Here is a 72,089-nt window from a genome sequence, read left to right on the forward strand (position 1 = left end):
GCTGTTTTTGCTTTTCAATTGCCCAAGAAATAGCAAAATAGTTTTATTTGAATAAGTGCTAAACAGAAGAGAAACCACATTTTTTTGATAAAAAATAATATATAAATATCGAGAAGATGCCAATTACATTCACCCTCTGCACCAAGAAGATATCAAAAGAAGATACACACAGCCAAAAGCAAAAAAAAAATTAAGACCCCGTCGCAGTGATGAAACACTCACAACAACACTCCAACCACAACCAAAGACAACACCTGGACAACAGAATAGGTTCTCCAACACAACGCCTTCAAGAAGAAAACAATTCTCAAGCACGCCGACACGACCCCGCCTCGAAGGAGCAAATGTTGGTGGCGCTGCACCAACAGTTTCTGTAACATTATCTCTGTTTCATAAACTTTCTGCAATTTTATATTTATTGCAAAAAAAATCAGCAAATGTTTCTACAATATCATCTCCGATGAAAAAAATTGTCTGCGCAATCTCTGTTGTAATTTTTTATGTAACAAGATCTCCGTTGCAAAGGTTTATTAAACACGACTTCTGTTGTAGAAATAGAGGATGATGCTCGATCACTAGATAGAGACAGACTTGACGAAAAGATCCGTCGGTCAACGCGTAGGACACACCCTGCAAAAAAGACACAAAGTTTGCAAATTTAGTTAAGAAAAACAACACACTGAGAAAATAGTAACGCGTAGGACACACCCCGCAAAAAAGATACAAAGTTTGCAAATTAAGAAAAACAGCACACTGAAAAAATAGTAAGAAATCGCAAGGATTGTGCAGGCACACAAAAAATGAAAAATGAAAACAAATTCGCCCACCGTGGGGCTCGAACCCACGACCACAAGGTTAAGAGCCTTGCGCTCTACCAACTGAGCTAGACGGGCTGATGCAAGGTATTATTCGAAGGGCTTTAAATGTTCAAGGATAATTAACAGCAAGGAAAGTTTCTCCGCGAGAACACTGACAAGCTCAGTATAGGTAAGGACGACAAGAGTGCTTGGAGAAACTGAAAGCATCTTTAGAAGATGATGGCCAATATCAGACAATTCTCATAGTTGGCATAGCCTACACCTTTCTCATAGTTGGCCAAGAGGGAGCTTGGAGGTAGCTCATACCATACGTTTGTCCTCCGTAGTTGTAGACTTGTCCCGGGAGCTGAACCATATCGTACGTCCTCTCTGAGTAGTGCAGGAGCAGGATGATGACAACACCATCGTGGCGACCCACGTACTCGGCCGACGGCCAATTACCATCACACACAAAATCTTTCACATTGTGGAGGAGGTGCCCAAAGGCGCAACGTCCTGGATTGAACTTGCGCATCTTCCATTGTCTATATTGTGTCGAGAAAAGAACGTATGGCGAGTAGAGTAGAGTAGATCTTATGATCCTTGAACAGCTTGAACACCCGGCCGTGTCCAAGGCAAGGAATGTGCCCTCAATTATAGAGGGAGGGAGGGAGGGGAACGCACCGTGTTGTAGCGGGGTTGCAAACGTTTGTATACTTCGTCCTCTCTTTCATTATAGAGGAGGAGGAGGCCGTTGCAGTGGTCAGTTACTTGGGCCCAACCATGGCAAAACAGAGGGCGCTCAAATTCGTGCTCGTCGGCTCTCCTTAAGCGGGAGGCCGGCGGAGCGAGGGAGGAGTGAGGATTTGCAACACCCGAGCTCCACTACTTGAACCACTTCTCGGCGAGAAAACATCCGGGAAGACATGTGACGTGAAGAAGCGTGGTAGGAGGCCATGGCCGTCAATGATTGCGCACCAAGCGTGGCAGTCGGCCCGAAACCGGGCGACGGCGTGGGGCGGAAGGCGGACGAGGAGTACATCGCAGGGGAGGCACAGGCAGTGACCGCGTCTCCATCAGGACGGTAACTTTCTTCGCCGCCAAGCTATCTCGACAAACTGGCAGGCAATAGCTTAGAGCAGAAAAATTGGCGAGAGGGGCTCGGGTTCCCAGCCGCCCCCTAATCGGGTTTTTCAAAATCAAACTCGGCCTAAATTCGGTCAAAAACGACATAAATTTTAAGAAAATTCAGCGTTTTCATTGATATTTGTACAAAACTTAAACAAAAACATAATTTAAAAATAAATTGAAACACTACTACGCCGCCGTCGTCGCCACTGCCTTCTACATGCAGAGAAGCTTGTAGAAGTTGGTGTAGTCACCTACGTCGCTGCCGTCGTCATCGTCGTCCTGCACTCTGCCGCCGTCCTTGCTGCACCCCTGCCATTTGCCGCCGCTCCGTCGCCGGGGTAGCGTTCGGCCATTGGTGGAGAGAGGGAGAGGAGGCGCCGGTGACGAAAGGGGCGAAAAGAGGAGAAGGTGTCGACAGCAAGAGGTGTGTGGTCACCGGCGAGGGGAAGGACGGCTTATATTGTTGGAATTATGCCCTAGAGACAATAATAAATATAGTTATTATTATAATTCCTGTATCAAGATAATCGTTTATTATACATGCTATAATTGTATTGAATGAAGACTCATTTACATGTGTGGATACATAGACAAAACACCATCCCTAGCAAGCCTCTAGTTGGCTAGCCAGTTGATCAAAGATAGTCAGTGTCTTCTGATTATGAATAAGGTGTTGTTGCTTGATAACTGGATCACGTCATTAGGAGAATCACGTGATGGACTAGACCCAAACTAATAGATGTAGCATGTTGATCGTGTCATTTTGTTGCTACTGTTTTCTGCGTGTCAAGTATTTATTCCTATGACCATGAGATCATATAACTCACTGACGCCGGAGGAATGCTTTGTGTGTATCAAACGTCGCAACGTAACTGGGTGACTATAAAGATGCTCTACAGGTATCTCCGAAGGTGTTAGTTGAGTTAGTATGAATCAAGACTGCGATTTGTCACTCCGTGTGACGGAGAGGTATCTCGGGGCCCGCTCGGTAATACAACATCACACACAAGCCTTCCAATCAATGTAACTTAGTGTAAGTTGCCGGATCTTGTATTACGGAACGAGTAAAGAGACTTGCCAATAAACGAGATTGAAATAGGTATACGGATACTGACGATCGAATCTCGGGCAAGTAACATACCGAAGGACGAAGGGAATGACATACGGGATTATATGAATCCTTGGCACTGAGGTTCAAACGATAAGATCTTCGTAGAATATGTATGATCCAATATGGGCATCCAGGTCCCGCTGTTGGATATTGACCGAGAAGTCTCTCGGGCATGTCTGCATAGTTCTCGAACCCGCAGGGTCTGCACACTTAAGGTTCGACGTTGTTTTATGCGTATTTGAGTTATATGGTTGGTTACCGAATGTTGTTCGGAGTCCCGGATGAGATCACGGACGTCACGAGGGTTTCCGGAATGGTCCGGAAACGAAGATTGATATATAGGATGACCTCATTTGATTACCGGAAGGTTTTCGGAGTTACCGGGAATGTACCGGGGATGACGAATGGGTTCCGGAAGTTCACCGGGGGGGGGGGGGGGGCAACCCACCCCGGGGAAGCCCATAGGCCATGAGGGTGGCGCACCAGCCCTTAGTGGGCTGGTGGACAGCCCAAAAGGGCTCTATGCGCCATACAAAGGAAAATCAAAGAGAAAGAAAAAAAAGGAGGTGGGAAGGAAGGGAAGGACTCCCACCCACCAAACCAAGTCCAACTCGGTTTGGGGGGGGAGCCTTCCCCCCTTGGGGCTCCTTGAGCCCCAACGCAAGGTCCCCTCCCTCCCACCTATATATACGGAGGTATTGGGGCTGATTTGAGACGACTTTTCCACGGCAGCCCGACCACATACCTCCACGGTTTTTCCTCTAGATCGCGTTTCTGCGGAGCTCGGGCGGAGCCCTGCTGAGACAAGGTCATCACCAACCTCCGGAGCGCCGTCACGCTGCCGGAGAACTCTTCTACCTCTCCGTCTCTCTTGCTGGATCAAGAAGGCTGAGATCATCGTCGAGCTGTACGTGTGCTGAACGCGGAGGTGCCGTCCGTTCGGTACTAGATCGTGGGACTGATCGCGGGATTGTTCGCGGGGCGGATCGAGGGACGTGAGGACGTTCCACTACATCAACCACGTTCACTAACGCTTCTGCTGTACGATCTACAAGGGTACGTAGATCACTCATCCCCTCTCGTAGATGGACATCACCATGATAGGTCTTCGTGCGCGTAGGAAAATTTTGTTTCCCATGCGACGTTCCCCAGCAGTGGCATCATGAGCTAGGTTCATGCGTAGATGTCTTCTCGAGTAGAACACAAAAGTTTTTGTGGGCGGTGATGTGCGTTTTGCTTCCCTCCTTAGTCTTTTCTTGATTCCGCGGTATTGTTGGATTGAAGCGGCTTGGACCGACATTACTCGTACGCTTACGGGAGACTGGTTTCATCGCTACGAGTAACTACGTTGCTCAAAGATGACTGGCAAGTGTCAGTTTCTCCAACTTTAGTTGAATCGGATTTGACCGAGGAGGTCCTTGGATGAGGTTAAATAGCAACTCATATATCTCCGTTGTGGTGTTTGCGTAAGTAAGATGCGATCCTACTAGATACCCTTGGTCACCACGTAAAACATGCAACAACAAAATTAGAGGACGTCTAACTTGTTTTTGCAGGGTATGCTTGTGATGTGATATGGCCAACGATGTGATGTGATATATTGGATGTATGAGATGATCATGTTGTAATAGAAATATCGACTTGCACGTCGATGGTACGGCAACCGGCAGGAGCCATAGGGTTGTCTTTATACTAACGTGTGTGCTTGCAGATGCATTTACTATTTTGCTAGGATGTAGCTTTAGTAGTAATAGCACGAGTAGCACGACAACCCCGATGGCAACACGTTGATGGAGATCATGGTGTGGCGCCGGTGACAAGAAGATCGTGCCGGTGCTTTGGTGATGGAGATCAAGAAGCACGTGATGATGGCCATATCATGTCACTTATGAATTGCATGTGATGTTAATCCTTTTATGCACCTTATTTTGCTTAGAACGACGGTAGCATTATGAGGTGATCTCTCACTAAAATTTCAAGACGAAATTGTGTTCTCCCCGACTGTGCACCGTTGCTACAGTTCGTCGTTTTGAGACACCACGTGATGATCGGGTGTGATAGACTCAACGTTCACATACAACGGGTGCAAAACAGTTGCGCACGCGGAACACTCGGGTTAAGCTTGACGAGCCTAGCATGTGCAGACATGGCCTCGGAACACATGAGACCGAAAGGTCGATCATGAATCATATAGATGATATGATTAGCATAGGGATGCTTACCACTGAAACTATACTCAACTCACGTGATGATCGGACTTGAGCTAGTGTAAGTGGATCATGAACCACTCAAATGACTAGAGAGATGTACTTTTTGAATGGGAGTTTAGCGAATAATTTGATTAAGTTAAACTCTAATTATCTTGAACATAGTCTAAGTCCACTTTGAATATATTTGTGTTGTAGATCATGGCTCACGCGACAGTCATCCTGAATTTTAATACGTTCCTAGAGAAAGCTAAGTTGAAAGATGATGGAAGCAACTTTATAGACTGGGCTCGTAATCTTAAGCTAATCTTACAAGCTGGGAAGAAGGATTATGTCCTTAATGCTGCGCTAGGAGATGAACCACCCGCTACGGCTGATCAGGATGTTAAGAACGCTTGGTTAGCACGTAAGGAGGACTACTCAATAGTTCAATGTGCAGTCTTGTATGGCTTAGAACCGGGACTTCAACGTCGCTTTGAGCGTCATGGAGCATTTGAGATGTTCCAGGAGTTGAAGTTTATCTTTCAGAAGAACGCCCGGATCGAGAGGTATGAGACCTCCGATAAATTCTATGCTTGCAAGATGGAGGAAAACTCATCTGTCAGTGAACATGTGCTCAAAATGTCTGGGTACTCAAACCGTCTAGCTGAGCTAGGGATTGAACTCCCGCAAGAAGCTATCACTGACAGAATCCTTCAATCACTGCCGCCAAGCTATAAAGGCTTTGTGTTGAACTACAACATGCAAGGGATGAACAAGTCTCCCGGCGAGATGTTTGCGATGCTGAGAGTCGCAGAGTCTGAACTCCGTAAAGAGCATCAAGTGTTGATGGTGAATAAGACCACTAGTTTCAAGAAAAACGGCAAAGACAAGAAGGGCAATTCGAAGAAGAGCGGCAAGCCTGTTGCCAATCCGACGAAGAAACCCAAAGCTGGACCTAAGCCTGAAACGGAGTGTTACTATTGCAAGGGTATGGGTCACTGGAAGCGCAATTGCCCCAAGTATCTGGCAGATAAGAAGGCGGCCAAAGAAAAATCAGGTATATTTGATATACATGTTATTGATGTGTACTTAACCGGCTCTCGTAGTAGTGCCTAGGTATTCGATACCGGTTTTGTTGCTCACATTTGCAACTCGAAACAGGAACTGCGGAATAGACGAAGGCTGGCGAAAGATGAAGTGACGATGCGCGTAGGAAATGGTTCCAAGGTTGATGCAATCGCCGTCGGCACAGTGTCACTTCAATTACCATCAGGATTAGTGATGAACTTAAATCATTGTTATTTAGTGCCTGCGTTGAGCATGAACATTATATCTGGATCTTGTTTATTGCGAGACGGTTACTCTTTTAAGTCAGAGAATAATGGTTGTTCTATTTCTATGAGTAACATCTTTTATGGTCATGCACCGAATCTGAGAGGATTGTTCATATTGAATCTTGATAGCGATACGCATGTACATAACATTGAGACCAAAAGAGTTAGAGTTAACAATGATAGCGCCATATTTTTGTGGCACTGCCGCTTAGGTCATATTGGTGTAAAGCGCATGAAAAAACTCCATGCTGATGGACTTTTGGAGTCACTTGACTTTGATTCACTTGACACGTGCGAACCATGCCTCATGGGCAAGATGACTAAGACTCCGTTCTCCGGAACAATGGAGCGTGCAAGTGACTTGTTGGAAATCATACATACCGATGTGTGTGGTCCGATGAGCGTGGAGGCACGCGGCGGATATTGTTATTTTCTCACCTTCACTGACGATTTGAGTAGATATGGTTATGTCTACTTGATGAAGCACAAGTCTGGAACATTTGAAAAGTTCAAGCAATTTCAGAGTGAAGTGGAAAATCATCGTAACAAGAAGATCAAGTTCCTACGGTCTGATCGTGGGGGTGAATATCTGAGTTTCGAGTTTGGTGCTCACTTAAGACAATGTGAAATTGTTTCACAGTTAACACCGCCTGGAACACCACAGCGTAATGGTGTGTCCGAACGTCGTAATCGTACTCTATTAGAGATGGTGCGATCTATGATGTCTCTTACTGATTTGCCGTTATCATTTTGGGGTTATGCATTAGAAACAGCTGCATTCACTTTAAATAGGGCACCATCAAAATCCGTTGAGACGACACCATACGAACTGTGGTATGGCAAAAGGCCAAAGTTGTCGTTTCTTAAAGTTTGGGGATGTGATGCTTATGTCAAAAAGCTTCAGCCTGAAAAGCTGGAACCCAAAGCGGAAAAGTGCGTCTTCATAGGTTACCCAAAAGAGACAGTTGGGTACACCTTATATCTCAAATCCGAGGGCAAAGTGTTTGTTGCTAAAAACGGAGCTTTTCTCGAGAAGGAGTTTCTCGCGAGAGAATTGAGTGGGAGGAAGATAGAACTTGACGAGGTTGTCGAACCTCTCATCCCTCTGGATGGTGGCGCAGGGCAAGGGGAAACCTCTGTCGTTGCAACGCCGGTTGAGGAGGAAGTTAATGATGATGATCATGAAACTCCGGTTCAAGTTTCTGTCGAACCACGCAGGTCGACGAGACCACGTGCTGCTCCAGAGTGGTACGGTAATCCCGTCTTATCAATCATGTTGTTAGACAACAATGAACCTGCGAATTATGAAGAAGCAATGGTGGGCCCAGATTCCAACAAATGGCTGGAAGCCATGAAGTCCGAGATAGGATCCATGTATGAGAACAAAGTGTGGACTTTGGAGGTACTACCTGAGGGCCGCAATGCTATTCAGAACAAATGGATCTTTAAGAGGAAGACGGACGTTGACGGCAATGTAACCGTTGATAAAGCTCGACTTGTGGCAAAGGGTTTTTCACAAGTTCAAGGAGTTGACTACGATGAGACATTCTCACCCGTAGCGATGCTTAAGTCCGTCAGAATCATGTTAGCAATAGCTGCATTTTTCGATTATGAAATCTAGCAGATGGATGTCAAAACGGCGTTCCTTAACGGTTTCCTTAAGGAAGAGTTGTATATGATACAATCCGAAGGTTTTGTCGATCCTAAGAATGCTGACAAGGTGTGCAAGCTCCAGCGATCCATTTATGGACTGGTGCAAGCATCTCGGAGTTGGAACAAACGCTTTGATGAGGTGATCAAAGCATTTGGGTTTATACAAGTGGTTGGAGAATCTTGTATTTACAAGAAAGTGAGTGGGAGCTCTGTGGCGTTTCTAATATTATATGTGGATGACATATTACTGATTGGAAACAACGTAGAGTTTTTGGAGAGCATAAAGGGTTACTTGAATAAAAGTTTCTCTATGAAGGACCTAGGAGAAGCTGCTTACATTCTAGGCATTAAGATCTATAGGGATAGATCAAAACGCCTAATAGGACTTTCACAAAGCACATACCTTGATAAAGTTTTGAAGAGGTTCAAAATGGAACAGTCCAAGAAAGGGTTCTTGCCAGTTTTACAAGGTACGAGATTGAGTAAGACTCAGTGCCCAGCAACTGATGAAGATAGAGAGCATATGCGCTCCGTCCCCTATGCTTCAGCCATAGGTTCTATCATGTATGCAATGTTGTGCACTAGACCGGATGTTAGCCTGACCATAAGTATGGCAGGTAGGTTTCAGTGTAATCCAGGAGTGGATCACTGGACAGCGGTCAAGAATATCCTGAAGTACCAGAAAAGGACTAAGGAGATGTTTCTCGTGTATGGAGGTGACGAAGAGCTCGCCGTAAAGGGTTACGTCGATGCAAGCTTTGACACAGATCCGGACGACTCTAAGTCGCAAACCGGATACGTATTTATTCTTAATGGGGGTGCGGTAAGCTGGTGCAGTTCCAAGCAAAGCGTCGTAGCAGATTCTACATGTGAAGCGGAGTACATGGCTGCCTCGGAGGCGGCTAAGGAGGGTGTCTGGATGAAGCAGTTCATGACGGATCTTGAAGTGGTGCCAAGCGCACTGAATCCAATAACCTTGTTCTATGATAACACGGGTGCCATTGCCATAGCAAAGGAACCACGGTTTCAGAAGAAGACCAGACACATCAAACGACGCTTCAACCTCATCCGCGACTACGTCGAGGGAGAGGACGTAAATATATGCAAAGTGCACACGGATCTGAATGTAGCAGACCCGCTGACTAAACCTCTTCCACGGCCAAAGCATGATCAACACCAGAACTGTATGGGTGTTAGATTTATTACAATGTAATTCACACGATGATGTGAGGGCTAGATTATTGACTCTAGTGCAAGTGGGAGACTGTTGGAATTATGCCCTAGAGACAATAATAAATATAGTTATTATTATAATTCCTGTATCAAGATAATCGTTTATTATCCATGCTATAATTGTATTGAATGAAGACTCATTTACATGTGTGGATACATAGACAAAACACCATCCCTAGCAAGCCTCTAGTTGGCTAGCCAGTTGATCAAAGATAGTCAGTGTCTTCTGATTATGAACAAGGTGTTGTTGCTTGATAACTGGATCACGTCATTAGGAGAATCACGTGATGGACTAGACCCAAACTAATAGACGTAGCATGTTGATCGTGTCATTTTGTTGCTACTGTTTTCTGCGTGTCAAGTATTTATTCCTATGACCATGAGATCATATAACTCACTTACGCCGGAGGAATGCTTTGTATGTATCAAACGTCGCAACGTAACTGGGTGACTATAAAGATGCTCTACAGGTATCTCCAAAGGCGTTAGTTGAGTTAGTATGAATCAAGACTGGGATTTGTCACTCCGTGTGACGGAGAGGTATCTCGGGGCCCACTCGGTAATACAACATCACACACAAGCCTTGCAAGCAATGTAACTTAGGGTAAGTTGCGGGATCTTGTATTACGGAACGAGTAAAGAGACTTGCCGGTAAACGAGATTGAAATAGGTATACGGATACTGGCGATCGAATCTCGGGCAAGTAACATACCGAAGGACGAAGGGAATGACATACAGGATTATATGAATCCTTGGCACTGAGGTTCAAACGATAAGATCTTCGTAGAATATGTAGGATCCAATATGGCCATCCAGGTCCCGCTGTTGGATATTGACCGAGAAGTCTCTCAGGTCGATGTATGCATAGTTCTCGAACCCGCAGGGTCTGCACACTTAAGGTTCGACGTTGTTTTATGCGTATTTGAGTTATATGGTTGGTTACCGAATGTTGTTCGGAGTCCCGGATGAGATCACGGACGTCACGAGGGTTTTCGGAATGGTCCGGAAACGAAGATTGATATATAGGATGACCTCATTTGATTACCGGAAGGTTTTCGGAGTTACCGGGAATGTACCGGGTATGACGAATGAGTTCCGGAAGTTCACCGGGGGGGCAACCCACCCCGGGAAAGCCCATAGGCCATGAGGGTGGCGCACCAGCCCTTAGTGGGCTGGTGGGACAGCCCAAAAGGGCTCTATGCGCCATACAAAGGAAAATCAAAGAGAAAGAAAAAAAAAGGGAGGTGGGAAGGAAGGGAAGGACTCCCACCCACCAAACCAAGTCCAACTCGGTTTGGGGGGGGGGGGAGCCTTCCCCCCTTGGACTCGGCCGACCCCCTTGGGGCTCCTTGAGCCCCAAGGCAAGGTCCCCTCCCTCCCACCTATATATACGGAGGTATTGGGGCTGATTTGAGACGACTTTTCCACGACAGCCCGACCACATACCTCCACGGTTTTTCCTCTAGATCGCGTTCCTACGGAGCTCGGGCGGAGCCCTGCTGAGACAAGGTCATCACCAACCTCCGGAGCGCCGTCACGCTGCCGGAGAACTCTTCTACCTCTCCGTCTCTCCTGCTGGATCAAGAAGGCCGAGATCATCGTCGAGCTGTACGTGTGCTGAACGCGGAGGTGCCGTCCGTTCGGTACTAGATCGTGGGACTGATCGCGGGATTGTTCGCGGGGCGGATCGAGGGACGTGAGGACGTTCCACTACATCAACCGCGTTCACTAACGCTTCTGCTGTACGATCTACAAGGGTACGTAGATCACTCATCCCCTCTCGTAGATGGACATCACCATGATAGGTCTTCGTGCGCGTAGGAAAATTTTGTTTCCCATGCGACGTTCCCCACATATATATCCGCGAGCGGGCTTCACTGCGCCGCTCGTGAAGATTAATGTAAGGTTGACCGGTGGCGCAACCTTCGCATTGATTCCCGCGGGAAACGAGACAATGAGAACGACGAACGCGCCTAGTCGCTGACTCGGTGGGTCCACACACATTTGGCGCCAAAAAAGTTTTTCCCGTCGCCTCGGTTCGGTATGGGACCGCAGGTGCCAATTCCAGCCCTCACCTTCGAAAAACGGTCTTCTTGGGACGCGACTGGGCCGTTTTTTTTTTGCACCGGCGATAAAAAAGGACCTTAGGGGAGGGGGCGCGGCTGGAGATGCTCTTAGCGATGAGGCATTCAATTCAACCCCCTAGAGGCTACGGTTTCAGATAAATTAAATCCTTATGTTTTTTATCACTGAGAGTTTTTCTTTTCCTCTTTTGAGATTCTTGCCACTGATAGTTTTCTGAGTGAGCAAGGATTAAGGTGTGATTTTATTTAATGAAATGATTCCTTCAAAATTCTGCCGAAACGGTTTCACACCGTCAATGGATTACTTGTACGCAATATAGTATTTCCTCCGTCCGGAATTACTTGTCGCATAAATGGATAAAAATGATGTATCTAAAACTAAAACACATCCAGATACATCCATTCTAATGACAAGTATTTTCGGACGGAGGAAGTACCAAACAGTGAGAGTTCAGGTGAAAAGAAAACCATGAGATTAAGCTGATCTATGGAACTGAACTTTGACGATAACTTTCTCTACTAACGTATTTTACGTCATGTGCGTAACCGCCTCCCCTTTCTTCTTCAGTGCAGAGAGACGATCCGGAGGCAAGCGTTATTTTCCCCCATGGCCGGCCGCCGGTGAAATCCACGGGTGGCCTCCCCCTCTGTCGGCCACTCCGGCGGAGGGAGGTTGGGGGAACCCCAGAGCTTCACCTTGCTCCTTCACAACAAATCTGGTTTTGATGTCTACACTCTAGCAACAAGAGTCGAGAAGAGTTAACTCTGAGTCAATTTCTCGACGTTGGAGTAGCACCACCATGATGGGTGCTTAGGCTTCCTTGATCGTGTGCACATGTACCACCACCAGGGTCATTCGATCCAGCTAATAGATGCGTCTGTAAGCATGAGATGGTAAGCACAACTCTCTATGCTAGGAAGGGCAATGACAGCGATTGAAAGGCATGAAGAGAACTCACATGAGTGTGCGGAGCAGGTGGAGGAGGAAGGCTTGGCATCAATAGCGGACTTTTGCCGTTGAGAGCATCAGGACTCTGCATATTATTTTTTAGGTAACAAGTTTAAATATTGTAGCAAAGACGAAGGTTACGTAATGAAACTAAGACTCCCTCTTCACGATTATGGACAACAATTAACCTGGAATTGCTCCTGGTAGAGAGCTCGTTCTGCCTCCAACCTCTCCTCTATGCCTCGACTAATCCTCTCCTTGATGGCTTGACTCTGTGCCGCCAGCATCTCCTTGAAGGCTAGGGTCTGTGCCGCCAGTCTCTCCTCGAAGTATTTATACTGTGCCGCCCTGCTCTCCTCGAAGTCTTGACGCTGTGCCGCCCTGCTCTCCTCGAAGTCTTGACGCTGTGCCGCCCTTTGCTCCTTGAAGAATTGACTCTGTTCCGCCATCCTCTCCTCAAAGAGTTGATTCTGTGCTGCCGTCCTCTCCTCGAAGAATCGATTCTGTGCCGCTATCCTCTCCTCTTGCCTCCTCACGGCTTCGTCACGTAGCCTCCTTTCTTCCTCCATCCGGGCCTACAACATGTAAGCGCAATCTCATCATCGTTGCAATGCAAGCATGTAAGGATCGGCGAGGATGAATGAAAGAGAGCGAACCTCGAGTTGGGAGATCCTAAATGAAATAGCATCTGGACAAGGGTGTACAGAGGAAATTGAACTCGTACTTTGGGCTCGGATCTAAGAGAGAAGAGTGGGAATGGATGACATCTCGATGAGGCCGTCGCCAATCCATAACCAGACATATAGTATAACATATAAAAAAGTAGGCATACAGTGTAACATTATTTTGTACTCCCTCGGTAAAAAAATATAAGAGCGTTTAGATCACTAAAGTAGTGATCTAAACGCTCTTATATTTCTCTACAGAGGGAGTGTGGTTTTGGCTACCAATTTCAGTCCACAACCAACTACTTGACTTCAAAATACCAGTAACAATCTAACAATTGACACCGGGAAACAGCAGAGGAAATGCAAGATGATACCATTTTGGATATGAGCTAAAAAGTGCAGTGCCACACAGATCCATCCCATAGAACCATGACATAACAAAGTCTAAGAACCATAGATGGAATACTCAACAACGTAACTCTTGGTATCAAGTATGCAGTTGGTGACCAATAAATCATTTTTCATCGAACAGAACTGATATAACAGAGGACCAAGTAGCAGAGAAATGGCAACCTCTTTGAGGCAGCAATCATTCCAGAGATGCACCGGCGAGTAGAGATTGATGATGTGCCTGTGCTTGAACCTTTCACTGCACTGAGGGCACTGGGAAACAGAACATCACATGGAGCAACCGGTAATTAATAGCTTAGCAAGGAATTCCATATGAACTTATATAGCATGGTAATGACTAATGAAAAGATTAGCCTTCCAGTAACTGATGAATAGATTAACCTTGGCGCTGACGTTGCCGCAGCGGAGCAGCCACCTCTCCAAGCAGGATCTGCCGTAGACATGTCCGCAGGAAATGCAGCTGTATCAAGCACAGATTTTTATTCAGAGATAATGAGGAATTTATTCAGGCAATGGTAACAAGTTGACCAGATGCGATGAGCGCCGTAGGGGGCCCAGGGATCCATGCAGATGCAGCAGGTGGCCGCCGCCTGGGCACTCCCCTCCGCCTTAGGGCCGCCGCCGACGCCGGCCGACGCGGCCTCCTCCTCCGCGCTCCCGCAGGCCCTGTCCCCGCCGGCGCCCTCCTGCTCCTCCTCCTCCTCGCGGTCTTCGTAATACCAGCCGCTCTCACCGGAGTCGTCGTCGTCGTCGTAGGAGTAGTCGCTGGCATCGGAGCTCCTGTCGTCGTCGTACATCTCCTCGTCTTCCTCGCCGGCCGAGCCCGGCGCGGCGCGGTTCGCCGCTCCCCTGATTAAGGACTCCGCGTCCTGGCGAGGCGGTACCTCTCCGTAGGACATCTCAGCGTCGGAGACCTCCTCCGACGGCGCACGGCGGCGGCTGCGATGGCGAGGTCGGTATGGAAGGGAAGTGGAATGCGAAACTGTAAACATGAAGAAACTTCACGCGAGTGGAGGGGATCGTTCTATTCTGGTTCTGGGCCTTTAGGGTAACCAAACTCAACTGGGCTACGTTTATTTCCGGGACTGCAGTCCAATAACCTCGTAGCAAGGCCCAAGAGCTCTCAATTCGAAATATATTATTTTTTCAAGTTAAAATTAGTACTCCCTCCATTCCTAAATATAAGTTTTCTAAAAGATTTCAGTAGAGGGTCCACATGCGAATCAAAATGAGTGAATTTATATTCTAAAATATATCTATATACATTCGTATCTAGTCTTCTAATGAATTTTTTTAAAAGACTTATATTTAGAAACGGAGGGAGTATATATCTATACACATATTTTGGCTAGGTAGCGCAAATTTCAAAAGTTTCAAAATGTTTTTATAAAACATTCCACATGTTTATACAGATGTATTTTTACACATGCCTAAAACTTCGTTAGGAGATCCTATTGAAATCTCTAACAAGTCTTTTTTTTAAACGCCTGCGGCATAATAAATTGATCGTTTGCAGCATACCTTTTTTTCTGCCAGTTTCAATAATCTCATCTCGGTTTAGTCATCTAACTGTTGGACCTGCTCACAATGTGTATGAGGTACTCCCTCCTTTCCGGTTTATATGGCTCAAATCTGAAATCTCATCAACCAAGGTGAATTGTGAGTGGATGACACTAGTTTTAACTAGCCAATGAAATATTTTTCACATACTCAGTTTTCAAGGCAATAAATGTAGCATCTTCCTTCTCATTGGACTTGCATGATGGATGTAGAAAACGATGCATGCATAGCCACTTATCTTATTTCCCTAAACTTTATGAATTAAATATAGCGTGGGACTCAAAGCACTCTAACTTAATTAGACTTAGAATGAGCCTAATATAATGGAAATCTGAAATTTTTGAGATGAGCCCTGTAAATCGGAAAGGAGGGAGTAATGTTTAGAGAACATAGCTATGCATGGGCTATTTCCCTTCAGATGTTTCTGCTGATTTACAGTGGAAAAAGGATAAAATATGTATAAAAGCTAAAAATATAAGCTTCAAATCAATGATCAAGGTCCTAAATTTAATTTATGATATGGCCAATTGCATGGTATATGCCGCAATGAATAGCTACTGTTCTACGGGTATATTTGTTACGTGCTTGCAGATTCGTATTGCTGCCAATGAATTATATAGATAGTTTATAAACATTAAATACAATAGTTGTTGTCTTGTGGTCAGATTAAACTGTTTGTAACTGGCAATTGTTTTATTATTGCTGCAAACGAAATTGACAGTCATTTCTCTCATGTTTACTTATAAAAATTAGTTGCGAAAGTGATTAATGTTTCTTCTTGCACCAAGTAGATAATCGAGAAAGAAATGGTGATATTTTTATTTGTTTTTCTCATCAAGTGTGCTGGAATGAATTCAGATGGTGGCTATTTTGTCTTGGAGCATTTAAGTGTTTCTTTCCCCAGGTTCGTTTTTCTCTTCGTAGTCTATCGCTTCTCTATCAGAATATTATACTTCCTTTACTCTTGGGTTTCTAACCTGTATGATTTCTTTTTGCTGCTAGGATTATTCGGACATGTATAGACCTTGATTTAGATGAACAAGAGCCTGTTTTTTGGCAAAATTCCCAGTTGCAGGTACCTATTTTTGAATAAATGAGATCACCTTGAGTTGTAAGATCTTTATGAGTTTCTATTAGCCTGCTATAAGCTGCACGTATTATTTTAAATGTATGATGGTATTTTGTGGTATAGTCAGTCGAACCTTTCTAAGTACGGTGACCAATTAATGCGCCTTAGCCATTTGCTTGCATATCTATGCTGAAAGTCTAGAACATCTTTGGAGTCATTTATTTAGAATAAATTGGATCAACTATTAATAAAATAAGGAGCAAACATCGGTATCAGCGTAGACTAGATGGTTTAGGAGAATATGATCGCATGTATCAGAGGCCCTAAAGGGTGCATATATATTCAGTTACATTGCCAGCCTATACTTGTCCTCCAAGATCTAATCCTAGTTTAAAAGGAAAGGATAGATACGGAGGTTGAGATAGGAAGGGTAGGATTACATCACGTATATATGCTAAATACATGCTACGTTCTTCTTACCCCCCCCCCCCCCCCCCCCGAGTCGGAGCGTCATCAGAGTAGATGCCAAGATTGGACCGAAAAGCTTCGAAGGAAGAAGTAGGAAGCCCCTTGGTCATGATGCCGGCAAGTTGATGAGTTGTGAGAACATGAACAACATGGAACTGTCCCAAAGCCACGTTCCCGCGAACAAAGTGAATATCCAACTCAATATGGTTCGTCCGACAATGATGAACGGGGTTGGCAGAGAGGTATACCGTGGAGATATTATCGCAAAACACCACGGAGGCCTTGTCAACGACACAATGGAGCTCGACAAGGAGTTGACGAAGCCAACAACACTCAGCCACGGCATTGGCGACCACATGGTTTTCGGCTTCAGCACTTGAGCGAGAGACAATAGGTTGGCGTTTGGAGGACCAAGACACCAAGGTGTCCCCGAGATAAATACAATACCCAGAAGTAGACCTGCGAGTGTCCGGACAACCAGCCCAGTCAGCATCGGAATAAGCAGCAATGGCGATGGAGGAACTGCCGGTGATTCGAAGCTCATGCGAAGTAGTACCACGGAGATAGCGTAGTAAGCGCTTCATCAATCCCCAATGAGCATCACACGGAGCATGCATATGCAAACAAATTGGCTAAACAACATAGGCTATGTCCGGTCGTGTCAAGGTCAGCTATTGAAGAGCACCAGCAATACTTCGGTAGAGAGTGGAATACGACAGAACCTCACCAGAGGCAGCTGAGACATTGGGCTTAGTGTCAATAGGCGTGGAGGCTGGTTTGCAATTGGACATGGAAGCACGATCAAGGACCTCCTAAACATATCTCTCTTGGGAGAGAAAGAAACCAGAGGCCGTGCGACGAATGGCAACACCTAGAAAAAAGTGAAGAGGCCAGAGATCCTTCATCTTGAATTCAATGCTGAGAGAGGTGATGATCATACGAAGAAAAGATGGCGAGGAAGCTGTCAACACAATGTCATCAACATAAAGAAGCAAATACGCCATGTCTGAATCACGACGAAGCACAAAAGGTGAGGTGTCCGAAAGAACTGAAGTAAATCCTAGGCGCCGAAGAAAATCACCAATGCATGTGTACCAAGCATGAGGCGATTGTTTAAGTCCATAGAGTGACTTGGACAGTAGACAGACATGCTCGGGTTAGATGGTGTTGATAAAACCCGTCGGTTGAGCACGGTAAACACACTCATCTAGGACTCCATGAAGAAACACATTGGATACGTCCAACTGATGCACTAACCAATGTCGAGATGCAGCAAGTTGCAAGACCGTACGAACTGTGGCGGATTTGACGACAGGACCGAAAGTTTCACCGAAATCAATGACTGCACATTGAGTAAATGTCTGCCAGATGCAAAAGTTGGACTCCTCGAAGTCAAGGATGACCGTGACGTGGTTGCGGATGTTGATTAGATCGATGGCGGTGGCACTAGGAGCAGCAGGGTTGGCGGAGCTAGCAGCAAAGGGGTTGGAGAGTAGCGACCCGGATGCGAGGTAGGAGTTGGGAGAAGAGGCGAAGTCGCCGAACTCCATGGCAGCAGCGACGGCTTGGGAGGTGGCCGGCTAATGCTAGGGTTCGATGGCTAGGGTTGCAGCAGAAGCAAGTCATAGGAAAGAAAGAAAAACTGATACCATGTAGACTAGATGGTTTAGGAGAATATGACCTATACTTGTCCTCCAAGATTTAATCCTAGTTTAAAAGGAAAGGATAGATACGGAGGTTGAGACAGGAAGGGTAGGATTACATCACGTATATATGCTAATACATGCAATGTTATTCTTACAATTAGAAATTAGGAACATAAGCTTTACCCGGGTCAAATGCACATTGTGTTAGTCCGATCACTTATGATGTGTGAAGTATATGTTCTCAGGTACATTTTTTATGGTTAACTAATTGTTGTTTCATGTTTCTCCCTAAAGAGTCATTGTATCGGCAAACTACCCTAATCTGATTTGATGCAATGTCGTCAACCTGAATGTTTTTTTGTGTTTTGTGCAAATCTAGCGGCATTTTATTTTTGGGTTATGTATTGATTATATGTCCACATCCGATATTGTTTAACTCAATCATTAACTTAAGCAGAAACATAAGGTTTGATCGCTATACCATTCTCTTCATTTCAATTTTATGTGAGAGATTTGTGTATTTCCACATTGAGACCATTATAATATCAGTTCACTATTGATGCTTTCTGTTCTTATTGTTTCATATATAATGGAAGTACAATGTGTTAGCATGGCACAACTAGCAGAGTGCAGAAGTAGACAGAGAACAGGAAGATACATTCATTTAAAATAAGCTTATTACGTGTTCGTTGGTGCGAGCTCTTAAATAATATATTAGAAAGTTTGACGCAAATCAACAGTGTCCATTAAAGCATATTATTTCAATTGAAAGTCAAATGTATTCCGTTATACTTCAAGAAATTGCTAAAATAAATAACACATAGATGTGTGGTTTTCTTTTGTATGCTTAACCCAGATTGGTTGTAAGCATGAAGAAACAATATTTATATGGTGTGTACGGAAGCACGCCTTATAACTTATATTCTCTAGCCCTTAAATCATTCAACTTCTTCCTATATGCAAATTTTCTATCATCCAATTGTATGATTGTCTTATTCAAAGTAAAATTGATAATTTATAATATCTTTTGGTCGATCTTCTTTAGGGGAGGCAACACATCTAATATACTATATTTAATGTATGCAGCAAAGCAATGGGACCATATATGGTATGCATATGGCTATTGCTGTTGTTCTCTGGCTGTAATTGCAAGTCCATCCAACAATATCATCTTATTATTATGCTTCAAAGTAGTCGATGATGAAGAATTGTTTTGTTCTCTTTTTCAATGAGCATAGGAAGTAGATGACTTCTTGCAGTTAGAAAACAGACGAATAACCTTTTGTTAATAATCTTTTAAATGATAGTGTAAAGCTTAGAATTTGAAAGTACTTATATTTTGTTGTATATAATTAAAGATAAAACTAACTTTAAATATATTATATATGACACATAAAAAAATCTAATGAAATAAAATTCTAAAAAGGTCAAATATGGTACGATTTGACTTTCCATATGATACTAGCCCGTGTAAGTACACGGGTTGGCGACTAGTCAAAATAATTGGTCCTCAAATTAAAGTACAATGCAGTCCTCTCTTGACCATTCTGTCGGCCATGGATATCAAGCAAACAAGCCGCCCCGTCGATACTAAGAAAGAAGCAATCACTGATATCAAATCTTGGCACCGAGCTTTGCAACGGGTCATCGTAGCACTCGCTCCCTCACAACATGGCCAGCCTCCATCAACAGCAAGCTCCCAGCAAATAAATTAGCATTCCAGCATCGACGATGATCTCCAAAAACACCAACGAGGTGGTTTGTGGAAGCATCTACGTTAACAACTGTGTTTGCAGCATCGCGACAAGCTCAAAAAACACCGGCGAGGCGGCTTGCGGAAGTATGCGCTTGCATGACTCGACTTCGACTGGTTTGCAGCATCGCCGGCGGCAAGGCAGCACCTACCGTTGCCGACGGCCGTCGACCTGGCAGCACGGGCGACGTCGCAACATAAAGTGGTGTTGCAACAATGACGGCCAGCTTAGACGAGGCGGGTCTGCAACATCGCCGATGGTGTGGCAGCATCTCTGTGCAGCATCGTCAAGTACGGGCCAGCTGCCCTCGTAGCACCCATGGTGTCACATCACCAGCGAGCTCGCAGCAGGGTGGTGTCGCAGCATCGACGGTGAGCTCTAAGGCTGGTCATAGTGGGAAGTATGATATAGTAGTATCATGCATATGATATTATTGTATGATACTACCTTTATAATGCATAGCATCATAAATTAGTATCATAGATGACCTTATTGACATGCATAACACATAGTAGCATAGCATTTAACATGTTGTGATATCTATCTATGTTACTCTAACCCTTTCTCTCTTCTTTAATTATCTGCCACATCAACATGTTTGCTAGTCCCAAGTATATGATACCACCACTCCCACTATTACCAGCCTAAAGGGCTAGCAACACGGTCTCTCAAGATGTTGCTCCTCGCTGAATTTGCAGGACCTACCAGACTTCAGAGCTCCTTCTCACCCTGAAGTATAAATGGTGGCCCATGGTGCTGGATGCCTAGATCCACGAAACATGGAGCAAAGGGAAGCATGGAGAAATGCAGAGCTCGAAGCACCCACATAGTCAACACCATGCAACGTGTAGCCTCCCGCATTGCAGCAGCAAGATCCGCCGGTGGTGGTCGCCGCCGTCCTCATCTCATTTGCTTGGGCGCGGCGTTGCCTCGACTGGGGGAAAGGTGAGAGCGACACCGGGATGGAAATTACGGAAGTGGTCGAGATAAGAACGAGGGAGATGGACGCGTGCGCGGGCCCACGAGACGCTGGAACTGGCTGGCACAGTCGTGTCGTGTCTACAACGGTTGAGTCTAGTTAGTTTCCCGGATGATGGGGCACGATCGGACGGCGCACGACGCGGTTGCTGCGTGCATCGGGATGAAACAAAGTGTTTTCCCTATTTTAGCCTAAAAACGTGGTACTACCTTCGTCAAGGTTTAAAAGACGCGTTTAAAAATTCACTAAAATCTAGGTGCTTATTAATTGGTTGTGAGATAGATTAAAAAATAGCATTCACACTACCCATGCATACAAAAATAGTACATTAGTACAACGGAATACTAATTAGGTGTTAGGAGTAATGCAATGCGTACTAAATCTTGTGTATTATGAAAATGCACGTAAATTTAACTATGTCTTCTAAACCGTGACGGTGGAAGTATAATTATTTGTGAACGGAGGGAGTCCCTGATAATAATCAATTCGTCTTTAAATATATGAGTAAAAAAAGAGTATGGATCTTCCCTTATTATTATTGTGGCACGAACTGAACTGGAGTATTTAGGAAGGGAAACACAAAGGGAGTGGAATTAGTAAACAGACACATGCATACGCGCCGTACGACGTCGTCGCAGCGTACGTACAGCAGCACGCTATAACCCGTCGTCGAGCATCAAGCAGAGGCAGAAGCTGAGTAGCCGTCTTGGACGTCGACGGCGGCATCCATATCCATGACATACGGGCGGCCGTTGGGTCTGAAACATCTGCGGCGGATCTGGCCAGTGTTCCCCTTGGGCCTGTGCATGTTGGCGAGCTTTGTCATGGATTTGGCGAATTGGATGAAGAAGGCGTTCTTGTCCCGCGCAAACTGCTTCACGATCGGCTCCGTTCTGTTGTTCCTGATGAGCGCCATGTCGGAGGTGAAGACCCCCTTTCTGTCCACCAGGGCCTTGTAGTAGCCATTGTCGAACAGGTTCGGCGTGACCACATCAAGGTTCTGTAGCCGCTGCGGGCTGCGGGTGCAGTTGGTCTTGAGCCTACGCGCGAATGCATCGCCGCCGCGGCGGGTCCGGTCGCCGAAGAATCCACAGCCGGCCCTCCCGATTGTGTGCGCCCCGGAGAGGGCGACGAGGTCAGCCCATGTGCGGAGACCCTTGGCGCTGAAGAACCTTCCGAGCTCGAATACGCTGCTTAAAGACGGTGACGGGAGGCTGCTGAGGACCTTACTCTCGGGAGCAGGGCCGAAGCTGTCCAACTGGCCCTGGGGCACCGAGTAGGTCGGGCCGCCGGAGACGATGACGGCCTCGCGGGTGGCAAGGGCCGAGATGTCGGCGCAGGAGACGGTGGGCCCGCATGCCGCGTGCACCTTGGCACGGATGTCGTCGATGAGCTTTAGGGCGCGTGGCTGGAGCCCCTTGTTGGGCCTCATGGCCTGCTCTGTCCCGCGGCCCCGGAGGTAGACGGACGCATCACAGCCTTGCGGGAAGCAGTCGTGGAAGAAGATGCGGAGGAGACCGGCGGCCAGAGCAACCTCCCGCTTTATCGCCGCCTTCACCATGGAGCGCACTATGGTCTTGAGCTGCGGACACGTCCTGGCGTGGAAGTCCGTTAAGAGAGCAGCAGCCCCTTCCCCTTCCCCTTCGAGAGGGACCGACCAGGTTGGGGAGACCAGCATGGCGATGGTCAGCAAGGACAGCACCAATGCACCGGCGCTGCTTATCCCCCACATCGCCATTGCTGGTATGGTATGGTATGGTATGATGAACGGACCTAGCTAGGTAGGTTATACACTTCAGCTACAGCTTGCTGTGTTATTTATACACGGGACGCCAGTACGTACGTTGAGCTATGCACGCAGACGCAGGTTGATTATTTTTAGTTAGACCACTCAAACAATAACTAATCAAAAGATGCTCAACTAGTAATTGGCAGAACAAATAAAATGAAAAAGATGCTCAGATCTCAAAAATAGCACATAGCATGCATGCATTTATATGACCGATCGAGGTCGGCCAGACCGTCGCCTCCTAAGTCCTAACTTTCTCCCCATGTTGTCTGCTCACTCACTAATGACAACTCAACACTTCTTCAGTAGCATCATAAACTAGTATCACTCAGTATTGTATGATACTACCTTCATAGTGCATAGTATCATAAACTAATACTTCATCCGTCACAGTTTAGAAGGCACAGTTAGACTTGCGTGCGTTTCCAAAATAGACAAAGATTAAGGCGCGTTGCATTTACTTCTAGCAGCTAATTAGTACTCCGTTGTACTACTTCTATATGCATGCATAGTGTGAATGCTATTTTTTAACTCATTTCACAGCCAATCAATAACCACCTAGGTCCTAGAGAATTTGCATGCACGCCTACTAAACCGTGACAGGGGAGTATCATAGGTGATCTCATTTATTGACATACATGACACATAGTAGCATAGCATTTAACATGTTGCGGTATCTACTCCACCTATGTTACTCTAATCCTCTCTCTCTTCTTTAATCACTTGCCACATCATCATGTTTGCTAGTCCCAAGACTATGTTACTAGCTATGATACCCCCACTATGGCCAGCCTTATGAACGGCCGTTTTAGACACTAACATCCATGATCTTCAGGTTCAAGACACAATCTTCCCTACCTTATAAACTACTACCTTTCTTTCTAAATGTAAGACGTTTTGGCATGCAGTTCAAATTCAACTCCTAAGACGTCTTACATTTGCAAAGAGAGGGTGTATTTTTCAAGGAATTGTTGTTGAGTATATTGATTGTTACAAAATACCCCTATCTTGTCTTCTACTCTAAGTTGATAATTGTACTTTTATATATATGCCGATGACGCTCAACCAATATAAAAACTATTTCACCAATCCCGCTCTTCCTTCTAACATGGTTCTAACATGGTATTTGCCGCTGTTGACACACGAACACGTCACTGTGTACCTCCAACACCGAGGGTAATACACCGTAGCTCACGTCGAAGGAGACCCCACCGACAGCTTGATACACAAGACAGTCGGCGGGCGCTTTTGAAGACCCGAAACCCCAAACGCCCGGGAGGGACCTGTCTGGACGCACGGCAGCTATGGGCTGCCCTAGGTCGGTTCGCCCGCCCCTAGAGCCTCGAGGATCGCTGGTCTCCAACACGAAGAACGAGCGAAGAACGAGAGAGAAAGAACAAGGGAGAGATGTAAAAACTAGGGTAAAAAGTAGTACATTGATTTGTTCGATTGTGTGTTGTTTCAATCGGACATCACCTCCTATATATATAAGAGGCGGCTGGACTTTCCGTACAAGCAAAGGACTCATCTAGGTTTTCCTTACAAGAAAAATACACCAAATCAGGTCCTAGAGGGACGAACAGCTCGCGCGACCCATCAGACAGCTGTCTGATCCCTCGCGCGACCCATCAGACAGCTGTCTGATCCCTCGCGCGACCCATCAGACATTTGTCTAATTCCTCACGCCATCCATCACACACTTGTCTGATCCCTCACGCTATATTTTGCCTTGTCATAGGGCCGCACTTCGATGGCTCTAACTTTTACATACAATCTGAGATCGACATGTTTTTTATATCGAAATCGATCGTTCCGACGAGACGAAGACAATTTGTGTTGAACATTTTTCCATATGAGTCTGTCTTGCGGGCTTAATTGGCCGAATAGTACTATGAATATGAAATCTCAACACTTTGAACACAATTTCGGCCTTCTGCCATAGACATGTCCTCCTCAGAGCATGAACCAGCTGATTCCCCCTTCACCTGTAGGGTGGTCAAGCTCGAGCTCCTCAAATCCCTCCATTACTTTGTCCACCATCATAACAGCATAGCCATGTGGAATCGGAAGGCAGTGAAAAGTTCCGTTGGGTTCAGGAGGTGCAACAGAGCCGACAGTCGCCTTGAAAGTGAGGTTCCGACATTTCATCATAAGCTCGCAATGTTGAGCCTCCGTGATAGTATCCACGGGGTAGCTAGGAGCCGTGAAGTCATGCTGAACGGGCTCCGTGGAAGCCACGTTGCTTCTCCGCTGAGATGGAGGGGTAGCTTCGTGCCGTTGAGATGGTTGGTCGGTAGCTCGCTGGCTCTCAAGTTCCTCAAGCTTTTGTAGTCTTGCTTGGATCTTCTGCATGTCGCTCAGCTCCGCTTTCCTCTTTCTCTACCGGCTTTTGTAACCGCCTGCGTCGGGAAACCCAACCTTCCACGGAACGGAGCCTGGTGTGCCTCGTGTTCGTCCAGGGTGCTCAGCATTCCCTACGGCCTCAGTCAGCTCGTCCTTCTCTCTGTCGGGAATGAACGTCTCTTCCCGCATTCCGGTGATATACTTCTCAACCTTTTTGATGGGTATTGCAAGTTGCTCGTCCGTCCAACGGCACTTCCCTGTTTCAGGGTCCAAATTTCTCCCAACCCCGAAGAACCAAGTCCTTGAACAGTCTCGCCAGTTCAATGTGTGAGTTTCGACCCCTTTAGCAATCAGGTCATTCTCAGCTTTTTCCCAGAACGGCCGGGCTTTGAGGTAGCCACCTGACCCCGTGTGATGGTGATACTGCTTCTTTGCGGCATTGTTCTTGTTTGTCTCTAACATTTTCTTACTCTTGTCCGATGTCTTGGAGGCCACAAATGCGGGCCAGTGATCTTTTATCTTCTCAAACTGGTCGACGAATTCTGGAGTCTTCCCTTTGTCGACAAACATTGATTTCAAATCATCCTTCCACTTCCTGAATAGATGTGCCATCTTCTTAAGAGCACACGCCTTGATCAGTGGCTCTATAACTGGCTTATTCGGATCCTCCTCTAGCGGTAGGGTGAAATCTGCCTTCAACGCGATCCAAAGATCATCTTCCTGCCTATCAGTGACATAATCACCTTCAGGGACGTCGTCGAGCTTAGGCTTATTCCATTGCTTGATGTTGATTGGGATGTTGTTCCTAACAATAGCTCCGCACTGAGCAGAAAATGCGTCCTTGGTCCGCTTGGGTTCAATCGATAGGCCATCGTCCACGAGTGCTATGATCATGAATTTTCATCCATGTGCAACCTTCTCTTTGGGCATTGTCTCTTTACCGAAGTTTGGCTCGATCTGGAGGGCTATAAAAGAAGAAAGAATAGTCAATATATGTACATACCTTTGGGCTTAATTAAAATATATACCTCGCCGAACTTTGCAACAGCTTCGTCCTCCTTCGGTCACCAGAGTCGTCATCATGGTCTCCTTCTTCCTCCGGCATTCGGTAACCGGAGCCATCATGATCATGCCCTTCCTCCTCCATTGTTCGATCACCCGAGCGGTCATCCTCTCCTTCCAAAAATATTTCATTGTTGAGATACAACAAGATATCACCTCCGCCAAGGATTATCTCCCCCAACAACTGGTCTTGTTACAAGTCTCTTTGATCCATAGTTTCTGCAAATATTTCAGGTCCTTGTATGAATAACCAAATTACACGAACTTCTATGTTTAAACATGCACAAACTTTTTTATATTTCATTTCCAAATGTTAAATTGTTCATAGATGTACGTTATGACATATAATGCAATAGATCTCAAGAGGCAAAAAGGTTTTCTTTCAGTTACAACCAATAATGAACTTAATACATCTCGAATTTCATCGAATATAATCTTGAATACATCTCTAGTATAACCTGTTCCACTCGCGGTTCATCATCAACTGATCACCCAAAGAGTTGTCGTTGTACTGAGGCACGGGCGGTGGAAACCCACAGAGAAGGAACCATAACAGAATCATAGCTCGGGTGAGATCCCTGAAGAACCTGCCAGGTATTGGAGAACCTAGCGTCCAACGCAATCAAGTAGCGGCGGACGTGCTTGTCCTCCTCCCTCACACGGCGAAGTACCTCCTCCTTGGGGGCTGACTACCTCTGCACCGAAAGTGGCCCAGGTGACCGCCACCAAAGAAGCTCCGGGTCTATGATGGGAGCCTGATTCCTCGCCAAGATGCGTGCCCCAGAAGGTAGCACCTTCCACTGCCAGCCCGGCGGAGCCCAGTCCCGCAAATGCTGGCGCCTATCAAGCAGGTGGTCGCCACCGAGTCGACGACGAGGATGCGGGATGGGCATCGTTGACGTCGAGAACAATTTCTACAACTATTTAAAGCCCTACCATTTAAAGAATAAATTTGGAATTAATATATTTAAAGCCCTCATCTTTTACCGCAAAAAAAGAAATCTAAAACTAAACCTAAAATACATCTAAAACTAAATTTGCAAAAGCTTTCACTCATCCAATTTAATATGAAATCTAAAACTAGAATACATCTCAAACTAGCAATTTAATTAGGTAGCGGAGGAGCTCACCGGGACCGATGGGCTCGGGGCAGCGATGACGACGGGCTCGGGGGCGGCGGCAAGGACGACGACGGGCTCGGGGGGCGGCGAGGACGACGATGGGCGCGGGGCGACGGCGACGGGCTCGGGGGCGATGACGACGGGCTCGGGGAGGCGACGGCGACGTGCTCGGGGGCGACGACGACGACGGGCTCGGGGACGGAGGCGACGAGGAGGAGGATTGGATCGGGGGCAGCGACGGCGACGGCGACGATGACAGGCTCGGGCGGCGATGGCGACGTGGTCGGGGGTGGTGACGACGACGGGCTCGGGGACGGCAGCGACGAGGAGGAGGAGTGGATCAGGGGCGGCGACGGCGACGGCTCAGGGGAGGCGGCGACGACGAGGAGGAGGATGGGCTCGGGGCGGCGACGACGACGAGGAGGTAGACGGGCTCGGGACGGCGGCGATGACGAGTAGGACGGGCTCGGGGGAAAATGGGAGAGTTTGGGGGAAATTTCTACAACTCCCGCCTATATGCGAAAACCTCTCGTCCCGGTTCGAGGCAAAACAGGGACCAATGCACCCCTTCGTCCTAGTTGGTGCCGCAAACCGGGAATAAAATGACAATTTTCAGCAGCCCAAAGGGCTGGAAGAAGAGACCTTTAGTCCCAATTGGTGCCAATAACCGACACGAAAGGGCATATTTCCTGTCGGTCGGTGGCACAAACCGGGACTAAAGGACTGTGCCTGCCACAGCCGCGGTGCGGTTGGATGTTTAGTCCCACCTCGCTAGCCGAGAGAGCCCGGGAGAGGTTTATAAGCGCTGGTGCGTTGACCCTCTCGAGCTCCTCTCAACTTCAGGTTTCCGGGCCTAATTTGTCACTGCCTGTGGGCCTATGATACGTCTCCAACATATCTATAATTTTTTATGGTTTCATGCTATTATCTTATCAAACTTGGGATCTTTTGCATACCTTTTATATATTTTTTGGGACTAACCTGTTAACTCAGTGCCAAGTGACAGTTCCTGTTTTTTCCATATTTTTGACCCCTTTGAGAGGAGATTTTGAAACGGAGTCCAAACGGAATAAAATCCCCGAAAAGAATTTTTCCGTAACGGAAGAAGATCAGGAGACTTGAGAGCCAAGACAGGGGGACCCAGGGGTCCCACAAGCCTCCACCCCGCAGCCAGGGGGAGGTCGTGGCCCACAAGCTTGTGGGCCCCCTGGACGTCCTTTGCCCTAGGGGTTGCGCCTATATATTCCCTAAAAATCCTAAAAAATCAGGAGATCATCGAAAGTACTTTTCCGCCGCCGCAAGCTCCTGTCTCCGCAAGATCCCATCTAGGGCACGTTCTGGTGCCCTGCCGGAGTGGGGATTCGGACACGGAGGGCTTCTTCATCAACACCATGACCTCTCCGATGATGCGTGAGTGGTTCACCATAGACCTACGGGTCCATATCTAGTAACTAGATGGCTTCTTCTCTCTCTTGGATCTTCAATACAAAGTTCTTCATGATCTTCATGGAGATCTATCCGATGTAATCTTCTTTTACGGTGTGTTTGTCGATATCCAACGAATTGTGGATTTATGATCAGATTATCTATGAATCTTATTCGAGTTTCTTCTGATCTCTCTTATGCATGATTTCATATCCTTGTAATTCTCTTCGAGTTGTGGGTTTTGTTTGGCCAACTAGATCTATGATTCTTGCAATGGGAGAAGTGCTTGGTTTTGGGTTCATACCGTGCGGTGACCTCACCCAGTGACAGAAGGGGTAACAAGGCACGTATCGTGTTGTTGCCATCAAGGGTAAAAAGATTGGGTTTTCATCATTGGTTTGAGATTATCCCTCTACATCATGTCATCTTGCTTAAGGCGTTACTCTGTTCGTCATGAACTCAATACACTAGATGCATGCTGGATAGCGGTCGATGTGTGGAGTAATAGTAGTAGATGCAAAAAGTATCGGTCTACTTGTCTCGGACGTGATGCCTATATGTATGATCATTGCCTTAGATATCGTCATGACTTTACGCGGTTCTATCAATTGCTCGACAGTAATTTGTTTACCCACCGTGATATTTGCTATTTTGACTGAAGCCTCTAGTGAACACTATGGCCCCCGGGTCTACTCCACACCATATTTTCAGCCTTACACTTTTTACTTCGTTGCACTTTCCGCCTTCAGATCTCACTTTGCAAACAATCTTGAAGGGATTAACAACCCCTTTGAAGCGTTGGGTGCAAGCTCGTTTGTGTTTGCGTAGGTACTCTGGACTTGACGAGACCCTCCTACTGGATCGATACCTTGGTTCTCAAACTGAGGGAAATACTTACTACTCCTGTGCTGCATCACCCTTTCCTCTTCAAGGGAAAAACCAACGCAAGCTCAAGAGACGACAGAAGGATCTCTGGCACCACTGCCGGGGAATGACTTTTGTTGACGTAGAAGAAGGATTTCTGGCGCCGTTGCCGGGGAGGATCAAGTCAAGAAATCATCCAAGTAAGTGTCGCAAACTCATCTCTTGCATTTACTTTGTTTGCCAGTTGCCTCTCGTTTTCCTCTCCCCCACTTCACCAATTTGCCTTTTTTCGTTTGCCTTTTTCGTTTGCCCTTTTCTCTCGCTTGCTTTCTGTTCGCATGTGTGCCATGTGCCTTCAATATGCTTGCATCTTCGCTTGCCGAAAATCTAGTGATATGGATCCTCATCCACTTGCTAATCTCTTTAAGAGATCCAATTGCTAGTGAGTTGAGTGCGTTTGACTATCTTTATGGAGTTTTTCTTGAGATCCGTGAATCTGAAAATTGTGAGGAAGAAATTTATGAAGTGATTCACGAGGGCTCCTTGGATGAAAAGAATGATTGCAATGGTTTCAATATAAATTCTATTAGTGACAATCATGCTAAGAATATGCAAAACCCTAAGCTTGGGGATGCTAGTTTTGCTATGTCCACTACTTGTTGCAATGATCATGAGTGGGGCGATGTTTTTTCTTATGATCCTGAAAATTTGTGAAGTCATGACTTTAGTTGATGATTTTTCTTATGATCTTGAAAACGAGAGATGAATATGATATTTGCAATATTATTGAAAGTGGGTTTGGAGAAGTCATGACTTTAGTTGATGATAATCCCACTATTTTTTAAGAGCGTCAACTTTGCATGCATGTGGATCATGAAAAGAATATCCTTTGTGATAGCTATTTTGTTGAATTTGATTATGATCCCACATGTAATTATTACTAGCAAAAGGGCCCGTGCGTTGCAACGGGAGAAAAAAATACCACACGCCTTTAATCTTTTTATAATCATTTTGATTTATTAAAATAATAAGCTAACTAACTAATGTACTCAGTCCTATCCTATTTTGTTGAGAAATCAACCCATCCATTGTTAATTCCACCTTGATGAGAAATTGAGCGGGACAAGCAAAGCAAAACAAAGAGGCTACGTGAATTGATCAATGGACTGTTATCTTATTTCACTCATGGGGTAGAGAATGTGGGATGAGATGACAAACTAAAGGTGGTGTTCCATTCTCTGTCTCTACAACAATACAATCTTACATTCAATACATTCATTCATCAGCAAACAAATCCTCACAAAACAAAATTTCTTGCCGGTGCTTGGCACACGGTTGGAGGCATGGGGAGGGGATCTCACCAGATGATGAGTTCCTGCCGTAGGAGGAGATACGATGAGGGGAGCAATGGTTAGACGCCTCTATCTGGCCATAAGGAGTCGCCGTTGCCCCGCCATAACCTCGGAGTTCCCCGTGTGAGCCATGGAGGCCCGCCTCCACCTGCAAGTACTTCGCTCCGTCGCGCCGCCGCCATTCTGCATCGAGCAGACGCATCATCCCTAGTCATTGTAGTTGTCGCGTTGATTTGATCCAGAAGCTGTGCTCGAGCGCCGAAACGGGGGCAACAAGCGGGCAAAGATACGGTCGCGGAGGTGGGTGGGTTGAGATCGACAACGGTGGTGGTTGAGGTTGGCCGCGGCGGCGAATGGTGTGGCAGCGGCCTGGGCACACGCCAGAGTGGACCAGGGTCGACGCGATGCGCTCGAGCGCCGCAACGGGGGCAGTGAGCAGGGAGAGGTGCGGCCGCGGAGGTGGGTGGGTTGAGATCGACAGCGGTGGCGGTTGAGGTCGGCCGCGGCGGCGAGTGGTGTGTCGGCGGCCTGGGCACAAGCCAGGGTGGCCCAGGGTCGACGGAAGAAGGCGATGCGTACAGGTATAATTTTTGCAGCGAATCATTTTTTCCTTTTGCGTTGCAGATAAATGATGAAGCGCGGGTTGAATAACAAAAATTACAAGGTTTTTTTTATAAAAATGACGCGGTGGGTTTTTCGACGAAAGCAATAACTTTTTATTATTAGGTATAGATAGGATTGTTAAGGCCTTTTACTATGTAGGCCAAAATCATGTCAAATTCAGTTTTGAGGTATTTGGCATCGGTGCCCCAAGCAATGCGAGTAAAAAAAATCAGGGCACCGGACCATGTATTTGCTCCGACGCCAAATTCATCCAACCAATAAAAAGTTGATTCCTGGGCACACGTGGGCGAGAGGAACTGGAAGGACCGAGTGGGAGGTTGGCTCGCTCGATTTTTTTTTTAATGTACCCGCTGTTCTACAGGCTGAAAACCAACTATGTGAGAGAAAATCAACTACTCCCTCCATTCCTAAATATATGTCTTTATAGAGATTTCACTAATAGACTACATACGGATGTATAAAGACACACTTTAGAGTATAGATTCAATCATTTTGCTTCGTATATGGACCCTTAGTGAAATCGCTTAAAAGACTTATATTTAGGAACGGAGGGAGTATGTGAGAGCGGTGCCAATTTTTTTTACTAAGAGCATTGTTAAAAAGGGTCCGTGCGTTGCAATGGAAGAAAGAAATATCACACGCTCTTAATTTATAAAAAATGGTCTATAATCTGAGAATTTGTAGTTGCGGCATAAACAAAGATGGTCTTATCCTATAAAAGTGCGGTTCAAAATTTCACAGGTCTTCTATTTTAACACGGCTTGCATGTAGATTTAATACGTACAAAGAATCAGTCAAGTGACCTTCAGTTTCATCTCCAATCCTGATTTTGTTGACGTGTTCATCCCCAACTCGGATGAGTACCTGTATGAAAGAAAGACGAATAATGACTTATTTATTAAGATTGCACCCTAGATAGTATTTTTATTAAACATTTAACAGATAAAATAGTATCATATTTAAATTCTATATATTTTTCTAATCAAATTCCATATATAATATGTTAAATTTGAAGTTACGATTTAAAAGATATGAGTATTTAAAAAAAACATTTAATATATACTACGAGTTTAATGTTAAAAAGATCAGGGGGTTTTCTATAAAATATCATGACGGACTAAGAATGCCTATTTCTTTTATTAGTAGGTATAGATTGATGTAAAGAGTGCAATGGGTTTAGTCCCACATCAGGTGCTTGATCCTGACCCCATCGATCTCTCCCCGATGTCCGCCACTTGCCCGCCTCCCGGAGCGATGCCGTCGTCGTCCTGCATCCCGATCGGATCGGGAGCTGCCGCTCGATCTGAAGCCAAACGTGCACATAGGCGAAGCAACGACGCCTGGGGTGGGATCCGACGGGAATGTGTCCGTGGCGGCCGTATCTCGGCAAGGGAGTACGGATCTGAGCGGCGGCGCGCTGGAGATGCGACTGCGAGCTCGGGCGTCCATGGCGGTTCCTGGTAGAGAGAAAATGGTGAGGCGGAAGAAAGAAAAGAGGGCAGAAGAAGGGGTGGGCGGCGCTGCTGGCCTGGGTCGTCGGCGAGGCTCCGTCCACAAGTGGAAAACGGGCCTTTGGCCTGGACCCTTTAGTCCCGGCCTGCCTCTGGGCCGGGACTAAAGACCCGGCCACGTCGCCCCAATTCCCAGTGCCTCCCTCGAGGCTTTAGTCCCGGCCCGTAAGGAGCCTTTAGTCCCGGTTCATGTCCCAAACCGGGACTAAAGGGCTACGCGGTGGGCAGCCCGCATGTGCGCCACCTTTAGTCCCGGTTTGTGTCTCAAACCGGGACTAAAGTCCTCTGCCTATATATAGCACAGCCCCCCTCTCCCCTCTTCCTTGCATTTTTCTTGGACGGAGGATTGTGGGTGGGTGCTTGCTCTCCACTTTTTTTTGATGCACTAGAGGTGTTTGTTGAAATGTGTGTTAGAGCGATGCCGCTTCAGTTCACCGAACACAACTACGATATGAGATGCCTGAGCCACGCTTAAACCTCTTCCTCTTTATTTCTACTTATTCTAAAAGGTTAGCAACTATATTTCCTCGTTTAGACCGTGCGGTACTAATTTTTAGGATCGTGATTGTATTTGATATACTGTCGTATAACACAGATGAGTCATCCATGGATGTACGGTGATCGACGCACAGCCGCTTACAGAGAAGGCGTGCATTCTTTTCGAGATGCAGCCGATGCGAACAAGCATGGTGGTGGCTATATGTTTTGTCCATGTGTTGAATGTCGGAATGAGAAGGATTACACTTCCTCAAGAGTCATTCAGAGCCACCTGCTTCGGTCGGTTTTTATGTCGGGCTATAATGTTTGGACCAAGCACGGAGAAAGAGGGGTTATGATGGAAGACGATGATGAAGAAGAAGAGAACGATGATGACAACTACCGATCTATGTTCCCTGAGTATGCTGATACCGCAATGGAAGACAATGAAGAAGAAGATCAGGATGAAGAACGAGAACCAGATGAGCCCGCTGATGATCTTGGCCGGGTCATTTCTGATGCACGGCGAGGTTGCGACACAGAAAAGGAGAGGTTGCAGTTCGAGCAGATGTTACACGACCACAACAAATTGTTGTACCCAACTTGTGAAGATGGCCAGAAGAAGCTGGGTAGCACACTGGAATTGCTGAAGTGGAAGGCAGAGACTGGTGTGACTGACTCGTCATTCGAAAAGTTGCTGGTACTGATGAAGAAGATGCTTCCAAGAAAGAACGAATTGCCCGCCAGCACGTATGAAGCAAAGAAGCTTGTCTGCCCTCTAGGATTAGACGTGCAGAAGATACATGCATGCCCTAATGACTGCATCCTCTACCGCGGTGAGAAGTACGAGAATATGGATAAATGCCCGGTATGCACTGCATTGCGGTATAAGATCAGAAAAGATGACCCTGGTGATATTGAGGGCGAGCCACCCAGGAAGAGGGTTCCTGCCAAGGTGATGTGGTATGCTCCTATAATACCACGGTTGAAACGTCTGTTCAGAAATAAAGATCATGCGAAGTTGTTGCGATGGCACATGGAAGATCGTATGAAAGATGATAAGTTGAGGCACACCGCTGATGGTCAGCAGTGGAGAAAAATCTCGAGAGAGTTCCCGAGATTTGCAGCTGACGCAAGGAACTTATGGTTAAGTCTGAGTACGGATGGCATGAATCCTTTTGGGGAGCAGAGTTGCAGTCACAGCACCTGGCCCGTTACTCTATGTATCTACAACCTTCCTCCTTGGTTGTGCATGAAGCGGAAGTTCATTATGATGCCAGTGCTTATCCAAGGTCCAAAGCAACCCGGCAACGATATTGATGTGTACCTAAGGACATTAGTTGATAAACTTTTACAGCTGTGGGCCGAACCAGGTGTACGTGTGTGGGACGAGCACAAACAAGAGGAATTTGACCTTCGAGCGTTGCTTTTCGTAGCCATCAATGATTGGCCTGCTCTTAGTAAAATTTCAGGACAGTCAAACAAGCGATACAATGCATGCACACACTGTTTGGATCAGACAGAAAGTATATATCTGGATAAATGTAGGAAGAATGTGTATCCGTACAATCGTCGTTTTCTTCCGCCCAAGCATCCCTTAAAGAAAAAAGGCAAGCATTTCAATGGCAAGGCAGAACTCCGGGGGAAGCCTGTCATCCGTACTGGTGCTGAAATATTTGATATGGTCAAAAATTTAAAAGTAATCTTTGGAAAGGGTCCTGGCAGCCAACCTGTTCCTAACGGCCCTGATAAGCGCGTACCCATGTGGAAGAAGAAATCTATATTTTGGGAGCTACCCTACTGGGAAGTCCATGAGGTCCGCTCGGCAATCGACGTGATGCACGTGACGAAGAATCTCTGCGTGAATATTCTAGGCTTCCTAGGCTTGTATGGGATGTCCAAAGATACACCGGATGCACGGGAGGACTAGGAACGTCATAAAGGAAGAGATGGCATGCATCCAGGGCAGTTTCAAGGGCATGCCAGCTACGCTCTTACTAAGGAAGAGAAGGAAATCTTCTTTGAAGTCCTTTTCAGTATCAAGGTCCCGACTAGCTTCTTGTCGAATATAAAGGGAGTTGTAAATATGAAAGACAAAAAATTTCAAAACCTAAAGTCTCATGACTGCCACGTGCTTATGACGCAATTGCTTCCGGTTGCATTGAGGGGAATTCTACCGGAAAATGTTCGCCTGGCAATTGTGAAGGTATGTGCATTCCTCAATGCAATTTCTCAGAAGGTAATCGATCGAGAAAGTCTATCAGGGTTACAGATTGATGTGGTCCAATGTCTGGTCAGCTTTGAGTTGTTGTTCCCGCCATCCTTCTTCAATATAATGACACACCTCCTAGTTCACCTAGTCGAAGAGATTATAATTCTCAGTCCTGTGTTTCTACACAATATGTTCCCCTTCGAGAGGTTCATGAGAGTCTTAAAGAAATATGTTCGTAACCGTGCTAGGCCAGAAGGAAGCATCTCCAAGGGCTATGGAACATAGGAGGTCATTGAGTTCTGTGTGGACTTTCTTCCTGACCTTAAGCCGATTGGTGTTCCTGAATCTCGGTATGAGGGTAGGCTGACAGGAAAAGGCACACTAGGAAGGAAAGCAAAAGTATGTATGGATGGGCATTCTTTCTCTCAAGCACACTACACAGTTCTACACAATTCCACCGTGGTGGCTCCGTATATCGTGAGACACAAGAATATTCTACGCTCCGAAAACCCGGGGAAGGGTGACTCTTGGATTAAAGGGGAACACGAGAAGACTTTCGACAGTTGGTTGCAGACACATCTCATGAATGACGACACCGTTGGAGATGAGTTGTACTGTTTGGCCAGGCCACCATCTTCGACTATATGTACTTTCCAACGGTATGAGATAAATGGGGATACATTTTACACGGTTGCCCAAGATAAAAAGAGCACCAACCAAAATAGTGGTGTCCGCTTTGATGCAACAGACGAGAATGGGCACTGTTTGGAAACATATTACGGGTACATAGAGGAGATATGGGAACTTGACTATGGACCTACTTTTAAGATCCCTTTGTTTCGGTGCAAATGGGTGAAGCTGACAGGAGGCGGGGTAGTTGTAGACCAAAAGTACGACATGACAACAGTGGATCTCAACAATCTTGCGTACATGGACGAACCATTTGTCCTAGCCAATGATGTCGCCAGGTTTTCTATCTGAAGGACATGTCTACAAAAACGAGAAAAAGAAATCAGCAAAAGAAGATATCGTTCGATGAGCCAAAACGCCACATAGTTCTTTCAGGGAAAAGAAACATCGTGGGAGTACATGACAAGACAGACATGTCAGAAGATTATAATAAGTTTCATGAAATTCCGCCCTTCAAAGTGAAAACTGACCCAAGCATCCTACTTAATGATGAAGATTCTCCATTGGTACGACCCAGAAGAAAACAGAAATAATAGATAGGAATATTGGTGCAATAATGTAATAATGTATTAAACCTTTTATGTAATGCATGTATGGAATGTACTAAATTTCAAACACTTTTCATTTTCATAGTATCCATGTAAGAGACGAGTTCTCGTTCGAAACCCTGATACTTCGAGAGAGATTGTCCGTTTTGTACACGAAGTGCATCCAGTTTTTGTCGTAGCCCTCTCAACTTTTTAACACATGCTATGTGGGTGAAATGATGATAGCATGCCAACTTTCAACATTTTCAGAGTTCATTTGTAGTGCTTTTCAATTTCAGGGTCAACTAGCTCAAAAAAATAAGTAAATGCACGAAATATACCAAATGAAGTCAGAAATTGTTGAAATTTTGTGATGTGCCTTTGAATGGTTCATTTTGAACACACAAAAAGTATGGAGTTCAAATAAGTTCAAAAAAATGAAATCCCTTTGTAAGAGATGAGTTCTCGTTCGAAACCCTGATACTTCGAGAGAGATTGTCCGTTTTGTATACGAAGTGCATCCAGTTTTTGTCGTAGCCCTCTCAACTTTTTAACACATGCTATGTGGGTGAAATGATGATAGCATGCCAACTTTCAACATTTTCAGAGTTCATTTGTAGTGCTTTTCAGTTTCAGGGTCAACTAGCTCAAAAAAATAAGTAAATGCACGAAGTATACCAAATGAAGTCAGAAATTGTTGAAATTTTGTGATGTGCCTTTGAATGGTGCATTTTGAACACACAAAAAGTATGGAGTTCAAATAAGTTCAAAAAAATAAAATCCCTTTGTAAGAGATGAGTTCTCATTCGAAACCCTGATACTTCGAGAGAGATTGTCCGTTTTGTACAGGAAGTGCATCCAGTTTTTGTCGTAGCCCTCTCAAATTTTTAACACATGCTATTTGGGTGAAATGATGATAGCATTCCAACTTTCAACATTTTTAGAGTTCATTTGTAGTGCTTTTCAATTTCAGGGTCAACTAGCTCAAAAAAAATAAGTAAATGCACGAAATATACCAAATGAAGTCAGAAATTGTTGAAATTTTGTGATGTGCCTTTGAATGGTTCATTTTGAACACACAAAAAGTATGGAGTTCAAATAAGTTCAAAAAAATGAAATCCCTTTGTAAGAGATGAGTTCTCGTTCGAAACCCTGATACTTCGAGAGAGATTGTCCGTTTTGTACACGAAGTGCATCCAGTTTTTGTCGTAGCCCTCTCAACTTTTTAACACATGCTATGTGGGTGAAATGATGATAGCATGCCAAATTTCAACATTTTCAGAGTTCATTTGTAGTGCTTTTCAATTTCAGGGTCAACTAGCTCAAAAAAATAAGTAAATGCACGAAATATACCAAATGAAGTCAGAAATTGTTGAAATTTTGTGATGTGCCTTTGAATGGTGCATTTTGAACACACAAAAAGTATGGAGTTCAAATAAGTTCAAAAAATGAAATCCCTTTGTAAGAGATGAGTTCTCATTCGAAACCCTGATACTTCGAGAGAGATTGTCCGTTTTGTACAGGAAGTGCATCCAGTTTTTGTCGTAGCCCTCTCAAATTTTTAACACATGCTATTTGGGTGAAATGATGATAGCATGCCAACTTTCAACATTTTCAGAGTTCATTTGTAGTGCTTTTCAATTTCAGGGTCAACTAGCTCAAAAAAAATAAGTAAATGCACGAAATATACCAAATGAAGTCAGAAATTGTTGAAATTTTGTGATGTGCCTTTGAATGGTGCATTTTGAACACACAAAAAGTATGGAGTTCAAATAAGTTCAAAAAAATGAAATCCCTTTGTAAGAGATGAGTTCTCGTTCGAAACCCTGATACTTCGAGAGAGATTGTCCGTTTTGTACACGAAGTGCATCCAGTTTTTGTCGTAGCCCTCTCAACTTTTTAACACATGCTATGTGGGTGAAATGATGATAGCATGCCAACTTTCAACATTTTCACAGTTCATTTGTAGTGCTTTTCAATTTCAGGGTCAACTAGCTCAAAAAACCATTGCAGAACATATGACCAAATTAATACAAGTTCATCATCACATTAAAGCCAAAGAATAGTAGAGATCAAATGTTATTATTGCAACAAATAAATACATAAAGTTCTCTCATAAAACAACATACAACTATGTAAAACATTTAAATGCAACAACAAACGCGATCAAAATCACAACTAAGGTAACAATTGACCCAACATCATAATGATACCAAGCCTCTTTATCAATGACATATTTTCTAATATTCCTAATCTTCAAGCGCATTTCATCCATCTTCAAGCGCATTGCATCAATCTTCAACCGCATCGCATCGATCTTCATCTTGCGATCATCGATGACATCGGCGACATGCAACTCCAGTTCCATATTCTTATCCTCAATTATTTTTAATTTTTTCTTCAAGTATTTGTTTTCTTTTTCAACCAAATTTAACTTCTCGACAAGAATTTTTATGTGGGTTGGAATTTCCAATTCACATACCTCCTAGATTAAAAAAATATATGTCACGTTGGTCGTCATAATTGTCATAAACACTAAATAAAACAAATAGTTATAAAAGATAATATATACCACATCTGAATCATAGATAGGACGAGGACCGATGGAGGCGGATACCAAAACCATCGCACTATATAATAACAAAAATAATGAAAGTGAGTAATTTATACAAGTATGTATCTAAATCATACAAGTAAGATTTTTTTTCTTTTAAAAAGAAGATAAGAAAAAGTAGCTCGCGACGAGATCGGCACGGGGCGATCGACAATGGTGAGGACAGGCACGGGACGACACCCTACGCATGTGCAGACTCTAAGAAGTTAATTTGAGCATTTGAAATGAGCTACACTAGAAGTGACAAATGAAAGGGTGAAGTAGCTAACCTTTTAAAACACTTGTGTAGTTGGTGCACGGCCAAACCTAGACAAATATTAAGGAAAATGGAGCTTGGAGGTCGAGCTTGGAGAGGAGAAAGCTTAAGTAGAGTGGCTCGGGCATTTCATCGAACACGTCATGTGCATGAACTAGAGTGGCAAGAGCATGGCATGGTCACACTTCAACAACCAAAAAACACGGGATATGGTGGGCAGGGGCGAGGGTTTATATAGGCAACACTTTAGTCCCGGTTCTTTCCACGCCCCGGGACTAAAGGCCCCTGCTTCCCGCCTTCTGGTCTGCCGAAAAATGGCCTTTAGTCCCGGGTCGTGGCTCCACCCGGGACTAAAGGGGTGTCTTTAGTCCCGGATCGAGCCACGCCCCGGGACTAACGGCCCCTGCTTCCCGCCTTTTGGTCTGCCGAAAAAGGGCCTTTAGTCCCGGTTCGTGGCTCCACCCGGGACTAAAGGGGTCTTTAGTCCCGGATCGAACCCCGAACCGGGACTAAAGATCCACATGTATAAGCGGGAGTTAGAAAATTTTGAACCCAAATCGTCCATTTCTCTTCGTCTTCCTCTCGTTCTCCTGCCCGGCGCGGCACAGCTAGCGACGAACGCGACGACGCCGTCAGGCTGCCCGCCGTCCTGCTCGCCGCCGCCTGCCATCCTCCTCGCCGTTGCCGTCGTCCTGCTCGCCGCCGCCGTCCTCCTCGCCGCGCGCCGTCGACACCTCCGGCCGATAAGCCCCACGCCCCCTCATCCCCAACACTCCGGCCAGCACAAGCAAAGAAGAAAAAGGAGAAGAAAAGAAGAAAAAGGAGAAGAAAAGGAAGAAAAAGGAGAAGAAAGGAAGAAAAAGGAGAAGAAAGGAAGAAAAAGGAGAAGAAAGGAAGAAAAAGGGAAGGAGAGAAGAAAAGAAGAAAAAGGAGAAGAAAAGAAGAAAAAGGAGAAGAAAGGAAGAAAAAGGGAAGAAAAGAAGAAAAAGATTTTTTTTGTCATTTAATTCCTATTGTTATTAGGTTTGTGCTAGATTATTAGGGTTAGTAATATGTAGAATTAGGAAAAAGGAAAATAAGAAGAGGAGGAGAAGAAAAGAAGAAAAAGGAGAATAAGAAGAGGAGGAGAGGAGAAGAAGAGGAGAGGAGAAGTATTAGAAGAAGACGAGAAGTAGAAGTAGAATAAGAGGATAAATAGAAGAAGAGGAAAAATTAGTGTAGGGTTACAAGAAGAAGAAATATTTTTTTTGTCATTTAATTTTGCTATTGTATAGTGTATATGCTTAAGTGTTAATAGTGTTTCTTAGATTATTGCTTAATTTTGCTATTGTATATGCTTAAGTGTTAATAGTTTAATTTTGCTATTGTATATGCTTAAGTGTTAATAGTTTATTTTTAGCAAGAAAATTAATAGAACTAGTTTAATTTTGCTATTGTATATGCTTAAGTGTCCGGGACTGGGCTCCGCCCGGCTGATATTTTAGAGTTTAGGTTCTAGCCAAGACCCGGGACTAAAGGTCCTCCTATATAAAACGACACTTCGAAGTTTCCAACCCCTCTTATATAGTTTGTTAGTTTATTAGTTAATCAAATTTCCGTTTTTTGCAGAACTATGGATCCACATATCAGGAACCTCGAAGAGGAAGAACTTTTCGAAGATATAATCAAAGACGCCCCGATGTTGAACCAGCTGAATCTCCGACGTCATATCTAAACGACTCCGGATATGGAATGGAGGTCGAGCGACACGAAGATGAAGCCGATGGGGCACGAGATAGGTCCAATGACGGAGAAGGTGATAGCTCCACTGATGGTGAAGCCGGTGGAGAAGCCGGTGAAGAAATAATAAAGTCCGGCGAGGTATACATATGAAGTTCGACAATCACTTGTAATATGTGAAAAATATTGGAGATAGCTCTATATTGTATACATATACATTCATTTGACGAATGTTTCTCCCTCTTAGGCCTCCACATCGAGCAAATCTACGAAACGAGGCCCGACAAGAAAGTTGGATGCATGGACGCATTACACCTTTGAGGTGATAATGACTACGGGCGAACCCAAGCTTCCTAAGAATGCTGCTGACACATTCAAGAAGCAATGCGGAGTTCTCGTTAGGGATCACGTCCCGATCAGCGTTCGGGAGTGGAACAAGCGCAAAGGGGCAGCCGATAGTGACTATGTTGCCGAAAGGTACAAAGATAATCTTTGGAATGATCTCATGTCACATTTCAATCTGCCAGAATGTGAGAATGAAGATTCTGCAGACAAACTGAGGGCCAAAGTCAAGCAGTAGACTCTAAAGAAGATGGTCGAACTGTTCCGTAGTTGGAAGAAGAAGCTATGGAAAAACTATCTGAAGACAAAGAAAGTGCCAGTATTCGACGGGTATCTAGCCAAGCAGGCGAATCACTGGAAGGAATTTCAAGAGTACAAGGAGTCAGAAGATGCCCAGGCATTATCAAAAAAGAACAAGATAAATGCCGACAAGAAGAAATATCACCACAAGCTGGGGCCAGGGGGCTATGAGACTGCCATCCCAAAGTGGGAAAAGAAAGAGCAAGATCTGATAGATAAAGGCATCGTACCTGAACCACTCCGTGATGAGTGGGAATTGAGAGCAAGAAATTGGTTCCTTGCGCATGTTGGGTCGTACGACGAAACAACAGGGGACCTCATCTTCAATGACGATCTTAGGATACCCAGGGAGAATTGGAAAATGATAGTGAAAGAAATTAAGGAGGGATAAAGAAAGTTCACTGCAGATAGAGATAAAGATTTGCTCACACTGGTCCTCGGCAATGACGAACATGGAGGACGAACGCGAGGCTTCGGTCCATCTTACCCGTGGTGGCTTGGGTTTGCCAGAGACCAAGACACTTACAGAAGCCGAGAGAGAGCAAAGAAGCGGCAGCAGGATGAGGAGAATGACAAGTTCAACCAGTTGCTTGCCAGGATTAACGAGCAAGAGAAGCAGATTGATGAGCTTAGAGGAGTACCGCGCCAGGAAGATCCTGCACTTGATATTACTGGCACCCCATCTAAGCGGCAAAGCAGCGTGGCTGGATCTGAGGCTCTGCCCGACGATGAACAAAGAATGATAGAGGGCGGTCCCGGCTACCCCGTGGATGGAATCAAGGAGTCAACATCATGTGAACTCCATCATAAATTCAAGAACATATCCATGAAGGTGGCCGTCGGACAAGCTTTACCTTCTGGCCCAGATGCACGCTGGCATGGCCGTGAGATTCCAGCTGGCTTTGCTAAAGTCGGGGTGGACGAAATCATGACGAGGTTTAATGATATGGAGCTCGACATAGCTGGACCCGAAGATGAGAGGACACTCGGAGAAGTACTGGGTTGAGTCATCCTATGGGACAAGAACTACATCAAGCTTCCAGGCTCGGCCCCAAGGACAACACCGCCTCCGAGTTGTCGCAGGTCACCTACACCTCCATTACCTCCAAGCCCTCCACATGACGTCGGCCAGCACAACACGAGTCCATCTCGATCACGGCCGCCGGACTTGGGTCGTCCGTCTCCGTCGCCGCCCGCTCCGGATACAAAGCCTGAGCCTGCCACGGATACAAAGCAGGAGCGTGCCACCAAGAACGCTCCGCCGATGATTCCTAAGCTACAGAGCACCCCAAAGCGCAAATGGTCGCCCCTCCCAAAGGTACGTCATGGTAATCTTCCTATCAAACCTTATGATCGTACCCCCGAGGAAAACGCCAGGATAGCAAAGGAACATCATGATGCGCAGATGAAAAAGAAGGAACCCGAGCCCCACCCGGAATACACCGAGAAGCAAATAGCATTTGCAAAATACTTCACGACCCTTCCATCACAGTATGACTTACACCATAAGCCTGATGACTATACACGCACATTGCAGAAGGAAGTGAAAAAGAGCAGATCACGTGCAAGCCCCCCACATGGCGTCGGCCAGCACAACACGAGTCCATCTCGATCACCGCCGCCGGACTTGGGTCGTCCGTCTCCGCCGCCGCCCGCTCCGGATACTAAGCGGGAGCGTGCCACCAAGAACGCTCCGCCGACGATTCCTAAGCCACATAGCACCCCAAAGCGCAAACGGTCGCCCCTCCCAAAGGTACGTCATGCTAATCTTCCTATCAGACCTTATGACTTACACCATAAGCCTGATGACTATACACGCACATTGCAGAAGGAAGTGAAAAAGAGCAGATCACGTGCAAGTGCAAGTGGGAGCAAATCAAGTTCAACTACAAGCAAGAAAAAATCAGACGTTCCTCAGCTTGGACAACAGGCCAAACAGTCGATCCCACCCCTCAAGGTGTTAACCGAGAATGTTCCCCCTCCGGTGCAAGGGCTAGCTTTAGAAAGAGCAAAGGAGTTGGCGGCTGCATGTGGTGTCTCGGTTGAAGAATTGCTGTCTTCCCAAGATGACAAGATACCCAAGGCTATGGTAGCCTCTAAGCCACAGCTTGTCACGGGTGAGCCTTTGGTCAGCAAAGATGATCTCCCAACAAATATGCGTTACTTGCATCAATGGTACTTAAATGAATCAAAGAATGGGAGAACGATGATCGTGCTGAGTGTCCCACAGGAGTACTACGGCCGCCCCGAACAAATCCATATCGACTTTGATGAACTCTTCCAGATGTACAATGGAGATGCCCTCGACAAATCGCTTATGAGTTGCTATTGTCTGTAAGTTTTTCAATTTGTTGTCTACATATAACTTGTTTAGTTATTTCAATTCATTGTCTATATATAACTTGTACTCTATTATGCAGAATGAAGATTCTTGATTGTAAAAGTAAGAGCATCCTAAATATTGGGTTTATTGACCCACATAAAATACATATAGCGACGCTAACTAATCATCCCAAGGAGACGGAGGAAAACCTTCTAAGGTTTCTAACAGATCAAAATTTCTGTGACCACATACTGTTTCCATACAACTTCACGTGAGGGTCTTTACTCTGTTGTGTCCATTCACTTATAAGTGTAATTGATAAGTTACTGAGAGCATCTCCAACAGCCGCGCTACGCGCCGCGCCCAAAAAATGCATTTGCCGCGCGCGCTTCGGCTGGTTTAGCGTGGGGACAGGCGCTGGCTCCAACAGCCGCGCTATAATGCAGCGCGCGCGCCGCTCCAGCAGTGCCCAAAAATGCAGCGCGCACAATATTTTTTTAATACATAGATTGCATTTAAATAAAAAGGATACAAAGTTTATATTGCAACTAGATAGGTAGTTGGAAAACATAGATAGATATTCGACGCTATATAGTTCGAAAACATATAAAAAAAACTAATCCCAGTCGCTCCAGTCATTTGCACCATCGTCGTCGTCGTTGGTGTCGTCAGAGGTCGACAGCCAGCAGTCCAACCAACGCTCATCTTCTTCAGTGAAGAAGGACCTCCCGCCTGCGTTGACGAGGTCGGCCTGCGCACACGCCAACGCCTTCCGACGACGCCTATCCAAACGCTCCTCGCGGCGCCGGCGCGTGTCCTCCTCACGGCGACTTGCCCAATATTGCTGCTCGTAGGCGACGTCCTCCGGGTGGCGCCGGCGCCACTCCGCCATGACCCGCTCGTCCTCCTGGGCGACGAGGAGGCGGCGCTGCAGCGCATTGTGCTCCGCACGATCTTGTGCGGAGTTCAGACGAGGCGGCGGGGCGAGGTCTAACGCCTGCTGGAGCGTCTGGACGTCCTGGAAATTCATTTGGCGGCTCGGCCTACCTAGGCGCCACGCCGCCGCGTCGAACGCGCGGGCGGCCTCGTGCGCCGTGTCGTACGTTCCGAGGCTAAGCCGTAGATCGCCGGAGCGTATCTCGGCGTAGAAGCCGCCGTGGGGGCGCTGGCGGACGCCGCGGTAGCCCGACGCAGAACGGCGGCGCGGCGGAACGCTGGGGCGGCGGCGGCGCGAGAGGCAGAGAGAGAGAGAGAGAGCGCGTGGAGCGGTGGTGCGAGGGAGCGCGCGCGCTGCCTTTTATAGGCGCGCGGGAGGCGGCGCCGCAAAAATGGCGCGCGAGAGGCCGCCATTTCGCGCGCGCACAAGCGGTTCCCGCGCGCGCGGTTTTCCCGCCGCCGCTGGAGCGCGCCTTTCTGCACCGCGCGCGGTAAAACTGATATTTAGCGCGCGCGCGCGCGCCTTTTTGCGCGGCTGTTGGAGATGCTGTGACACACACATATATATATATACATGTGCAGCTTCCATTGGATTCTGTTGGACATTCAAATTGATAAGGGAAGAGATGATGCCTTTGACCCATTATCGAGACCCTTGGAACAGTTCCAAAGCCTGCAGGACATGCTCCAAGGATAATTTCAATCATTCTTGCGCTCTATCGGTCTCTTTCGATGATTTTCTGATATATCAATTAATGAAAAACTTAGCAAATCATTATCCTTGTCGGGCAGGGTTTGGAAGCGGTTCAAGTGCGTGACTCCCGGTATCGAGCATGAGAAGCTGACCTTTAGAGCGGCTCAAGTAAGTAGTAGTATGATATACTTCTATTTTCAATACATTTATGATGCTAGATTATTATTTTTATTATATATATTCTATTCTCGTAAAGTGCGACCAGCAGCCACGGGGAACGCATCTATGCGGATACAATGTTTGCGAGACCAATCGAACGTTTACCTCTGAGCACAAGGATCACAGATTCGACGTAAGCAATGAACATTCACACCTCTATTTTTACCCGTCATTCTTTGTTATCATGATTGATATTCATATTCATCTCCTCTTCTTATATACCACACGGCCATGACGACGAAGGTCCTACCAGAGCAACGCGCGATTGCTGTTGTAGAGGAGCTTGCGACCTTTGTGAGGACGGAAGCTATAGATGACAAAGGATGATTTAGTGTAGCTAAGGGCCATTACTGATGTTCGTCCATGTAATCAAATAGACGGGCTCTAGTCCCAATAATTCAGATCTCCATATAATTGTATATATATGCTCGCTTGTAAGATAAGTTAACCTTATATATATGCATAATTATTTCTATTTAAATTATATGAAAACTAATTCCCGAACACCAAACGAGGCATCACGTTAATCTCCCGAACACCTAAACCCTAAAACCCTAAAACCCAAAAATAATTTCATTAAAAAACCCCGAAAATAATCAAAATCTGAAACTCTTTAGTCCCGGCCCGTGTAACGAACCGGGACTAAAGGTCCTGCCCGTGGGGCGCTACGAGGCGCCCACGTGGAGCACCTTTAGACCCGGCTTGTAACAGGGCCGGGACTAAAGGTTAGGCCTTTAGTCCCGCCCCTTTAGTCCCGGTTGGTGAACCGGGACTAAAGCCCCTTATGAGCCGGGGCTAAAGGCCCCGTCCCCACTAGTGGTCCGAAGTTGGTCGACGGCACGAGGTCGACGTGATCGGGCTACGACGGAGGGAGCTTGGGGTGCAGTCAAGCTTGGGAGCTCCTCTTACAAATTCCTACAAATGTAGGGGCTTTTTAAAAACATGAAGCGTTTTCTTAGATCCACTTATGAAGGGACTACGGGTTGAATGTCATAAACAACAAGGGCTTTTTTGTAAAATCACCTCGGTGGGTTTTCCGACGGAAGCGATAGCCTCTTTATTATTAGGTAAAGATGAGAGAGGAAAATATGGTGGAAGAAACTTTCATATCACTAAATCACCTCTCGTTTTGTTGAGATTGCTATTGTCTCTTTCTTCTTCCTTGCATATGGTAACTATTGGTTGTCTTGACAATCTGTTTTCCTATAAAATGCTTATGCATAGGAAGTATGTTAGACTTAGATGTGATTTTCACATGCTTTATGATGCTCTCGTTGTGCTTCAATTCTTGTCTTTTGTCTGAGCATAATTGAATTATCAATGCCTAGCTAAGGGCGTTAAACAATAGCGCTTGTTGGGAGGCAACCCAATGAATTTATCTTTTTCTTTCTGTTTTTTTGCCTCCACACCATCATAATTATGTTGTGATTGTGTTTTTTGTGTTTCTTTTTGTGTTTGAGCCAAGCAAAACCTTTATGACTAGTCTTGATGATGGTTGTTTGATCCTGCTGGAAAAACACAGAAACGTTTCGCTCACGAAATGATTTTTCATTTTTATTCAGAAAGAGATTTTGAGTTGATTCTTTTTTGCTTCTGGTTGATATGCCTTTTTTCCAGACAGTCGTAATGTTTCAGATTTTTTGAGGTACCAGAAATATACGAAGTATACAGATTGCTACAGACTGGTCTGTTTTTGAGAGATTCTGTTTTGTTGAGTTGGTTGCTTGTTTTGATGAAACTATGGTTAGTATTGGTGGGTACTAGCCATGGAAAAGTGAGAATACAGTAGCCCAACACCAATGTAGATAGAATTCAAGTTTGCTACAGTACCAAAAGAGGTGGTAGTTTGTTTTCTTGTGCTAATGTTATCACGAGTTTCTGTTTAAGTTTTGTGTTGTGAAGTTTTCATGTTTTGGGTGATGTTCTCATGGACAAAAAGGTAAGGAGTGGAAAGATCTCAAGCTTGGGGATGACCAAGTCATCCCAAGCCAAATTCAAGGACACCAAAAATCCTAAGCTCGGGGAAGCCCCGGGAAGGCATCCCCTCTTTCGTCTTCAATCCATCAGTAACATTACTTGGAGCTATATTTTTATTCACCACATGATATGTGTTTTGCTTGGAGCGTCTTGTATCGTAGGAGTCTTTTCTTTTTGTTGTGTCACAATCATCCTTGCTGCACACCTTTTTGAGAGAGAGACATGCACTCATCGTGATTTTGCTAGAATGCTCATAGTGCTTCACTTATATCTTTTGAGCTAGACACTTTTGCTCTATGTGCTTCACTTATATCTTTTAGAGCACGACGGTGCGTGACTTGGTAGTTGGCTTATGCTATGAAAGTAGTCCTAAAGGTGATAGGTACCCAAAGAGGATACAAAAACCTCCATCTTCATGTGCATTGAGTAGAAAGAGAAGTCTTGATTCCTCTCAATTAGTTTTGAGACGTTGATTTGGTAATATTAAGAGCTATGTTAGTAGGGTGTTGTGAATCTAGAAATACTTGTGTTGAAGTTAGTGATTCCCGTAGCATGCACGTATGGTGAACCGCTATGTTAGGAAGTCGGAGCATAATTGATCTATTGATTGTCATCCTTTGTGTTGAGGTCGGGATCGTGCGATGGTTACACCTACCAACCCTTCCCCTCGGAGTATGCGTTTAGCACTTTGTTTTGATTACTAATAAAAACTTTCGCAACAAGTATGTGAGTTCTTCATGACTAATGTGAGTCCATGGTATAGATGCACTTCCACCTTCCACCTTTGCTAGCCTATTTAGTACCGCGCAATTCTCGCCGATGCACAAACCCACCATATGCCTTCCTCAAGACAGCCACCACACCTATCTACTATGGCATTTTCATAGTCATTTCGAGATATATTGCCATGCAACTCCCACTGTTCTGTCTCATGACTCGTGCCGTCACTCTCATATTGCCATTGCATGATCGTAAGATAGCTAGCGAGATGTTTTCAACGTCATACGCCATGCTAGATCGTTGCACATCCCTGTACACTACCGGAGGCATTCCCTATAGAGTCATCATCGTTCTAAGCTTTGAGCTGTGAGTAAATAAAAATGTGATGTTCATCATTATTAGAGCATTGTCCCATGTGGGTAAATAAAAAAAAGGAGAAGAGGCCAAAGAGCCCAAAAAAAAAAGAGGCCAAGAGGCCAAGAGCCCAAACAAAAAAAAGGGAGAAAAAGAGAGAAGGGACAATGCTACTATCTTTTTCCACACTTGTGCTTCATAATGGCACCATGTTCTTCATGATTGAGAGCTTGTTGCTTTGTCACTACCATATGCTAGTGGGAATCTTCATTATATAACTTGGCTTGTATATTCCAATGATGGGTTTCCTCAAAATTGCCCTAGGTCTTCGTGAGCAAGCAAGTTGGATGCACACCCACTAGTTCTCCTTTTTAGCTTTCACATACTTATAGCTCTAGTACATCCCTTGTATGGCAATCCCTACTCATTCACATTGATATCTATTAATGGGCATCTCCATAGCCCTTCGATATGTCGAGTCAATGTGACCATCTTGTCCTTTTTGTCTCACAACCACCACAACACTCTGTTCCACCTATAGTGCTATATCCATGGCTCATGCTCATGTATTGCGTGATAGTTATAAAAAGTTTGAGAAAGTAAGAGTGCGAAAACAATTACTTGGACAATACCGGGGTTGTGCATGATTTACATTATTTGTGAGAGGATGATGGAGCATATCCAGACTATATGATTTTGTAGGGATAACTTTCTTTGGCCTTGTTATTTTGAAAGTTCATGATTACTTTGGTAGTTTGCTTGAAGTATTATTGTTTTGATGTCAATAGCAAACTATTGTTTTGAATCTTATGGATCTGAACATTCATGTCACATGAAATAAGTTGCAAAGGACAACTATGCTAGGTAGCATTCCACATCAAAAATTCATTCTTTATCACTTCCCTACTCGAGGACGAGCAGGAGTTAAGCTTGGGGATGCTTGATACGTCTCCACCGTATCTATAATTTTTGATGGTTTCATGCTATTATCTTGTCAAACTTTGGATGTTTTGCATACTGATGACCCACAAGTATAGGGGATCAATCATAGTCCTTTTGATAATTAAGAGTGTCGAACCCAACGAGGAGCAGAAGGCTCTGATAAACGGATTTCAGCAAGGTAATAACTGCAAGCACTGAAAGTAGCGATAACAAGTGATTGTGTAGCGAGGTGCAACGTAGCAAGCAAAGAGTAACAAGTAACAAGTAGTAGCAACGGTGCAGCAAGTGGCCCAATCCCTTTTGTATCAAGGGACATGCCCGAACAAAGCCTTATAGGAGGAAAAACGCTCCCGAGGACACACGGGAATTTCTGTCATGCTAGTTTCATCATGTTCATATGATTCGCGTTCGTTACTTTGATAGTTTGATATGTGGGTGGACCGGCGCTTGGGTACTGCCCTTACTTGGACAAGAATCCCACTAATGATTAACCTTTCTCGCAAGCATCCGCAACTACAAAAGAAGAATTAAGACAAACTCTAACCATAGCATTAAACTAGTGGATCCAAATCAGCCCCTCACGAAGCAACACATAGACTGGGGTTTAAGCTTCTGTCACTCCAGCAACCCATCATGTACTTACTACTCCCCAATGCCTTCCTCTAGGCCCAAATATGGAGAAGTGTTATGTAGTCGACGTTCACATAACAGCACTAGAGAAAAACAACATACAACATATCAAAATACCGAACGAATATCAAATTCACATGACTATTATCTGCATGACTTATCCCATGTCCTCAGGAACAAAAGTAACTACTCACAAGACACAATCATAATCATGACCAGAGGTGTAATGAATACATCAAGGATCTGAACATAAACTCTTCCACCAAGTAATCCAACAAGCATCAACTACAAAGAGTAATCAACACTACTATCAACCTTACAAGTACCAATCAGAGTTGCGAGACAAAGATTGGTTACAAGAGATGAACTAGGGATATGTTGATGAAGATGCCTTCCCTCCGACGAGAGGAGTGTTGGTGATGACGATGGCGACGATTTCCTCCTCCGGGAGGGAAGTTTCCCCGGCAGGATCGTCCTCCCGGAGTTCTAGATTGGATCTGCTCAAGTTCCGCCTCGTGGCGGCGGCGAAACCATGAAAAAAATCCCTATTGATTTTTTCCAGACCAAGACGCTTCATATAGCAAAAGAGCGGGCTAGTGGGCCTTCAGGAAGCCCACAAGCCTGCCCTGCGCCACCAGGGGGGGTGGTGGCGGTGGGCAAGCTTGTGGGGCCCTGGTGGCCCCCCTCCGGTAGTTCTTTCACCCAGTATTTTTAATATATTCCAGCAAAAAATCCACGTAAGTTTTTAGGGCATTTGGAGATGTGCAAAATAGTGGACTAGGATTTGCTCCTTTTCTAGTCCAGAATTCCAGCTGCCTGAATTCTCCCTCTTCAAATAATCCTTGCAAAATAAGAGAGAAAAGGCATAAATATGGTACCACAAGTAATATAACAGCCCAAGAAGCAATAAATATCAACATGAAAGCATGATGCAAAATGGACGTATCAACTCCCCCAAGCTTAGACCTCGCTTGTCCTCAAGCGAAAACCAAGTTCCATAAACATGTCCACATGTTTAGGGACGAAGGTGTCAATAAAACATAATACGGGCATGAGGGCATCATGATCACACATAGGACAACAATACATCGTAAAGATTCTTATGGGAAAGTGACAATTCCTTCACAAAGCAAAGCATGAAGCAAAAAACCTTACCGAGAAGTAACCAACAATAGTCCATAGTCATTGAAGCAATTGCAATTTATCACAACATCAGAAAGAGTCAAATAAGAGCTTGTAAGGCAAACCCACATACTCAATCATCTCTTTTGTTTTCCACAATTGTTACAACTCACGTGGTACTCATGGTGTCAAAGTTTCAGCTGGACACAGAGGAAGATAGGGGCTTATAGTTTTGCCTCCCAACGGTTTACCTCAAGGGTAAAGTCAACAATAATAAAGCATGAGTACTCAACTCCAAGTTGATATATGAATATAGATCTTTCCCAAGCATGTGACGGTAGCCAAGACAACAGGCAAAAAGGAAATTGGTGATGATCACCATGACTCTTACAAGGGTAAAAAGTAAAGGTACAAGATAGGCCCTTCGCAGAGGGAAGCAGAGGTTGTCATGCGCTTTTGAGGTTTGGATGCGTGTCCTCTTAGTGCGGAGGAACGTCACTTTATATGGCCTCCTGTGATAAAGAACTTTATTATGCAGTCTGTCGCTTTTATGTCTTCCTCACCACAGGTTCGTACAAAGCTTATTGTCCACGCACTAATAGATCATACATATTAGAGAGCAATTTTTATTGCTTGCACCGATGAGAACTTACTTGAAGGATCTTATTCAATCCATAGGTAGGTATGGTAGACTCTCATGGCAAAACTGGTTGGAGGTTTATGGATGCACAAGTAGTATCTCTACTTGGTGCGGGAGTTTTGGCTAATATGAGGTGGAAGCAATCGTCACATGCTAAGGGTTCTCTAATCATATAACATTGTTTGGAACCAAGCAAACACAATTCATTATGTTGTCTCCCTTGTCCAACATCTACTCCTAGGCATCTAATAGTTTGGTGAGTGCTCAAAATTGCAAAAAGTGTCTAAGATGATATATTTATATGTGAACCTCTCTTTCCTTATTACTTCTTATTCATTGCAACAATGACTGAGGTCTATGTTGATTTATTCTCAACAAGTTTCAATCATCATACGTGTCATAAGTGAAGTTATCACTTTCCATAAGATCGTCTCATGATCTTTCATGTTGTCGTTCTTTTCGTACTTTTGATCATGGCACAAAGCAAAGCCCTTGACTAAGACACTCTTTATTATATAGCTCGGAAGCTCCAAACATCGGGGGAGAGACAAAAGCAAAAGACTCAAACTAAAAACTAAAGACTTGTTCCTCTAAAAGAAGAAATAAAAACTAAAAAGGAAAGAACTAAAACAAAGGTAAAAGCAAAAGATATAAAGGTGATACGATACCAGGGAAACTCCCCCAAGCTTGGCAGAAGCCAAGGGGATTGCCCATACCAATGCTTAGTTGTCTTCCTTTGGTAGTGATGGTGGTGTTGTTGGAGTAGACTGATCCTCCGTCTTCCAAGGCATAGGTGCTCCATCATGGCAGGATGAACGAGTAGCCGGAATCCTCAAATCTGCAGCCAACCTTATTGATTTAAATCTGTACTCATACTCACAGTTTTGATTCTGCAGGTCATAGATCTGGCCCTGAAGTTGGTCAACCCTATCGTAAAGCCTGGAGAGGTGTTTCCCAATATCAATGGCATCCATCTTGTGATTGCTAGTGGACTCCGTGATCATCGTGTGGTTGGCGTTGAGTCCACGCTCAACCATCCCTTGGCACTTGAAGACCTGTTGCTCAATTGCTTCGAGCCTCATCTCCACGCTTCCGGTCTTCTTAGGCCCCTCAACATCACGGATGTGCAACATCCCCTCGCTCATCTTGATAGATTGAGGGTATTTCAGCACTTCCATGAGGTAGGGATTGATGACCTTCTCGAAGATCTTGTCCTTAGGAGCGTTTGGGGAAGTCATGATGATCTAGATCTGCGGCAGAATCAAACTCGAAACGAAAACAGAGGGAAACTATGCGATATAGAGATCAAAACCTTCGGGCGACTATATATTGATTTTTTTCTGGGCCAGAAGGGGTCCTCCACAAGAAAACGGAGTCCGGGAGGCACACGAGGTGCCCACAAGCTTGCCCACCGCCACCAGGGGGTGGTGGCGGAGTGGGCCCTTGTGGCTTCCTCGTTTGCTCTCCGGACTGCTTTTTATTTTTCTAATTTCGCAAAAATTCCAAAACTGAGGAAATTTCCTATTGCAAAAGCATCGGAGTCCAATTTCTTGCCGGAACAGATACATCTTCGTTTTCAAGGTCTGAAAGAGGCTGATAAACATCCCTTATGTACTCCTCTGGAGTTATGACATTAATGATATTGGTCTCAACATTTATGGGAGTACCAGAGATGTAATGCTTGATTCTTTGCCCATTTACCACTCTAGGAAAATTTCCTTCCGTGTTATTGATTTTGATGGCACCGGAACAATATACTGCCTCGACAACATCGGGACCTTCCCATTTAGAGAGAAGCTTGTCTGCAAAGAATCTCAAACGAGAATTGTATAGCAAGACATAATCACCTACATTGAACTCTCGTTTCTTTATTCGATTGTCGTGCCATCTCTTAACCTTTTCCTTGAACAACCTGGCATTCTCATATGCCTGGGCTCTCCATTCATCTAACGAGCTGATATCAAACAACCGCTTCTCACCGCCAAGTTTGAAATCAAAGTTGAGATCTTTGATTGCCCAATAAGCTTTGTGTTCCAGCTCAAGAGGTAAATGACAGGCCTTACCGTAAACCATTTTATACGGTGACATGCCCATGGGATTCTTATAAGCAGTCCTATAAGCCCATAGTGCATCGTCAAGTTTGCTAGACCAGTTCTTTCAAGATCTATTGACGGTCTTTTGTAGGATCAACTTGGTATCCCTATTACTCAACTCAACTTGACCACTAGATTGAGGATGATAAGGAGATGCAACTCTATGGTTGACATCATACTTAGCTAGCATCTTGCGGAAAACACCATGAATGAAGTGTGAACCGCCATCAGTCATCAAGTATCTAGGGACTCCAAATCTTGGGAATATGACTTCTTTAAGCATCTTAATAGAGGTGTGGTGATCAACATTTTTAGTGGGGATAGCTTCTACCCACTTAGTAACGTAATCCACAACAACTAAGATGTGAGTGTACCCATTGGAACTCGGGAAGGGTCCCATATAATCAAAGCCCCAAACATCAAATGGTTCAATGACAAGTGAATAGTTCATAGGCATCTCTTGACGCTTACTGATGTTCCCTATACTTTGGCATTCGTCACAAGACAAGACAAACTTACGGGCATCCTTGAAGAGAGTGGGCCAATAGAAACCTGATTGCAATACCTTATGGGCAGTTCTATCTCCAGCATGGTGTCCTCCGTAGGCTTCGGAATGACACTTCTGCAGGATTTGTCCCTGTTCATGTTCAGGCACACAACGTCTAATAACACCATCTACTCCTTCCTTATAAAGGTGAGGATCATCCCAAAAGTAGTGTCTCAAATCAAAGAAGAATTTCTTCTTTTGCTGATAGGTGAAACTGGGTGGTATGTATCTGGCTACGATATAGTTTGCATAATCGGCATACCACAGGGCACTAAGTGAAGTGCGGATGACACTTAATTGCTCATCAAGAAAGTTGTCATCAATTGATAGTGGGTCATCAAGGACATTCTCCAGCCTAGAGAAGTTATCTGCTACAGGGTTATCAGCACCCTTTCGGCCAACGACGTGCAAATCAAATTCCTGTAGCAGGAGAACCCATCTGATCAGCCTAGGCTTAGTGTCGTTCTTCTGCATAAGGTACTTAATAGCAGCATGATCAGAGTGAATAGTGACTTTGGAGTCAACTATGTAAGAACTGAACTTTTCACATGCAAACACGACTGCTAAAAATTCCTTCTGCGTAGTGGCATAGTTTCTTTGGGCACTGTCTAGAGTTTCACTAGCGTAGTGAATGACATTCAACTTCTTGTCAACTCTTTGTCCTAGAACAACACCAACAGCATAATCACTAGCGTCACACATGATTTGAAAAGGCAAGTTCCAGTCAGCTGGTTGAACGATAGATGTGGTTAGCAAAGCCTTCTTAAGTATTTCGAAAGCTTCCTCACAATCCTCATCAAAAACAAAAGGAACATCCTTCTGCAAGAGGTTGGTAAGAGGCCTAGAAATCTTAGAGAAGTCTTTAATGAACCTTCTATAGAAACCAACATGACCTAGGAAACTTCGTATACCTCTGATATCTGTGGGGCAAGGCATTTTCTCAATTGCATCAACCTTAGCCTTATCAACTTCAATGCCTCTTTCAGAGATTTTGTGTCCTAAGACGATACCTTCATTAACCATCAAGTGGCACTTCTCCCAATTCAAGACGAGGTTGGTTTCTTCGCATCTCTGTAAGAGTCGATCAAGATTGCAGAGGCAATCATCAAAGGAAGACCCATGAACGGAGAAGTCATCCATGAAAACCTCGACAATCTTTTCACAAAAGTCAGAGAATATAGCCATCATGCATCTTTGGAAGGTGGCAGGTGCATTACATAAGCCAAAAGGCATACATCTATAGGTAAATATACCGAAAGGGCAGGTGAAAGTGGTTTTCTCTTGATCATTGTGCAACAGGTATTTGCGAGAAACCTGAATAACCGTCTAGAAAGCATAAGCGTGTGTGTTTTGATAGCCTTTCTAGCATTTGGACGATGAACGACAAAGGATAATGATCTTTCCTGGTTGCCTTGTTCAGTTTTCGGAAGTCTATCACCATTCTATAGCCGGTAATAATCCTTTGTGGGATTAGTTCATCCTTATCATTAGGAACGACGGTGATACCTCCCTTCTTAGGTACGCAATGTACTGGGCTTACCCAATCACTATGAGCGACAGGATAAATGATTCCTGCATCCAGAAGCTTTAATATTTCTTTTCTAACGACCTCTTTCATCTTAGGATTTAATCTCCGTTGATGATCAGCAACTGGTTTAAAGTCAGGATCGGTTTTAATCTTGTGCTGACATAGAGTAGGACAAATACCCTTAAGATCATCAAGAGTATATCCAATAGCAGTGCGGTGCTTCCTCAGAGTTTTTAGTAACTTCTTCTCTTCGCGCTCTGAGAGGGTCTGCTTAGTGCAATCAATGTGAGCATTGACAGTGTTGAGAAAGGGTCTACCGAATATGATGGGACAAAAGCTATCTTGTGCAGTACCAAGGACGAGGAAATCAGTAGGATACTTCATCTTACCACACAGGACTTCTACGTCTCTCACAATACCCAGAGGGCAGATAGTTTCTCTATTAGCTAGCGTAATAGTGACATCAATGGGTTCTAACTCAGCAGGTGCAATCTCATCTTTGATTTCATCATATAGAGAACGGGGTATTGCACTAACACTAGCTCCCATATCACATAAACCATGGTAGCAGTGATCTCCTATCTTAATAAAACAACGGGCAGGCCAACTACAGGTCCGTGCTTGTCTTTCGCGTGAGGTTTATCAATTCTAGCGGAGTCCTCACAGAATTTAATAACATGCCCGTCTATGTCCTCGGCTAAGAGATCTTTGATAATAGCAACACTAGGTTCAACTCTAATCTCCTCAGGGGGTGCAAGTGGTCTAATGTAACCCCTACATATCACAGTTGGAGCTTTAGAATAATCCTTCATCCTAGCAGGGTATGGTGGTTTCTTAGTGTAAGCACAAGGAACAACAGAATCACTAAAAGCTATGATTTTCTCCTCAACTAGATTGGTTTTGGCTATGTTGCTTTCTACAGGAGGATGATATTTAAACCACTTCTCTTTGGGAAGATCAACATGAGAAGCAAAATATTCACATAGAGAAGCTACTATCTCAGAGTCAAGTCCATACTTAGCGCTACAATCTCTAGAAGTGTTTGTCTCAACAAAAGATTTAACGCAATCAAACTGGAAATCCATACCTGACTCCTTACCTTCCTCCAGCTCCCAATCTTCAGAGTTGCGTTTGATTCTCTCCAATAAATTCCACTTATGATCAATATCCTTCTTCATAAAAGAACCGGCAAAAGAAGTGTCAAGCATGGTACGATCTTCATGAGAAAGTCGAGCATAAAAGTTTTGATTGATGATTTCTCTCGAGAGCTCATGATTGGGGCATGCATATAGCATTGATTTAAGCCTCCCCCAAGCTTGAGCTATGCTTTCCCTGTCACGAGGCCAAAAGTTATAAATAAAGTTCCGATCACGATGTACTAAATGCATAGGATATAACTTTTGATGAAATGCCAATTTCAACCGATTGTAGCCCCATGATCCAGCATCATCACATAGCCTATACCATGTCAACGCCTTATCCTTCAAAGATAAAGGAAATACTTTATTCTTTACCTCATCCTCGGGCAAACCTGCAAGCTTAAATAAACCACAAACTTCATCTACATAGATTAGATGAAAGTCTGGATGTGAAGATCCATCTCTTGTAAAAGGATTAGCGAGTAGTTTCTCAAGCATACCCAAAGGAATTTCATAAAAGATATTTTCAGTAGGTACCTCAAGTTGAGGAGAAACTCCTCATGCTTCCGTTCGTGGTGAAGATACCCCGAACAAACTCCTCAAAGGAAGAGTTTCCATAGTGACAAGTGACAATAAATTTCAGCACAATATATAAATGTTTCTTACCAATTTCCACTTACCAAAGGCGCTCCCCGGCAACGGCGCCAGAAAAGAGTCTTGATGACCCACAAGTATAGAGGATCAATCGTAGTTCTTGAGATAAGTAAGAGTGTCGAACTCAACGAGGAGCAGAAGGCTCTGATAAAAGGATTTCAACAAGGTAATAACTGCAAGCACTGAAAGTAGCGGTAACAAGTGATTGTGTAGCGAGGTGAAACGTAGCAAGCAAAGAGTAACAAGTAACAAGTAGTAGCAACGGTGCAGCAAGTGGCACAATCCCTTTTGTAGCAAGGGACAAGCCTGAACAAAGTCTTATAGGAGGAAAAACGCTCCCGAGGACACACAGGAATTTCTGTCATGCTAGTTTCATCATGTTCATATGATTCTCGTTCGTTACTTTGATAGTTTGATATGTGGGTGGACCGGCGCTTGGGTACTGCCCTTACTTGGACAAGCATACCACTTATGATTAACCTCTCTTGCAAGCATCCGCAACTACAAAAGAAGAATTAAGACAAAGTCTAACCATAGCATTAAACTAGTGGATCCAAATTAGCCCCTCACGAAGCAACGCATAGACTCGGTTTAAGCTTCTGTCACTCTAGCAACCCATCATCTACTTACTACCCCCAATGCCTTCCTCTAGGCCCAAATATGGTGAAGTGTCATGTAGTCGACGTTCACATAACACCACTAGAGAAAAAACAACATACAGCATATCAAAATACCGAACGAATATCAAATTCACATGACTATTATCAGCATGACTTATCCCATGTCCTCAGGAACAAAAGTAACTACTCACTAGACATAATCATAATCATGACCAGAGATGTAATGAATAGCATCAAGGATCTGAACATAAACTCTTCCACCAAGTAATCCAACAAGCATCAACTACAAAGAGTAATCAACACTACTAGCAACCTTACAAGTACCAATCCGAGTTGCGAGACAAAGATTGGTTACAAGAGATGAACTAGGGATTGGAGAGGTGATGGTGCTGATGAAGATGTTGATGAAGATGCCTCCCCTGCGACGAGAGGAGTGTTGGTGATGACGATGGCGATGACTTCCCCCTCCGGGAGGGAAGTTTCCACGGCAGGATCGTCCTGCCGGAGATCTAGATTGGATGTGCTCAAGTTTCGCCTCGTGGCGGCGGCGACACCACGAAAAAGCTCCCTATTGATTTTTTTCCAGATCAGGACGCTTCATATAGCAAAAGAGGGGGCTATTGGGCCTTCTAGCAACCCACAAGCCTGCCATGCGCCACCAGGGGGGTGGTGGCGGCGGGCAAGCTTGTGGGACCCTGGTGGCCCCCTCCGGTAGTTCTTTCACCTAGTATTTTTAATATATTCCAGAAAAAATCCACGTAAATTTTCACGGCATTTGGAGATGTGCAGAATAGTGGACTAGGATTTGCTCCTTTTCTAGTCCAGAATTCCAGCTGCCTGAATTCTCCCTCTTCAAATAATCCTTGCAAAATAAGAGAGAAAAGGCATAAATATGGTACCACAAGTAATATAACAGCCCAAGAAGCAATAAATATCAACATGAAAGCATGATGAAAAATGGACGTATCACATACCTTTTATATATTTTTTGGGACTAACCTATTAACTCAGTGCCAAGTGCCAGTTCCTGTTTTTTCCATGTTTTTGACCCCTTTCAGAGGAGATTTAGAAACAGAGTACAAACGGAATAAAATCTCCGAAAAGAATTTTTTCATAACGAAAGAAGATCAGGAGACTTGAGAGCCAAGGCAGGGGGCTCCAAGGGCCCCACAAGCCCCCACCCCGCGGCCAGGGGGGCGGCCGCGGCCCACAGGCTTGTGGGCCCCCTGGACGTCCTTTGCCCTACGGGTTGGGCCTATATATTCCCTAAAAATACAAAAAAAATCAGGAGATCATCGAAAGTACTTTTCCGCCACCGCAAGCTTCTGTCTCCGCAAGATCCCATCCGAGGCACGTTCTGGTGCCCTGCCGGAGGGGGACCCAGACACGGAGGGCTTATTCATCAACACCACGACATCTCCGATGATGCGTGAGTAGTTCACCATAGACCTACGGGTCCATAGCTAGTACCTAGATCGCTTCTTCTCTTTCTTGGATCTTCACTACAAAGTTCTCCATGATCTTCATGGAGATCTACCCGATGTAATCTTCTTTTACGGTGTGTTTGTCGAGATCCGATGAATTGTGGATTTATGATGAGATTATCTATGAATCTTATTTGAGTTTTTTATGATCTCTCTTATGCATGATTTCATATCCTTGTAATTCTCTTCGAGTTGTGGGTTTTGTTTGACCAACTAGATCTATGATTCTTGCAATGGGAGAAGTGCTTGGTTTTGGGTTCATACCGTGCGGTGACCACACCCAGTGACAGAAGGGGTAGCGAGGCACGTATCGTGTTGTTGCCATCAAGGGTAAAAAGATGGGGGTTTTCATCATTGGTTTGAGATTGTCCCTCTACATCATGTCATCTTGCTTAAGGCGTTACTCTGTTTGTCATGAACTCAATACACTAGATGCATGCTGGATAGCGGTCGATGTGTGGAGTAATAGTAGTAGATGCAAAAAGTATCGGTCTACTTGTCTCGGACGTGATGCCTATATGTATGATCATTGCCTTAGATATCATCATGACTTTGCGCGGTTCTATCAATTGCTCGACTGTAATTTGTTTACCCACCGTGATATTTGCTATTTTGAGAGAAGCCTCTAGTGAACACTATGGCCCCGGGGTCTACTCCACACCATATTTTCAGCCTTGCAATTTTTACTTCGTTGCACTTTCCGCCTTTAGATCTCACTTTGCAAACAATCTTGAAGGGATTGACAACCCCTTTGAAGCGTTGGTTGCAAGCTCATTTGTGTTTGTGCAGGTAATCTGGACTTGACGAGACCCTCCTACTGGATCGATGCCTTGGTTCTTAAACTGAGGGAAATACTTACTGCTCCTGTGCTGCATCATCCTTTCCTCTTCAAAGGAAAAACCAACGCAAACTCAAGAGACGACAAAAGGATCTCTCGCACCACTGCCGGGGAACGAGTTTTGTTGAAGTAGCAGCCTACTCGGTCTTCTGCGGGCCAGAATCCTAGCCCAACTCCGTGGTTGGGTTTCTAGTTGTATTCAAGCCGTGGTGGCCGAGTAGGTGGCATTTAAAAAAAAATAGTTTTTTGTTTCATTTTTTACTTTTTTTATTTTATTTTGTGAATAACTTTACTAAAAAATAGATTTTTGAGTTATTATTTTTCCTGGTATTCAATATTACTGTGTTTTTATCATTATATTCAGTTTGGTAGGTTTTAGGTTATTTTAAATGAATGTTTTAATCAAAAACACATCCGTTAAAAAAGGGATTTCATTTTTTTGTACTTATTTGAACTCAAGATTTTGTGTGTGTTCAAAATGCACCATTCAAGACCACATCATCAATTATCAACACTTTCTGAGTTCATTTGGTATTTTTCATACATTTATTGAGTTTTCTAAGCTAAATGACTCAGAAATTGAAAAGCACTACAAATGAACTCTGAATAGGTTGAAAGTTGACATGGTGTCATCATTTCACCCACATAGCATGTGCTAATAAGTTGAGAGGGTTGCGGCAAAAACTGGATGCACTTCGTGTACAAATCGGAAAATCTCTTTCGAAGTATCACGGTTTCTTACGAAAACTCATCTGTTACAAAAGGGATTTCCTTTTTTTGAACTTATTTAAACTCAAGACTTTTTGTGTGTTTAAAATGAACCATTCAAGGCCACATCATCAATTTTCAACACTTTCTGAGTTCATTTGGTATTTTTCATGCATTTACTGATTGTTTTGAGCTAAATGACCAGAAATTGAAAAGCACTACAAATGAACTCTGAATAGGTTGAAAGTTGGCATGGTATCATCATTTCACCCACATAGCATGTGCTGAAAAGTTGAGAGGGTTGCGGAAAAAAATGGATCTACTTCGTGTACAAATCGGACAATCTCTTTCGAAGTATCACGGTTTCTTGCGAAAACTCATCTGTTACAAAAGGGATATCATTCTTTTTAACTTATTTGAACTCAAGACTTTTTGTGTGTTCAAAATGCACCATTCAAGGCCACCTCATCAATTTTCAACACTTTCTGAGTTCATTTGGTATTTTTCATGCATTTACTAATTTGTTTTAGCTAAATGACCCAGAAATTTAAACTTACCTTTCGTCCCGGTTGGTGCCTCAAACCGGGACTAAAGGGCGTATTTCGTGTCTTGCTTTTAGGGCGGGAAGAAGAGACCTTTAGTCCCGGTTGGTGCCACCAACCGACACGAAAGGGCATATTTCGTGTCGGTTGGTGACACAAACCGGGACTAAAGGCATGTGCCTGCCACAGTCGCGGTGCGATTGGATGTTTAGTCTCACCTTGCTAGCCGAGAGAACCCAAGAGTGGTTTATAAGCGCTGGTGCGCTGACCCTCTCGAGCTCCTCTCAACTGCACGCTTTCGGGCCTAATTTGTCACTGTTTGTGGGTCTATTGGGCCTTCTGTGGGCGTGAATCGTGGCCCAACTCTTTGGTTGGGTTTCTAGTCGCATTCAGACTAGTGGCCTAGTAGGTGGCATTTTTTTTTAAATATAGTTTTTTTGTTTCATTTTTACTTTATTTATTTTATTTTGTGAATAACTTTACTAAAAAATAGATTTTTTATTGATTCTTTTTCCTGCTATTTAATATTACTGTGTTTTTATCATTATATTCAATTTGGTAGGTTTTAGGTTATTTTAAATGACTGTTTTAATCAAAAACGGATATGTTACAAAAAGGCATTTCATTTTTTTGAACATATTTGAACTGAAGACTTTTTGTATATATATGTGGTCGAAATGCATGATACCATGAAAAGTAGCAAATGAAGTTAGAAAGGATTGAACCATTCAAATTTGAAAACTGTAATGGCACAAACAAAAACTAGACATATATAAATTGGTCCAAGCATTACATAATAATACTAGTTCAAATAGTACATATTAATAGCTAGCATAGATATATATACAAGTGTTCGCCGTTGTGAACACTACTCGTCTGAATCAGAATGTCCCCAACCTGGTGTGAGGTGACGCTGGCCATAGTTGACGACTCGAATCTTGGGTAGAACTCGTATGAAACGTATGCATGTTTTGCTGCATACTCAATGTTGATAGGGTCAAGTGGGGTCCTCTCCCAATGTGTGTGCCGAGACCTTGGGAATTTGGTCTTCATATTACCATACTCCTCGTCGATCAAGGCGACTGCCATATGAGCCATCGAAGTCCTGTCATGTCGAAGCCTGAATTTCTGTTGGAGATCACTGAGGCAATCAGCTGGTATCTCAATACCGAAGTTGTGCCTCATCTTCAGCTTGTCATTCCTTATGTCAATGGTAGGAAAACTTATGCCGCTGCGAAGGAAGACCATGAGTTCTGGACAATGCTTGTCACTAATGCAACAACAACAAATTAAAATAGAACAAATCTTACATATTGCTGCAACAAGGAACAAATGTTTCACTACAACGAAAGAGAAAATTATCTTTAGGATTCAAATGTAACATATTGCTACCCTATGCAATTTTCATATCCTATGAATTGATCAAGAAACCGTAAATTAACTAGGACATATATTTCATATATATTCCCCCACGGTTTTGCAAATATGCAACAAGGAAAATTGTTTCACTACAACTAAAGAGAAATTGATCCTTATAGGATTCCAATGGTATATTGCTATCCTATGCAAGACAACCTCAATTAACTATCCAATGGAACATATATAGAAACTGCATATTGCTATCCAATGGAACCTAGAGAGATCACTATATGCAATTTTCATAACCATGGATCAAAGAACGGTGTGGAAAATTGTTTCACTACAACTAAAGAGAAATTGATCTTTATATGATTCCAATGAAACATATTGCTATCCTATGCAATTTTCAGATCCTATGCATTGATCAAGAAACCCTGAATTAAATATCCATTGGAACATATATAGAAACTGCATATTGATATCCAATGGAACCTAAAGAAATCACTATATATATGCAATTTTCATAACCTTGGATCAAAGAAAGCCTCAAAATATACCTTGCCCATTGGAAGATCAAGACATGTTGTTTGAAATATAGTTGGATGAAGGCAACACCTCGTTGATCGGACGTGTACTCCAGATCAAGCCCCAATAACTTCTCATGCTCCACCACGGCGTCAATCCATCCCTTCAACTGTCTAAGAAAATGAGGCATCTCCCTGTTGTTGTTCATGTACACGACATCTAGCTTGGTCTTGCCATGTGCGAACACTCTCCGTAGCGAGTTGGCATAGTCGAAGAAGAGAAGGGAAGAAGAGAGGGGAAGAAGAGAGTAAGAAGAGAGGAGAGCAGGAGAGGAGAAGAATAGAGAATGGCGAGAGACTCTGCTTCGGTTGTGCTTTTCATCGTTGGAAATGACGCGGGAGGCAAACCGTTTGGGACTTTAGTCCCGGGTTGAGCCACCAACTCGGACTAAAGGGTGATAAGAACGGTTGCCACCACCACTTCATCCCGGTTTGATCTACTAACTGGGACTAAAGGGGGATACGAACGGTCCACCTGGTCTCGGTTTGATCCACCAACCGGGACTAAAGGTGGATACGAACGGTTCCCGTCTATTGGTCCCGGTGCGTGTCACGAACCGTGACCAAAGGGTTGACACGAACCGGGACTAATGGCCCATGATGCCCGGCTGGCGCCCTGGCCTCACAAACCGGGACCAATGACACCATAGGTCCTGGTTCATGGGTGAACCGGGACTAATGGGATTACAGGCCCTAGACCAAAGCCCTTTTTTCTACTAGTGCGGCCAAGGCTCATGGCATGTCTATTGATCGGTACCATATACAGGATTTCGCTGACATAACATACGTGTATCGGCACGGGTCTCCTCTCGTCAAACCTGAGTTAGTCAATGAGCTATCGACAAAAATGCGAAGATTGCATAACTGGTACATGCGAGCATCTGCTGAACAACAAAACTGAATCTACTATGCATATAAAAACGAGCATTACCGGCATGGAGAAGGCCTGCTAATGATTGAATTCGACGAATTATTTCAGTTATACGAACAAGACGCCCTCGAAAAATTTATCATGAGTGCCTATTGTTTGTAAGTATTATTAATTTATGTCATTAAGTCCTACTCACCTCGTTCATTGCATGTATAATCTTACTCATCACTATATTAATTTTGCAAAATGAAGATTCTCGAATGCAAAAGAGGAAGAATCTATGACATTGGGTTCATTGACCCATATTTCATTCATGACAAAAGTCTCGCACTAGGTTCCCGTGAGACAGAGAATAACTTCGTACAAAGGTTAAGGTTTTCCGCTACTAAAAGAAAAATATTATTTCCTTACAACTTCAAGTGAGTGTTACTCTCTTGTACAGATATTCTATTTTCGCTTACTCGATGTTAAGTGTATAATTGACTCATTATGCGTGCGTAGCTTCCACTTTATTCTGTTAATCATTGTACCTAACGATGGACTAGTAAAAATCATGGACTCGCTACGCAAACCCCTCGCTGATTGGGCGAACATGCAGGAATGCATCCAGAGGTAATTTCAATCATTATGACACTATATCGACAACTTTTCGTTCATTTCCTGATAGCTAGTAATTAATATAGAACTCCTTTATTGATTTCCTTTTCTTGACAGGGCTTGGAAATTATTCACCGCCAAGTGTCGGGGTGCTTGGAAGCCAGAGCTTACATTTAGACAAATGGATGTAAGTACTACTAGCTAGAACCGTGCATCTCTTTATTCTAGTTTCAATACCATTATCATGCTTGATTTTGTTTTTGATTGAACTATGTTCTCGTAAAGTGCTTGAGGTAAGAAAAGGGGAACAATTTATGTGGATACTATGTTTGCGAGTTCATTCGTGAGATGACTCATGAGACGGGCAAAAACCGAGACTTAAAAAAATGGAAGTATGATAAACAATACTCACAACTTTATTTTATTACCATCAATTGTGTTCGGTTTCATTGATATATATTGAGGCCTTATTTAAATTAGATCGAACAGTTGCGGGACGGTCTTCTACCACACGAACGCGTACGAGCAATTCAAGAGGAAATTACCGGATTCTTAGATGCAGAGGTCCTAGATCTGAAGGGAGAATACTATTGCCCACCGGATGTAGTGAAATTTTAAGTGTAAAAGAGATGCATAGATGCATGTAACTCGTGTCTACATTTTGTAATATGTTCGACAAAGCACGACGGATGAGATGTTGTAATATATCGTGACGATGATGTGCAATATAGTTGTTCCTTTATTGATGTGTATGTACCATCTAATTTAGTGCAAAACAAGAATTAAAAAGTACCCAATACAAATAAATGGAAAAATAGAAGAAAAAAAAGGGACAGCAAAATAGTCTCACCCAATTTAGTGCAAAATCCTAAACCCTAAAAGGTGTTTAAAAAAATGCAGCGAAGCAATAGCCCCGGTTCGTAATAAGAACTGGGACTAATACCGCTCCCTCCGCCCTCGCTCCCATCTCCGCCACGTGAAGGACCATTAGACCATGTTCGGAACCTAACCGAAACTAGCATTAGTCTCGCTTTTCTAGTCCCGATTCCTAAACCGGGGCTAATGACCCAAACGAACTAGGTCTGAAGTCTCATTTTCTCTACTAGTGGAATTGATACGAGGAACCTGCGAGCCACGTTCGGCTAATGTGACTTTCTCATGTATCGGTCGACCAAAGACTTGAATCGATCGAGGTCATAATGAAATAGCTAGATCGTCTGGCCAACTGCAGCTAGCTAATTAGTCGCAGAACATCGTTGGGCTAAGATGATCGTCTGGCCAACAGCTAGCTAATTACTCGCGAGCATCTCTCGAGATCTCCATCGACCCAACTTGACTTACTTGGCGAATGGATGGTCCACTTCCATCGATTGTGAATGCAACTGCCCAACAAAGCTATGTACATGACGTACTAGTATGACACATGCATGCATACACTGTGTTGACTCATCGACTCATCAGTGTTGACGCCATCAAAATACGCTGTGCATGACGTACCCCACGTAGTGCACCGAAGTGGCAACAGTTGGAGTAAAAAAAACCATTTTTGATGTAAATGATTTCCTCAAATAAATGTTGCCAGACAATCCTCGCAGAAAATAAGCAAAAAATGTTGCCAATAATAGCTACGAAGCAATGTTTGTGCCTACATAAACGCTTCCCGGTCACTCATTCAAGATATCAATGAGCGTATGAAGGATAGAAGAACTTGAATTACTCATATACGCTGGTGTCAAAACTCATTTAGACTTAGTGACGACTTAGCAACCATGGTAGTAGAACTTCTGCACGATTTTGTATTACTGGAAACAAAAGTTACAATCATGTTTACCGAGAGATTCAACTTCGCCCATACCGGATCGGATCCAAACTAAGAAAAGAAATGGGGGAGTAAACGTTTCTATCAAAACAAGGCATGCAAGGCAACTAGTCCCATCTGAAGTTGGATCGATATACCATGTTTTAACCAATTTATTTGAGGGCATGTTACTTTGGCCATAACTTGTACCACTACATCGTTCCCAACCTTGCTGACGACGTACTGGTACGTGTACGTCACAATCTTGCCATCGCATCTCATGTTATTCTTCATGAAGGTTTAGCTTACAACACATCATATATATTGTGGTATACCACTAGTTACTTTGATATTTAATCATTTTATGATGGACTTAAATCAGCCATTGACTTTACCTACATAGTATTTGGTTTGGTTGGGGCCTTCAGCTTTAGATGTTAGGTATTTATGTGATGTCTTTTTGCTATTAGGCTCGGACAATTGATTCCTCTTCATCAAGTGGATATGAGTAACAACATATGATCGTAAGATGATGATTTCAGTCTTTTTGATATACTATTTTCTATGATATTTATGAATAATTAATAAAATGATTGCATGCATCTTCTAGATGCGGAGGCCGGGATTCATCTATTTTTTTTAAACAGACTCTACCTACATTTATCGGCACCCTTGGGTGTGTCAAACAAAAAAGTATAGACATCAGTGTGGAGATCCATGGCAAGACTTGGATCGAGTTTCCTAATTAATCAAGTAAGCTATTACTTGGACCGGGCAATTAGGATCGGACCTCCACCTGTGTTTCTAGTCAACCAGGATCAATTAAGCTATTACTTGGACCGGGCAATTAGTTAATCAAAAGATGGGAATCGTCGGAAAACAAACTAATTTGGGGCATCTACTCAAGCAAAGTGTTTACTCGATTAACACAGTAAGTGTGACTGGAATTAAGGCTCGGCATTCCTCCACCACTTGAGATTATCTTATCATCTCCATCCCCGAGAAGATGTACATGGTCACTCCAAATTAAGTTTCCACTCAGCTCTCTTAGAGTAGGTCAAAAATCCATTTGTCTCTTGATTTACTAGATACAAAGAAGAAATTTGGCAGGAGATTCGAAGACGACTTCCCATCGAGTATCTCTTAATAGTACAGCTGGTTCTACTAATGTGGAAGTTGAATAACATCACTTGTACTTTCGTAACCCCCCGCCCACACCCCCACCCTATCTCATAAATACAAGAACGGTTAAGATTAGCCAATACATTACGATGGTCATATTTTGTAAACTGCTCATATTTTCACAACTTAGTACACACCCACTCGCCGTCCTGGGATGGGCACACTAAGATTTTTTTCCTTCTTTTTTCTAAGCTTCAAAATTTAAACGAGACATGCATTGTGGGAGATTCGAACTAGATACCTCCATATTTAGTCCAACATGAGCTACACACTGTGCCAAATTACTCTATTTGCTCTACTTACGTCTTTTTCCATGTTTTGCGGCAAATATAATGTGTACGGTTCTTCTTTATATCTTTTACTTTTCTGTTTTCTTTCTCTTTGGCCTTTTTTTCTTTTCTTTTTTGTTTTTTCTTTCTTTTTTGTTTTATTTCCTTAATTCACAAACTTTTCTTTCAATTGGTGAACTTTCTTGGTTATTGTGATTTTTTTTGAAATTTTGTTAATAATTTTCCAATTTGCGTGAGTCTTTTATCAAAGTCCATGCAATTTGTAACATACGTGTTTTTTTGTCAAAATCCTGTGACTTTTCTTTTCTAATTCTGCACTTTTTTCAAAATTGGTGAACTTTTTTTGAATTCTTGGTGCGCTCTTGGCCTGTTGTGTCCTTAGCTCCACTCGCCAAAATGATGTTTTTTCGTTCATTCATTTTTCTCCCTTTTAAATTTTATTATTCTTTTGGATACATGTTTAAAATTTTGAAAAAGAAATCACTAAGAAAAGTTGCAAAAAAGTTATTTATTATTCTTTTGGATACATGTTTAAAATTTTGAAATATTGGATTAAAAAAATTTCGAAGATTTTCAATAGAAGTTCACTAAGAAAAGGTGCAAAAAAATGTTCTCAGTTTTGGGAACCTCATCTTTCCAGCCTGTTTTCCAGTGTTGGGAATCTTGTAGGAGGTTTCTAAACCGTGTTTTTTTTTACAAAAACCAAAGTTCCATTGTTGTATAACACGTCAGTTTCAAATCATGGATTGATTAGGGTAATGGTTTTTTGTTATGAAAATATTTACTTGCATGGTATTCATGAGTAGTGTGGTTTCGTGTAATCTATCTGATTAATACATCCAGGCTCCTTTTATTAAGTGAAACATGCATGTGGACGTGCTTATTAGCAATAGTATACAACAAGCCAGTAAGTGTGCACGTCAAATTCAGATTCAAAAGCAAAGCTACTCGTACAAATGAAGGTGTAATAACTTGCAACATGCCGCTGCCAGAACCAGTAAATTAAGCTGCAGCACCCTTACTCACCACGGTATCTGTCTAAAACATGTACATGATTCCCTAGGGTGGTTTCATAATATGACAATTAAAAGGCAAAAGATCAGGAGGAAAACACAACCACACTAGCTTTCTCTATTTTTCTATTTTTGAGTTTTTTGGATTGCTTACCACATGTGTCACCTGATAGCTTTCTCTGATGGTTGTTGCTGTGTGAACACAAGATTAAGGTTTGGGGGTTCAAATTAATGAACCGAGTACAAAAAAGGTAGAGAAAAAGTAAGCGGGCTGAGCCTAGTACGCAGGGGCTGTAACTTATATGTATTACTGACCCCGCAAAAATAACTTATACATATAACTTGTCAAAGGTCAATATTGGCCTTATAAATTCAGTTCTTTTTATGAAAGGGGGGGGGGATCACATTTATAAGTTTAGTTATGGGGTGCCTACCGAATTGGGCTCTCTATCAAAATATGGCGCAGACGCAAGAAGCATTACAAGTCTAGTGCAAGATCTAGCTTTGCTTTATGTCTTGGATGGAGGCCTTGATTAGTTAACTACTCCATATATTGATCCGAGGAATGAATGGCACGTCCGGCTAACTTGATGGCCTAAGGCTGGCATAGTGGGAGTAACTAAGATAGTATCATGTATTCGGAAATAGCAAATTAAACATGCTGATGTGGCAGACAATTAAAGAAAAGAGAAAGGGTTAAAGTAACATAGGTAGATGCGGTAACATGTTAAATGTTATGCTACTATGTGTTATGCATGTCAATAAATAAGGTCATCTATGATACTACTTTATAACACTATGCACTATGAAGATAGTATCATCCAATAATATCATATGCATGATACTACTATATGTTACTTCTCACTATAACCAGCCCAAGCAACACGTTCTGCTCACAAGCATCCAAGTTGACTAGACATGGCCAATCGATGGATCTAAACATGACGATCTCATGTCTCCTCAGTGGGCACATGCATCCATTATAATACTTCATCCTCGTACATAAAAGCGTATTTAAGGTCCACCAACCAAAGTATGGAAAAAAAAAATCTAAAATCCTTTTAAAGTCGTTTGAATCAAAGAGACCCTAAGCATGCCTAGCTAGGCTGGCCATACTCTTGAGAAAAATTGGACCGTTGGACGAACGTCATATATGAAACTCGATAATTATCTGGACATGAAGCCCCTCACGTTACCCGAACGTGTAGCAGTTGGATGCGTCGAAATCGTCAGCTAGACAGATCTACTTTATTTAAAAAGATAACTGACGAGTACTATGACACACTAGATTACCAAGGTGCGCACACAGTCAGGCAGGGAGCGACGCTCACACGTCGTCGTCGCCAGATCCAACCATCAAAGGTTAGATTCTAGGTTTCACCTTGAAGAGCCAGTCTGAGCAAGATCAAGCAAAGCCTTCA

At 44.1% G+C, this 72,089-nt stretch overlaps 2 protein-coding genes and 1 non-coding gene across 4 annotated transcripts; all 3 read right to left on the reverse strand.

Annotated features, from left to right (window-relative positions):
* Nucleotides 1–820: 820 nt before the first annotated feature.
* Nucleotides 821–893, reverse strand: TRNAK-CUU. Its single transcript has one exon. It is a non-coding gene; the product is annotated as a tRNA-Lys (tRNA).
* Nucleotides 894–11,801: 10,908 nt separating this feature from the next.
* LOC123450062 lies at nucleotides 11,802–14,557 on the reverse strand. Of its 2 annotated transcripts, XM_045127465.1 has the most exons (7): nucleotides 14,089–14,557; nucleotides 13,942–14,020; nucleotides 13,723–13,812; nucleotides 13,138–13,218; nucleotides 12,670–13,056; nucleotides 12,492–12,566; nucleotides 11,802–12,410 (listed from the first exon to the last, which is right to left on the reverse strand). In XM_045127465.1, the coding sequence occupies exons 1-7, from the start codon at nucleotides 14,550–14,552 to the stop codon at nucleotides 12,303–12,305; spliced, it is 1,284 nt and encodes a 427-aa protein (XP_044983400.1). In that variant the 5' UTR covers nucleotides 14,553–14,557; the 3' UTR covers nucleotides 11,802–12,302. The 2 variants fall into 2 exon arrangements, with proteins under 2 accessions (XP_044983400.1, XP_044983401.1); XM_045127466.1 differs by lacking the exon at nucleotides 13,138–13,218.
* A 7,155-nt stretch (nucleotides 14,558–21,712) lies between these two features.
* LOC123450938 (cationic peroxidase SPC4-like) lies at nucleotides 21,713–22,774 on the reverse strand. The gene has a single exon (XM_045127961.1). The coding sequence runs from the start codon at nucleotides 22,772–22,774 to the stop codon at nucleotides 21,713–21,715; it is 1,062 nt and encodes a 353-aa protein (XP_044983896.1).
* Nucleotides 22,775–72,089: the final 49,315 nt, after the last annotated feature.

Source organism: Hordeum vulgare, chromosome 4H, assembly GCF_904849725.1.
Source record: "Hordeum vulgare subsp. vulgare chromosome 4H, MorexV3_pseudomolecules_assembly, whole genome shotgun sequence".
Lineage (NCBI taxonomy): Eukaryota > Viridiplantae > Streptophyta > Magnoliopsida > Poales > Poaceae > Hordeum > Hordeum vulgare.

What these genes read in the sequence shown, in the direction of transcription:
- LOC123450062 (XM_045127465.1), bottom strand. Translation starts at nt 14,552, where the DNA reads ATGTTTACAGTTTCGCATTCCACTTCCCTTCCATACCGACCTCGCCAT. An exon ending in TTAGGATCTCCCAACTCGAG is followed by an intron (nt 13,057 to 13,137) that starts GTTCGCTCTCTT and finishes TACATGTTGTAG; the next exon opens with GCCCGGATGGAGGAAGAAAG. An exon ending in TCTACCAGGAGCAATTCCAG is followed by an intron (nt 12,567 to 12,669) that starts GTTAATTGTTGT and finishes AATAATATGCAG; the next exon opens with AGTCCTGATGCTCTCAACGG.
- LOC123450938 (XM_045127961.1), bottom strand. Translation starts at nt 22,774, where the DNA reads ATGGCGATGTGGGGGATAAGCAGCGCCGGTGCATTGGTGCTGTCCTTG.